General features: G+C 34.6%; 2 protein-coding genes across 4 annotated transcripts in view; one reads left to right on the top strand and one right to left on the bottom strand.

Annotated features, from left to right (window-relative positions):
• The window catches only part of LOC126831746 (peroxisome proliferator-activated receptor alpha), a 16022-nt gene extending 11394 nt beyond the window's left edge, over positions 1-4628 (top strand). Inside the window, exons 6-8 of the mRNA XM_050562397.2 lie at positions 184-396; positions 2663-2861; positions 4323-4628. Coding sequence (XP_050418354.1) covers positions 184-396; positions 2663-2861; positions 4323-4594 — 684 coding nt within the window. The 3' untranslated portion in view covers positions 4595-4628. The remainder of the gene's footprint in view (positions 1-183; positions 397-2662; positions 2862-4322) is intronic.
• A 28863-nt stretch (positions 4629-33491) lies between these two features.
• LOC126831757 (sorcin) lies at positions 33492-53886 on the bottom strand. Of its 3 annotated transcripts, none has more exons than XM_050562414.2 (9): positions 53834-53886; positions 46527-46672; positions 44538-44612; positions 41833-41908; positions 39038-39084; positions 37737-37887; positions 37149-37277; positions 36398-36468; positions 33492-35351 (listed from the first exon to the last, which is right to left on the bottom strand). In XM_050562414.2, the coding sequence occupies exons 2-9, from the start codon at positions 46653-46655 to the stop codon at positions 35325-35327; spliced, it is 705 nt and encodes a 234-aa protein (XP_050418371.1). In that variant the 5' UTR covers positions 46656-46672; positions 53834-53886; the 3' UTR covers positions 33492-35324. The 3 variants fall into 3 exon arrangements, with proteins under 3 accessions (XP_050418371.1, XP_050418370.1, XP_050418369.1); XM_050562413.2 differs by lacking the exon at positions 53834-53886 and adding an exon at positions 49451-49495; XM_050562412.2 differs by lacking the exon at positions 53834-53886 and adding an exon at positions 49406-49469.
• Between the last annotated feature and the right edge of the window lie 18203 nt (positions 53887-72089).

Genomic DNA, 72089 nt, shown 5'->3' with positions numbered 1-72089 from the left:
ATATTTCTATAATCGGTTTTGGGTTGAAGTGATGTTACTCCTTGTTCGCAAAATTCAAATGTACATAAAATTGTTTTGTCTAGAGAGTAAAAATTGAAGATAAATCTACATATACATGTATATCCCATCATGTGTACACATATTTCATTTGAATGAATTTTTTTTGTTTTTTTTTTCCTTCAGTGTGTAAATTATGATGACTTAATAGTGGTAGAATGTTTGAGTTCTGAAGAATTTTTTGAAAAAGGAATATTTACTCAGTATCAGGAATTAATTGTTCCTGTCTTGGAAGCCAGTGTTAAGTTTGCTAAAAAATTACCGGGCTTTACCAACATGTCAATGGCCGATCAAATTTGTTTAATGAAAACTAATGGATTTATGGTTGTTCAAATAGCTGTAAGTATTTTATAGCAACTAAATAAATAACAATATATAAACTAATTTTGAAAATGATTGTAAAATCTTGATTGTGGTGGTAAAATCTTGATCAAAGTGGTAAATACTTGACCAGTGTGGTAAAATCTTGACCAAGATTGTAAATTCTTGATCATGATGGTACATTGTAAATCTGGAACATGATGATGGAAATTTTTAAGATTATTGTAAATTGACTGGAAATTGTTTCATTTTACACATATTAAACATACAATATACAAAAAAAAGAAATACATTTAGGTCTAAAGTATAGTCAAGATACAAAATCCAACGGGGAAAACCTCCCAACAAATGACACTCAGTACTGACTGCATAATATTTCATGACACCCCATTCTACCCCATGTCATTCAAATATCAGTACCAGTGAGCTGTATATATACAAATGTACTCTAATTATAACATTATTTGTGGTAGGATTTTTCAAGAAAAAAATAGCCAGCCACATTAAATGGATACATGTAAACCATATGAATTTTTAAAAAAACTTTTCTGCAAGGACATCATTCTCTAGAATAAAACATAGATACAAGTAGCAATCAGTGCAAATGTACAACACAGTACTCTCATACCTAATATATCAAAATTCTGTATTTCTATTAACTAAGAGCAGTATAATAAAACTGATGAGTTATCTGTTATGCATGAAAGTGTTATTTTGACATAAATATTCTAATTTTACCATTTGTCATAATATTGTCAATCAAATCATGTTTGACTTTTTTTATTTGCTGTGATATATCTACAAGCTCTGGTCGTTAATGTCTGTCAACATTCAGATTTTGATGGCTCTGTCTGTGTTTGAGATTTTTTTTCACCCACCTCCTCTAAGTATAGTTCAAAAGCTGAATTAATTACCTTTCCATGTCATATCTTTACTAATAAGGTTTCACATGTTCTTTTATAAAAGGTGATAGTGTTGACAACAGATGCCTTTCCAACCTTTATACGACTTATCTATTCATGGTTGTTTTCAAAACAATAAACTTACATTATTTACCATATATTGGTACAGCAATATCAATCAGATACACGTCATAGGAATACAAATTTGGAGAGTTAGTTAATAAAGGTTTCGGGTTCATGTATAAATAGAGTGTTCCAGAAAGGCAATCTGATTGAAAATTGTTAAGATTTATTGTATACAACACTAGGTGCATGTACATGTATTCATTACTGCACAGAGAACCCTATATAGATCCTGCATACATGCAGCTACATGTGATACACATGTACATTTGCTTGATCCCCATGATATAGAGTCCTCCTTGCAATAATTTAAAACTGATAATTTTATTCACTATTTGCTATATTTATAACAAGGTGTGTGTTATACATTTACATGCATATGCTCTACCAATAAATTTAATTTCTTCTTTCATCTATTCATAGACATATTTAACACATTTTTTAATACATTCTGAACATTTAAAACAATAAAGAAACAATTTCTGTGATTTATGATTTATGTATGTTGATACTTTTGAAAATTGGGTCTGTAACAATATACCAGTGTATTGTGATATGTACATGTACTATATGTCTAAAAACAAAATATTATATGTTACACCAAATTAAACAATATAGTGTGATATGTTATACTTAATTAAACAATATATTGTAATATATTACACTTAATTAACAATATACTGTGTAGCATGCTACACCTAATGAAACAAAATATTGTGATATATTACACTTAATTAAACAGTATACTGTAACATGCTACACCTAATGAAACAATATACTGTAACATGCTACACCTAATGAAACAATATACTGTAACATGCTACACCTAATGAAACAATATACTGTAACATGCTACACCTAAGGAAACAATATATTGTGATAATGTTAAACCTAACTAAACAAAATATATTTTGTTTTTGTTATGATAGAATAGTATTATTCTAAATTGCACAATGAAAAATACAAGGTACTTTTTAGTGCACTGACTCAACCTTTTTTCTTTTCTCTTGTGCTCATTAATACAGTTATTTGTCAAAAACACACATTTTTCAAATAGCAGGTGCAATATGCCCCCCAGAACAATAGTTACATGTATAAAGAGACTTCATTGGTTTACACTAGGTTACAGCCATAAATCAGGATATCAAGCAAAAATATAACTGGGACTGAGTAACATTTTATATGTACACTCTACAGACCACAATTATCATCTGATCCGATTCATTTTTAAAAATGTTCTTCTTTATTATTTTTTTCAGCTTCATATGCTTATAGATAAGGACTATATTAATTTTGTGTCCAGAAGAAATGCTTTTCGACTTAGTCGTCTCTCACCGTATCTTTGTACGGAGATTCAGAAATTACTAGAAAGAACTATATGTGTTGGAGATAGACTACACAATATGCAGCTTACTGCTGGAGAAATTGCATTATTTTGTGGAATTTTATTAACTTCAGGTGAGTGTAGAAAATGGATTAATTTATTATAGAAGCTGATAAGGAGAGAGGTGCAAAATGACGCAAAATCCTTCTTTAAACACTTGAAAGACGTCATAGCAAAACCTTGTTTAAACACAGTGAAAGATGCCACAGCAACATCAAGATCAATCTAGTTTTGTTTTTTTAAAACATGCTATACAAAAAAAGCCCATTTTAAGCTAAAACCAGTGATTAAACTGAAATACAAATGGAGAAATTTCCGGTTCCTTTGTCAATTAATATTGGTTGCGATGGGTTACAAAACAGTTATCCAATAAACACAGCCAAACTGTTAAAAGGTCTATCAATAATTGCTTCTCCTCTATTTTAACTTGTTTTAAGCTTGTATGTACTAATTGTCCCCCGCCTTTCGAAGAAAGCAGGGGACTATTAAAATGGGTTCGTCCGTCTGTCTGTCTGTCCGTCTGTCCGTCCGTCTGTCTGTCCGTCACACTTTTTGGGACACAATAACTCTCTTCCTAATTGAGCTAGAATGTTCAAACTTGGTGTATGTGTTTATTAGGTCAATGCCTTGATGGAGTTCGAAGATGAGCATTTTCCGCTTAGGGTAAGCAGAGATAAGCAATTTGATTGGTTGATGCTTTGGGACACGATAACTCTCTTCCTAATTGGGCTAGAATGTTCAAACTTAGTGTATGTGTTGATTAGGTCAATGCCTTTTTGGTTGATGCTTTAGGACAAGATAACTTTGATAGAGAGTGATGAAACTTAAGTGTATAGTTGATAATCAGTTTGATTGCTTGATACTTTAAAAAAAATAAATGTGCGATAAATTAATGTGTCATCTATTTATTTTGGTATTTTGGCGGGGGACATCAGCCTCACTGTTGGCTTGTTTGTTTTAAAGTTTAAATACTTATCATACTTAAAGATACATTATAGGAGATTAGATAAAGAGTTGGCAATTCTAACTATAATAGTTAAAAACTAGATAATGTAAAGAGAATTTGCTGAAAATTTCAGTCAAATTGATCAACTCTGAACTGAGATTTTAGCAATTGAATTCTCGACCTAGCCACAATCATTATTACTAAAATCGGTACGATAAAAACCATAGTCTAGATTATCCATTTCATGATTAAATCAAGAATCGAAGTGGAGAAGCAAATGGTATCCTAATCCAGTAACATCGTAGGCTAGCGTTGACATTGATGGTTGATTATGGTCTGGACAAGTTAATTAATGTCTAAATAATAATTTAGATAACATTTCAGTCCTAAAGAAAGACTTGCAATAGGCAGATTTAGCTTTTGCATAATGTATGTTTAAAGTCTACTTTTTAAAATGCAACAATTGGGAAAACCTCATTGCTATAGTATAGAAGACAAAACAAGAAATTCTTTCTGTGAGGGGGCTTAACTATTTTCTTCTGTGGGTATGAAGATATGTTATATATATTATCTTTTCTTTGTATTCTAGAATGTCCAGGATTACAAAATGTCCACCAAGCCGAACAAGTTCAAAGTGATTTGATTGATGCTTTACGTCTTGAATTGAAACATAATCATCCAAAAGATAAACTCATGCTGCCAAAACTTCTAGTGTTAATTCCAGACCTGTGCCAAATAGTTGACGAATTTTCAAGGAATCTTCAAAACCATCTGTTCGATCACAGTCACAACTTTTCCAGTGTTCAGCCATTATTACAAGAAATATTTGATATCGAGGCGGTCAAAAATAAGAATGCTTAAATCCGACAGATGTGAGGATGTACCTGAAGCTGAAATACAAGTTGTCCATTTCACTCCAAAAATATTTGACATCCTTTAGGTTGATTTTCAAATTAGACATTTTGACAAGAAGTGCATCTATTGCTATAAAGATCTACATTGAAGATATTTTGAAATGTTTGTGATTATATGCAGAACTAGTAGGTGGTGGGTGAACCCTTGAAAAATATTTGTGCTCGTTAGTTTGAACTTCTACCAAGTGCATTTCAAATTGCATTGAAGAGGAATCTTAAGCATAAAAAACAATTTATATGTGTTCAAGAACACATAAATCGGCAATATATATTTTTTTTTTTTGTATTTTCATAAGACATATGACTTGCGAAGTGTTCATAAAGTTAATTTCAACGAGCTGAGAAAGAATTTGGTATGAAGTATATCTGCTTTTATGATATATAAGCTCTTTCCTGAAATCATGTATAGTTTCCAAGAGGTCCATGTATCCCCCAGTTATGATGTTATGTGTTCAAAATAAGATATAGATATATTTTACCTAGGTGGCATCTGTTAAATTTTATTTAATTGTTATTTTCACCTATATAGTACATTTATATTATTAATATTATGATGAATTATGGTACCTAAATATAGTTCTGTAATTTAATATCTGTATGTATGTTATCTTATATTTACATGTATATATATATATATATATATATATATATTGTTTGTTTATTATGCCCAAATTTTAATGTTCACTGACTTATATTAGTTTTAACAAATGATTGTGTTCTAAATGGGTTTCACAAATATGTACAGATTTATGAAATGTGTAGGAGTATATTTTATTATTAATATATTAATCAGACTGTTGGTCTCTAAAAATGACACGTAAAAAATGACATTCATGTCTCATGAAGGTCATTAAAACATACCTACATAAAAATGTAAATAGCATTGTGGTTAATAATCATATAATATTATATGTGACAAAAGTCATAGGGTTAAGAACATTTACATGTGCCATTGTGTATAACACATAAAGTTGGTTATATAATGCACATGTACGTACCAGTAATACATATTATAGCGCATTCAGGAGTGTTCCATTTCTTAATTTTGTTCATTAAAGTGCATTCAGTAGTAATCAGTTTGTTAATTTGAATTAAATAAATCTTGATTTCTTGTCCTTTTAGCTTTTACATTTACCAGAATGAAGTCAAGCATGTTTATTTCAGTTTATATAAGATTTTTATGCTCAAAAAAAGATGTTTATTTTTCCCCCACCTCAATTTTGGTAGTTTAAAAAACAAAATAATTTGCTCTTTTTTCATGTACATCTAGATCTGCTATTTATTTTGTATAACTATCAATTTGTATTTAATCTAGCCGACACATTACATATGTTTCATTTATATCCAGCAGATAACCTATTTCATTTTGTTTTAATCTTAGCAAGGTCAATATTACCGGTGCTCATTAGTTACTATAACAATGGATGGATATCTATTGAATGGCATGGAATGGTGTTTAATGTCTTGGTAATTTTTAGACGAAGATATGGGAGAATTGACTATGAAATATTGCTCATATCGCACAGTTTGATACGTAGAACTACATGTAGCTACAATTCAATTTGCCAGAGTACCATGGTAAACAATTACTGTTGAGATAACATATGTGATGTAACAATTTGATCAATTAGTTCAGTTTGCCAGAGTACCATGGTAAACAATTACTGTTGAGATAACATATGTGATGTAACAATTTGATCAATTAATTACAGTTCAGTTTGCCAGAGTACCATGGTAAACAATTACTGTTGAGATAACATATGTGATGTAACAATGATCATCTAATTACAGTTCAGTTTGCCAGAGTACTAGGGTAAACAATTACTGTTGAGATAACATTATTATTATGTGATGTATGAATTTAAACAATTTTTTAGGAGTGCCCTGAATACGTTTATCTTTTCACATCATCCTTATTCTGTATAGCTCTAAATATACAGACACAGTGACATAAAATGGCAAATTTTTAACATCAGCATTTTCATGTAATAGATGTTTAATCTTAAATAGTGTGTTGTTTTTAGACATATATTCTTTAGGTTCATTTCAAGTTTGTCTCAAGTTTTTGTCCCCCTTTTGAGTTCGATCTCAAGTCCTTGTTAATGTGGTGCAAGTATAATCATGATTATTCTATTAACACCCAAAAAATATTAATTATGGTGTTTCAGTGAGACATAAGTGTATATTTTAAGGTTAATTAATTAACATTTAATAATATGTTATTATATAAGTAATATATCTATATTGGCTCAATAAATGTGCAATAGATGCGGTCATTGCTTATATATACCGGTTATTAGGTTATTTAACGTGCCAGTTATAAGTTATATAGTGCTAGTTTTATTTACAATACTTGAATTTAATTGATTATTTACTGCTACATTATTTACCCCAAATACCAAACTACACGGGGCTAGGGCTCCTTAATTTAAGTCAAAATAAAGTGCTGAATTGGTTTGATCAAATGTGTTCTTTTGATTAGTGAAGTAGATGCTCTATACTATTTAATTGTTGTTTCAAAAGATTAAGTGGAAGTCAATTTTTATTATTTTGGCTTATTTTACTCTATTGCAAGATGTCTGGTCATTTTAAATATAAGATCATAAACAAATGAAAAGTGCACTCCCCTAAAACACGTAAATTGCACAAAAATATTCGAAAATACTAATTCTACGTGGCCATTTGGTGCTGACATGTTGTCATTTAAAACAATATTTATTTCTGAAATCAATTCCTTGGATGCCTGACTGGCATTTATTCAGTTAGATTGTAATGACCTTTTTTTATATTGAAAAAAATAAGTTAAATAAAATTTAACTTTTAAGATATTACTGAACCAACTGTTAGTTTGGGGATGTATTACATTGAATGAACCAGGTCTTTCCCCCTTCCCCCCTTTGGCCCTGAAAGGAATGTTAAAAATTTAATCAATTAAATTTGTGTTATGTAAATAGTATATTAGTGTGTTTATTGTAACCAATTTGTACTAAAAGTTTCTTTCAGAAATAATCATTGATGATAAATTATATGTATGTTATTCATTTTATGTTTTTTTTGTTATATTTTTAAATGACATATATTTATATTAATATTTGTTATTTTTGTCAAAAAAATGGATGAATATTCCCAGTGATTCATTAAATTTTATCATTGAAAACATTACTGCGTCATTTAATATATTATACAGTCAGTGCATTACATTTTCCTTGATTATGGTTTCATATATATGTAAAATACATATATACATACACTTACTGAATTTCTCTCAGTGTTTTACACTCCTTAGTGAAAATTGCAAGGGGCATGTAGATTATACATTGTTTATTTGTAATTTAAAAAAACTGCTATATATTATCAAAATCTAGTTAAGAACACTATGTGTTCAATGGTTTTTTGAAAAAGAAAAAAAACAAACAATTTTACAAAAAAAAGGGGAGAGTAAAACCCATATTTGCTTAAAAGTTCATGTTATTTTATACATATATAAAAGTGATATTTTGAAGTGCTATGATGTTATTTAATACTGATAGTGCTATAATGTTATTGTATAGTGCTAAATATTGTTATTGTTTATTAAATCATGTTATTCGTTCATTGTAAATATAAATTGTTGACATGCTGTTAATTATAGAGGAAGATAAGAAATATTACATATTATTAATGAGTAAAACTTGATACATACCGGTGTCGTACAGTTGCATGTACATGTAGTCATAATTTGAATTTTAATTAAAGATACAATATGTAAGATTTAGATAAAGAGCTAGTCATTCTTGCTATAATAGTTCGAATATAGATAATGGTAAAATGAATATTTTGGAAATTTTATTCAAATTACTCTATTGTGAGCAAAGATAGCTCTGGCATAATGTATGTTTAATATTTCATCTTCGCAAAACGGTACTAATAACAGAGGATAAATAAGCCAGTATAACAATCAAATACAGAATGTTAACCCAGTCATTTATTTGTTCAAATTTTATGGAATTGGATATGGTTAAATATTAATCAGAAAACATTTTCTCAAAATTTTACATTAAAAGCTTCTTTATTCATAATTTTGTTTTGAAGAACTAGTTACATTCTAATATCAAATTCATAGTCATTGACTGTATATATACATTTTATTTTAAATTGTTACATAGTTATCTTATTAGAAAAGTAACAAATTGAAGGGATTTATGACACTGTTAAATGATTGGTTTTAGTATATGTAAATATAGATGTTTTTCTACTATTGTAATACAATAACTGGTTATGTCCCTTAGTGTTAGGTGATGTAAGTGTTGAAATACCTTATTTACATTTTGACTGACTTCTCATCCCATAATGCTTGAAATTAATCAGAGTACAGTTTCATAAAGATTTAAAGAAATGAAGTATATAAAGAGCTAAATTCATGAAAATGGCAAACTTATATTTAATGGCTGGGGTGGTTTATTTTATCTTTTGAATGGCATATTTTTCATGAGAATGTAGTCATTTATTTATTCTCATTTAAGGTTAGGAATCTAGAATACTTAAATTCACTCATTTATTTGGAATGATGCCTCCAGTTATAAGACTTATGGATCAAGAGATCTTTTGTAAGAGAGAATGTGCCTCTCCAGGTCCCCAGGAAAAAAAACTTTGAATACAGTAACTTTATACTGTTGAATTTTAGTTAAATCATATGTTTACGAAAGACCATTTATAAATGATTACTTTTAAATTTACTAGGAATCCAGAATTGTGGGGGCCGTTGCTGAGAGAGACGATATACATTTACTCCATCTTTATATTTTGTATAAATGTTAAGTTAAAAAACTAAGAAATGAGTGGACAGATTTATTAAATATTTTATGATTATTTGGCATTTCCCCAAACTATCTTTTGAAAACTTTCAATTTGGAAGGTTTCATAAATTAATTTCGAGAGCCATCTTGAAATTAAACTAAAAAAGTTTTTCAATTTTAAGTTATGAATTAGTGTTGTTAAAGCATTCATTGTAATCTAATATTATAATATTATGTGTAGTAGCCACTGCTATAATGTATTAAAACAATTATTTCATCAGTAACATTGTACAAATATTGATAATACTCCCCATATTAAAACATTTAAGAACAGTATTTGAAGGCATAATCCCCATTGTTGCATGTTATATACCTTTCACTCTCCAACATATACCGTTGACTCGACAACGAATTAACACACCATGTCATGCTTACCATTGTCTTGATAAATATAGGTTTTAATAAAGAAAAGCTGTGCCTTCTTTAAATATTTCTTTCTTTTTTTCCTTCGGATTGTCTAATAAAGCAATGGAATTTATTGAACTTAAGGGACCATGATGGGCTATGAGGGAAAATGAGGTTAGGTCTAAATATTAAGGCCAACTGCAGATTTGGTCAAAGGCCACGAGATGTAAACAGGGCTAGCGCTAACCCTAACACTAGCCCTAACCATTACCCTAACCCTCAACCTCATGAATTTGATGAAATCTGCAGTTGGCCTTAATATTTTAACTTTAACAGAAAATAATTGACCTGAAGAGCGGTGTGAATTTCCGCTGACAGGGTTCTTTTAGGTGCATGCTAACGTGTACATGGGACTTCTGTTTCTTACCATGCCCTGCGCCACTGACTTGGGGAAACCATGCTGGGAAATACTGAGGAACTCTCTCGATCAACACCGCAATCGGACCCGGTTCCCAAATCCCTTTTCAGGAAAGTTAAAACACATAGTCGGGGATGTTAAAATGCATTCATTCATGTCATCAAAGCCGGTACCTGATTATTTCGTGCATTCAGTCCCCTCCCCACCTGCAATCAAATCAAGGGGACATTCAAAGTTCAGTACTGCACCCCTTTGAGATCTGAAATGGATCAAATTGAAAAAGAAATAGATATGCAATATCCATGCTCACTTAAATTTATGTATATAAAACAAGGCGGGTATCCTACAAACATTTATATTCCATATGCCTTCACATCGTGATATATCGTCAAATATAAATCCTAAGGGGTATTCAAAGACAAAGTGTCCATACAAGGAAAGACAAAATGGAGGAAAAAGAAAGTATGAAACAATCATATACCCACACATCTTGATGGATCAGGTGTAACATATGGGAATTTATGATTTAGTTTTAATATACCACCTGAACTAGTTATCCTTAATTTCATTGATATTCATTAACTAACAAACTCACATTTGTCCCACCTGTGAACAGATCTTATCTTAACCCTTTAGTATTTGGTAGGTGTAAATATTGACTACCGCGGTTCCTTGAAGAAAATGAGAGAAAAGTGATATATTAATACTAGTACAGGCTTGACCGGACTGCTGGGAGGAGGGGTGTGGATGAATGGTTGAACGCGTGTGTGTTTTATCACAAGATCTGTTATTGAGGCAAGTGATGTGGTTTCCGAGTCCCCAAGGAGTCGGTCGCCTATCAAACCTTGTGGTTTTTCTCTGGGTCCTCTGGTTGCCACTGCTAAAGACCCCGATGCACAAGCAATTATTGAAATAAAAATTGAACCGTATGTTAGTCCTGAAATGACCTAGTTTGAGTCAAGTGGACGTTAAACCCAATTTCGCTCTCAACCTTTCTCTGAAACTGCTGTTCCTTAGACTGCCTCAAACCACGGATATATGTGAATAACTTTCAGTATTATATGACCATTTACTACTTTGTGTCGGCACCACAGCTGTAAATGTGACAGAGCATCCTATATAGCTATATAATTATAATTGATTGCCAGGTTACACAGTTCCTTTTGTGATAATTAAAAAAATTGATAATTTTAGTCACTAGCTAAATTTTAAACAAGGAGTGCATTTTTACATACGGTACGTGTACTGTACCGATAAATGTAATGTCTTATTTCAAGTATTCATAGACATATTTAAAACAGTCCAGACTATTAAATGAATAAGACAAACATTTCTGTGATTTTTGCACCAGTTTATAACAGTTCATAAATTACAACAATTGCATTTTGATATATTACGGTTGTAGCCATGCAAATTTGGTCTGTAACATTATTCTCAATTAAACAATACATTGTGATATGTTGTTGTTGTTGTTGTTGTTTATTACAGATTTAACGTCTAATACAATGAATATGATATTATGGACAGGTTGATTTAATTAAATTATTTACACTTGAAAATTGTTAAAAACACAAAATAAAAAAAAATAAAAATTAAAAAAAAGGTCCTCGGATTCCAAAGTTTCTTAACGCACACTTATAAATTCGCTGTCGTGAGAAGAGAGGGTGGATCATTTTCTCCCTTTGTCATAATATAGTTAAAACAGGAGGTCCAACTGACTGATGTTTGGCGTCATCAGGGCGGATTGAAAAAAAACCCCTGTGTGGAAAAAGAATCCACTGGCTTTATGTGGAAAAGCGAAGTGCTCGCAGTAAAAACCACATAGCTGGACCTGTAGATTATTTACGTATTAAAAGTGTTCGTCCAATAAGTTCCATGTTGTTAAAAATTAACTAAAAGTTCAAGACTTCAAAGTTTAAAAGTTGTTAGCATTCCATTAGAGTTTTCCTTGCGTATGGCTCTCCACAGATAAAAAGTTACCTGAAAAGAGAAATAAGAGCCAGCAGCAACACACACACACAACATAAACAATAAGACAAATTGAACCATTTATAGGAATAAATAAATTTTTAAACACAGGTTAAATTAAATTGATTGATGTGCACTGTCATTGTTAATAATGGTTGTGTAGGTCCCTATTCCTTTATTTGTCATTATTTTTCCCTTGTATATTATTATATTAAATCATGCAGTAGACTGAACCGCCATACTGTCCTACAACAATAGTTCCTTTTTGTAACTAGATATGTAGTTCCCTATCTTATTAAAGCATCCAGGTGGCTTTGGGGCCAACCTGGTCTACACAACCAGTTATCTTTCTTTGACTAGTGCTATTTTAACGCAACTAATTTAACAGTTAATTCCCGATTCTGCTATGAATTTTGAGATAGCTTCATAAATTTTATATGACATCCGAGGGGGGGGGGGAGTACATTTTGGAGGGTATATTGAAGTTTGGCATTTTCCATTAAACTTCGTACGGGGAGTCTTTTCTTTTCCAATTTATTGCACGTAATGATTACATGATTAACGGTCAAATTGTGGCCACATTCGCACTTGACTGGGTTAAATTTATGGTCGGTAATTAAATCCTTAGTTCTTAATCTTGTGATTAACCCACAAATTTTGCGCGATGGGTGATTAATCTCCGTCTTTACAACCAGATCGTTGTTTAAATTGAATCTAAAAGTATTTGCTATGGCCAACTCAATTTTCCATTGTGATTTAGTTTTAGTTTTGACGATGCTATTAAATTCCTGAACGCTTTATTTTAGGTATTCGGTCTCGCAGAGGCTGAGTCATTTGCGAGCCAGATTGTCTCATTGCCTGCTATGCCAACATGGGATGGTATCCATGTAAATTCTACGGTTGTATTTTTGTTTCGGAGGGAATAAACAATTGCTCGAATATTCTGAACAATTTTGTCATGTATTATTGACTTTATGCTGCTAAGGGAGTCTGACACATTGACTGCTCTTTGAACGGTGGATGACACGAGCCATTCAAGGGCTGTGGATATTGCCTTTAGTTCTGCTGTATAAATAGAGCATCCATCTGGTAGCCTTTTCGATATATTAATATTATATTCGGGAATGACCACACCTAATGCAGTTTTGGTAGTGTTTGGATAGTGAGACCCGTCCGTGTATATTTTCCCATGCGATGACCATTTTTTGTTCAAGAATTCCCTTGATAGCAATAGAGCTTGTTGTGGATTTTCTTTTTTCTTGACAACGTTACCTAGGCTTATGTCATAGTTTGGATTTAAAAAAAAGTCCATAGGACTTGATACGAAAATACCCTGTCAGCAATCTGATAGTGATCTAATCTTAGGTCTTTTAACCTAATTTGACATTTCTTTTGAATTTTCTCCTTGATGTTTTTGTACACTTAAATGTTGGACAGCTTTCCCCAAGATACTGTAACTTGGTCCAGTATCTCAATGTTAGTTCATTTCGCCTCAATTCGAATGATATTTCACCTACTTCCTGCAAAAGACTTTTCCTTTTTGTGCCAAATGAAGCTTTCGTTGCTATCTTTATTGCCTGTCTAGTTTTGCGAGAGCTGTTTTATTTGCACTTGCAAAAGCGACACAACCATAGTCACATATTGATATTATCATGGACCTATATATCATTAGCAGGGTCGTTTTATTTGCTCCCCATGATATGCCCATCAGACATCTCATCACGTTCAGAACTTTCTGTCCTCGTTTAACAATATTTTCAATATGTGGTATAAAAGTCATTTTGCGATCAAAGGTCACCCGAGAAGCCTTGCCTGATCTTTAAATTTAATTTGGCTATTGTTCAATTCCATTTTCATAGATGACACTTCCCTATGATCCCTACAGAAGAGCATGCCTTCTGTTTTACTTTCAGATATACGAAATCCCCAGTCATTAGACCATTTCGACAATTTGTCTAAGGCTTCTTGCATTCTCGTTCTAACCGTACCGTAGTTATTCGCTGTATGCCAGATTAAACTGTCGTCTGCATAAACCGCTACGTCAATAAGTTTCTTAATGTAGTTATTAGACTGAAGGTCATTAATCATGATATTAAAGAGTGTGGGGCTTATAACAGAACCCTGGGGTGTGCCATTTTCGAGTTCGTATTTGTTGCTTATTGACCTACATTAACTTGTATTTGCCTATCGCTTAGAAAATCCTCGACCCAATGGAACATTCGTCCTGTTACCCCTAGTCCATGTACTTTTTTGAGAAGGCCATCCACCCAAACTAAGTCAAATGCCTTGGTCAGGTCGACAAATACTGCACATAGATAATTGTTCTTTTTAGATAGTGAAGTCATGATGTCATGCTGTAACCTTACAATATGATCAATAGTGGAGCGCTGTTGTCTATATCCACTTTGATTTGGACTGATTAATCCATTACTTTCACAGTAATTTTTTAGCCTATTATTTACCATGTCTCAAGTGTTTTACACAACGTAGAGATCAAACTTATCGGCCTGTAAGAACCGGTTTCATTTTTATCTTTTAATGGTTTAATCAACGGGGTTATCGTAGCTGTTTTCCAGCTTATAGGAATTATTCCTTCTGACCATGATTTATTGAATAATTCAAGCAGTAAATTACGTAATGACCCTGAGAGTTTTCTTAACATACTATATTTTATTTGATCTTCGCCAACCGCCGGGTCAATTTTGCCACTTAAACCTTTATGCATTTCCTCTAGGGTAAAGGGTAAGTTAATTTCTTTGAGTTCATATGCAGAGTTACGCGTTGTTTTATTCCAATGAAATCCGACTTTCGTTTTAAGAATTTGTCATTGTGATTTTTATCGCTACAGCCATCAGCGAATGTTTTTGCTAAAAGCTCCGCCTTTTCGCTATTTGTCATGGCTGATTGGGATTCATAATTAAGCGTAGTAATATTTCCAGACATTTGAAATTTTAGTTTTATCATTAGTACTATCACAGAATGCCATCCAATGCTTTTCTTTTGCCTCTGAAATGACCTGTTTGGCGTTTGCATCGCACTTAGTATACAAAGATTTATTCTCTGAGGACCAGACGCGGAATAGTTTTTTTAAGTGATTTTTCCCTTGCATTTACGGCTGTTTGACATTCTGGGGACCACCAAGATTTTGGTGCGCCTTTAGTTTTCCCACCTGTTGTTCTGGGGAATGAACCTTCTGCTACACTAAAGATCGCACGCGAAATATTCTCGGTAAATATATTTATATCATCGTGTCTAACTGCGCTTGGGTCGATTTCTTCACAGTAGTGTTGAAAAAGAACCCAGTTTGCGTGTTGAAGTTTCCATCTTTGTTTGCACGTGACTGGTTATTTGTTTACGTTTGAGTTTATTTCAGTTAAGACTATTAGATGATCAGTACCTAGCGTATTATTTATGACTTGACACTTACAGTTTAAAGCTAAACTAGGAGATGTTAGGGTAAGATCAAGGTGGGTTGCACCCACTTTGTTGCCAGAACCGATATATGTTGGATCACCGTTATTTAGTAGAACTAAATTAGAATTTTCAATGAAATTATTCAGTTTATCTCCAGCATTATTATTAAGAGGGGGGGGGGGGAGCCCCAGGCGGAGTGCTTACTGTTAAAATCTCCACATATAATAATGTCTTTAGTTTTTTTTTGATCATATATTTTTGATACGCTTCTTCCTCAATGATTTTACACGGATTATAAATGTTAACTACGGTTATATTGTGTTTGTCGGTTGTAGCTAATTCTAACCCGATTACCTCTACTTCACCAGAGTGTATTCTAATAAACTTATATGAGAGTTGTTCACTCACGAATATTGCAACGCCCCCAGAACCCCCTTTTGTGAGATTAATACGATCTTTCCGCGAAAGTGTGTACCCATTAAGTTTTGGGTCCTTCTGCTTTGGACCTAATTTTGTTTCCTGTATGCATATTATATCAATTTTGGATTTGCTAACCAGGTGGTTCAATTCTGTCTTACCGTGGTCTGAGACCATTAGTATTTAGTTGTATTATAGTTAACGTATTGAATATACCCATATAAGTTATTGGATTATTTGACCGGAGAGGTTTAATTCTTATTAATGAGCCAGTGTGAATAGTCGCTAGTATATTTCTTCTGTATTTTGTCATTAGCCTTAGGATTCTTCTTATTTTTATGTACATGCCCTTTATTCGCTGTCGCATCGGCATGAACAGGCACGACCGTTGTTCGTTTGGGTACTTTCCTTTTCAAGGGAGATTTGCTTTCCCTTCGTTCGACTGGGTCTATGGTTGAGCGATTGTTAGATACTTTCTTCTTTTTTCCGCATGTGAGATATAATCATCATCTGAGTTGTCAAATAATATGTCCTCACAAACCTGAATATCCGATTCAGCTTTCTGAGTATTGTTTACCGCTTGATTAGGGATTGTGCTATCTATTTCTAGATGGTTGTCAATAATAAACCTTTTTGCACTCTGTTTAATAACGTTAATAACAGAGTCCTTGTCCGTTGAGTTATTTATACAATAAAATAAAACCAAGTACGAACAATCCAAACCATAAGACAGAATTCGAAGTCCTAAAAAACGTTATAGGCAAAATAGTGTATTAAAGCAAAATAGTGTAATCAGCAAATGGACTGCTCCTCGTGTACAAAATACACGACAAACAGTGGTAACAGGTGTCCGGTAGAGTAAGCTTACCCTGCCTGGCGCCACAAAACTCATAAAAAGAGTTTCTGACTTTAAAAGTTGGGGTGTAGTAATTATGCGCTTCTTTTGGTTTATCCTTATCTAGATTTAATTTATCAGTAAATATATTTTGTCTCTCAATGCTCCCTCCTCGTGTATTCCTGGATGACGTGAAAAATAATTTCGCTTCCTTAAATGAAATGTTTTTAGAATATTGAATTTTAAGAATTTCTGCTATTTCAATAAATTTGGTGCAAGTTTTGTCAGTTGACTTTGTCAGTTAGCACATTATAATATTTCAGATGAGCAGGTGTTGTTGGCGTGCGAGTCTGAACATTTCTCGCACGCAGTTTTCCCCTACAATGAGACTCATTATGTCCAAACTTTTGACAGTTTCTACATATTTTGACACGGGGAATATACGGGTATACTGTTATAATCTGATAACCTAATTTTACTTTTTCCGGGACCTGACCCCTTTTAAAGGGACAATAACACTCTGGCTGGCTTGACAGCTCCAGAAAATAAAAAATAGCCTTATTTTAAGTACTAGATGTGTTAGTGTCTTACCTGTTGTGTAAATTATCCATTAAATCCTATTTTACTTGTCCAGAGGGTTCAAAAATATTTTTAAATCCAAGTCACATTTGAAAAGCTTTACGTCAGGCTTTTCAAATCATTAGTTGAATTTGTCCAATTCTTTAAATTAGGTGTGTTAAGATGAAATTTGTATCCTCAATTAATTGGAATATTGTAAAATAGTACAATTTGTTGACCAGAAAAAAGTTTGGGACATATTCAGTTACAACAAGAGTGGTATTGAGCCTTTAAACGTGACTTGTACGGTTCCTGATTTTTTGCCTTCTGGGATTCTATACCTATATACACTTATTACTTCATACCAATTGGATTGAAGGTCGTCTGGGAGCCACGGTGGCTAGGTGGGTAAGGCGCTGGCTCGCTAGCCTGGAGGTCGGGTGTTCGATCCCTGCATTGGCCGAGAAAGTTCATCCCGATTTTCCGACGTGGTTTCCCCTTGTCAGTGATGCAGGACGGAGGGCCTGACAAGGACAGCTGCCTAGTCCTTCGGATGAGACGAAAAACCGAGGTCCCGTGTAAACATTGGAATGCACGTAAAAGATCCCTTGGCAGTTGGAATTCGATATAAGAGTAGGCGATAGTGCCGCTGCCCGGACAAAATTTCCCTCATAGAACACTGTATGGCGTATGCCCGTCTTCATTAGCCCAGTATAGGAGCAGAACAGTAGGACGTTAAACCCCATTTCATTTTGAAGGTGGTCTAAGATTCTTCGTTTGTGTATTCACATGGGATAGCATGTACAATACCCTGCTCCTGGGATAGAGATAGGGGTGGGGCTATTTCCACATCTACTCCGTTTAGTTGTTCAATTTTGCATGACATTTCTGCATCAATGGCATTTTCAAACGCCAGTCGCACGTTCCCATTTTTCAAAATTTTAATTTCGGGAGTGTCTTTTATCCCCATTTGCTTTTGATTTCGTCGCCGATCGTTTTAGTTTTTATAGCTATATATTTTGTATAGTCTTTTGGCTTAACGATGACCACTTCGGTGTATTTATTGGTGATTAGTTTATCAGTATGTTTACAACTGCCTACCGTTTTAAAACAGTTAAGAAGTGGTGATTTTAAAAGACATTCAACATAGCTTGAACATTTTGTATTCATGGCCGCCATATTGATTCTAAATATACAAATAAAGTCTTGTGAATTACTCGAGTTTTTTATTGAGATTTCGAAGTCAAATTACTGAGACAATAAGCCGCCCGCTTATAATATTAGTAAATGTTATAGGTTGTAGTAAATTTGTACTTAGCTTGTCGTAATGTTGGATTGTCTTTGCTTGCTACGCCTAGGTGGGCAGAGCGCTGTGTGAATACGCCCGTTCAGTTGAATTGATTCTGTTGTGATATGTCCAACCTAATTAAACCAAATATTGTGATATGTTACACTTCATTAAACAATATATTGTAACACCCCATAAAGCAATATATTGTGATATGTTACACCTAATTAAACACTATGTTGTGATATGTTGAAACCTAATGATTGTATATTGTTGTGTTACACCTAATTAAACAATATATTATGATATGTTACACCTAATTAAACAACATATTGTGATACCTTACATCACATTAAGCAATATATTGTGATGGGTTACACCTAATTAAACAATATATTGTGATCTGTTACAATAGAATAGTATTATTCTAAATTGCATGCAAAATAGAACGCATTGTTTTTTAGTAGACTGACTCAACCTTTTTGTCATTTCTCTTGTGTTCATTGTACAGTTATTCCCAGGTGAAAAAATACACATTTTCTAAGAAGCTTAACAAATTCCTTCTGTGAGGACGATTCCCAAATCACATAATTTGAAAATCCATTTTGTTTCCAGTTTATAATTTTATATTTGATCCTTTTTTGTACCTGGAATGTCCAGGATTACAAAATGTCCACCAAGCTGAACAAACTCAAAATGGTTTGATTGATGCTTTAGGCCTCAAATTGAAACATAATCATCCGAAAGATAAATTCGTGCTTCCAAAACATATCTGTTAAATCCAGACCTGTACCAAATTGTTGACACTTTTCCAGTGTTCAGCCATTATTATCCGACAGACATGTGGATGTACCTGTACATCCTTAGACTAGACACCTGACAAGAAGGTGCTAAAAAGATCAGCATGGGAGAGAGAGAGAGAGAGAGAGAGAGAGAGAGTTTAACGTCCATTCGATACAAACTAGGTCATTTCGTCACTAACATATGGTTATATTTTATTTCAATAATTCGCATGCGCGTGGTGGGTGGGGGGGGGGGTCTGTAGCTGTGAAAGGAAACCAGAGGACCCGGAAAAAACCCATGAGGTTGGACTGGCGACCCCACTCCTTGTCACGTACAACCGGAGAATCGAAACCACGCCAGTTGACTCAATGACAGACCTTATTATACAGCGCGCACGTGCTAATCATCCACCCTACGCGCAAGCGAATTATTGAAATAAAATTAAACCATAAATTAGGATATCTGTTACAACAGAGTAACATTTTCATATGCCGAACACTCTACAGACCACAATTATCATCTGCTCATTTAAAAAATGTGAACCGGACCTAATTTCTTTAGAAAAATGTTCTTTTTTTTTGTCAGCTTCATATGTTCATAGATAATGACTATATTAATTTTGTGTCATGGTTTTCGACTTAGTCGTCTCTTACCCATCTTTGTACGCAGATTCAGCTTAAACACTGTAAAAGACGTCATTGTAAAAACTTTCTTTAAACACCCTGAAGGACATCATAGTGCCAAAACCCTTTCATAAAAACTGTGAAAGACGTCATTGCAAAAACCTTCTTTAAACACCGTGAAGGATATCATAGTGCCAAAAACCTTTCATAAAAACTGTGAAAGACGTCATAGCGACCTTAAGAGGCCAGTCTAATTTGTTTTGTTATTAAAATATATGATTTTGGCTAATTAATTCAAACTAATTTAAACCAGTGATATAAATTTGAACTACATTATACAAAAAATACCTTCCTTTCTCAATTAGTGTTGGTTACGATAGGTTACAAAACAATTACCAATAAACACAGCCAAAATGTTAAAAAGTCATAAATTAATTTGGTTACAATTATAGGTGCGTATCAATAACCGCCTCTGCTAAATTGTCAGTTTTTACTCGTTTTACGCTTTTAATTTATTTTAGATTCTACAGCGAATGCGATATGTGTTAGCTTCAGGTCTACTTTTTAAAAAAAATGATGCATTTTGGAAAACCTCATGTCGAAGACAATACAACAAATTCTTTTTGTGTGGCCTTAACAAATTCCTTCTGTTGGGACGTAACAAATTCCTTCTGTGGGGACGATTTCTTAATCACATGATGTGGAGGTCCGTTTTGTTTCCAGTTTATAATTTTATATTTGATCGTTTTTTTGTACCTGGAATGTCCAGGATTACAATATGTCCACCAAGCCGAACAAATTCAAAATGGTTTGATTGATGCTTTAGGTCTTAAATTGAAACATAACCATCGCAAAGATAAACTCATGCTGCCTAAACTTCTCTGTTAAATCCAGACCTGTACCAAATTGTTGACGAATTTTCAAAGAATCTTCAAAACCATCTGTTCGATCATAGTTACAACTTTTCCAGTGTTCAGCCATTATTACAAGAAATATTTGATATCGAGGTCGTCAAAAATAAGAATGCTTAAATCCGACAGACATGTGGATGTACCTGAAGCTGAAATACTTGTTGTCCATTTCACTCCAAAATTATTTGAATCCTTATACTAGACATCTGACAAGAAGGTGCTAAAAAGATCAGCATTGAAGAGGGGGGAGAGAGAGAGAGAGGGGGGGGGGGGTAGAGAGAGAGAGTTTAACGTCCACTCGACACAAACTAGGTTATTTCGGGACTAACATATGGTTATATTTTATTTCAGACCAAAATTATCATCTGCTCTTTTTAAAATTTTCAACCTGACCTGATTTCTTTTGAAAAATGTTTTTTTTTTTTTGTCAGCTTCATATGTTCATAAATAATGACTATATTAATTTTGTATCATGGTTTTCGACTCAGTCGTCTCTCGCCTATCTTTGTACACAGATTCAGCTTAAAAACTGTGAAAGACGTCATTGCAAAAACCTTCTTTAAACACCGTGACGGACATCATAGTGCCAAAAACTTGTTATAAACAAGGTAAAAGACGTCATAGCGACTTTGAGGTCAGTCTAATTGTTCTGTTATAAAAATATATGATTTTGACTAATTCAAACCGATATAAACCAGTGATGAAAATGGTTACGATGGGTTACAAAATAATTATCCAATAAACACAGCCAATAAAAGGTCATCAATTGTTTTGTTTACAATTATAGGTGCGTATCTACGGAAGACCATTAGGGTCAATCAAATGAAAAAAAAATTCTGATTATCTTGTATTTACAAGATAGCTATCTATAACCATTCTATATAACTATCCTGTAATTACAAGATGGTCTAATATAGCCTATCTTGTAATTACAAGATAGCTATCTTGTAATAACAAGATAGTTTTCTTGTAACAAGATACGGAGAAGCCCATTAGGGCCAATCAAATAAAAAAAAGTGTTCTAACTAGTTTATTTCAAGTTCGCCCTACACTGATTTATTGGATAGCCAGGTAACGAAGTACTTTTTTATGTTACGGGATCGGCACATTCAGGTCATGCTCCCATTAATATTATTAGTTATTTCGTCCATACTCTCATTAATAGTCCCACCAACTTCATACCCTCATTGATATCATTTATTAATGATTCATTGATGTCATGTTCTCCTCAAAGTTATTTCCCCGCGTACAAACTGTTTGATTTGATGATGATAATAATAATAATAATAATAATAATAATAATAGTTTTATTCTCAACTACATGTACAAGCGTGACTATGGACGTTACAGCAAACATTTCATATTGTGATGCATAACAATATCTAACTAATATCTAAAATTATCTTACAAAATAACATTAATTTTCAAGAGATGTAGTACATATTAATGTTGATGTAATCGTCAATATTTAATGTTACATTGGACTAAAAACATATTCAAACTAATTAATATATCAAAAAATTGCTTCAAAATCCCTCTCAAAACTTTGTATTCGTCGGGAAATATCGCAAGCTACAAATAAACTGTTGTCAGACGCCATGTCAGTTATCTCATTTAATTGAGGGAGGGTCCATTTTTCAGAATGTATTTTTCGTTACTTACTGTCCATTTATCGTATATATTGAGACATAAGTAACTTCTTAATTATTTTCTGTCAACTACTTTTTCCGCCGTTTAATTCCAGAATCCTTTGTGCGTTGACACCCCTCAATGTTTCCAAAACCGCCTGACCATTTGATCAAGAAATAACAACAGCCCCCCCCCCCCCCATCAAGCTAGGCAGACATCAGTCGGGTTGACAGTGATAGCCTGACATTTTGCCCCATTGGTGTTTTTCGGGTAATCCAGTATTTTGCCAATAAGTTTGGGTGTGTATAATTTCCATATATACTCTTCAAAAAAAGTAGGGGATATTGAAATGCAAATACCTATACAGGTTGTGATATGATAAATAGTCATGGACACTTGACATGCTTTGAGAGTATGTTCACAGATGAAAAACTTATCGCCGCAACAGAACCACTGAGCTGCACATGCGACAAGCAATAGCGCCATACACGTGCGAGGGGTTCATTGTCAAATTTGACACTTCAAGGAAAGGTTGATGAAAACTGCTGCGTGCTGGTTCATCTATCCATCCATGTTTGCTTTCCTAAAATTTACTGTTTAGCGTATCTTTGCTTTAGTGTGTTACGTTTAATTTGACCAGGAGACGTCGCACTGCAAGAGGAGTGTGTCAGATTGCCCAAAATCGTGATTGGACGGTTGATTAGGACTCATTATTAAGACAAAAATCAAAAACGTCCATTTTCACTTTTGACGGTGTATCTCTTTGCGAGTGAAATGGGGCCGTCAGATAAGCCGCCAATTTGAACTGTTTATGTTCATGTGTAGGCAATTGACCTGTTATTAACATACACTGGTTACCTCTAATAAAAACAGCAATGCTAAAGTTTGTGTCGAGTGGACGTTAAACCTCTTTTTTATTTTTTTTTTTACAACATTTGATAGCTACATGTTTAACATTGAAATATTTAATACCTATATTACTGTAGAAAATGTATGCACTGTGTGTTCAACATTGAAATATTCAATATCCATGTTATAGATAACGTATCTACTGTTTGAAGAACATTGCAATATTCTGATATCCATATTACTATAGATAATGTATTTATTATATAAATAAAATTGAACTATTTTGATATCCATAACACTCTATGTAATGTATCTACTGTTGGTGAACAATGAAATATTACTAAGGGTTTATTTAGCTACAATATGTTGTGCCTTGATTTACTCTGAACAGGACTGAAATATTATATAATATGTATATTAACTACAACCCAAGTCAGAGTCTGTATTATTTGACAAACTTTGAAATATGTGATATTATAGGTAAATTTTAATTATATTATCCATAGATATTGTCTACATTCGATTACATCGCTATTCATACCTAACTTTTGGTAAAAAGGGAAATTTCTTCAGAGAACATCGTAACTGTTTGATATTGAACTATCCAATATCCATATTATTATTGATAGCAAATCTACTGTTACTGTTACTATTGAAAATCCATATATTCATGATATCCATATTACTATTTACTGACTAAACAGCCTTGAAATATTTGATGTCCATATGTTATAGATAATGTATGCAATGTGTGTTCAACGTTATTTAATATCCAATATTTAATATCTATATTACTATAGAAAATGTATGTAAAGTTTGTTCTATGTATTTAATGTATTTTCAACATTGATTTACTTGATATCCATATTACTGTAGATAATGAATGCACTGTGTGTTAAACATTGAGATATTCAATATCCATGTTATAGATAATGTATCTACTGTGAACAACATTGAATATCAATGTTACTGTATATATGTATCTACTCTTTGAGCAACCTTGGAACATTTGATTCCATATTATAATAGCTAATGTTTTTACAGTATGGACTATATTGAAACATTTGACATGAATTTTTATAGCTAATATATCTACTGTATGAGCTATATTGAAATACCGGATACCTATATTACTGTAGATAACGTATTTACTGTATGGACATCACTAATTTATACCTAAAGGTATACGTACATATATGTACTATGAGGGTACCTTCCGTTATTTACTATATTCAGACAATAACTTTATGTTTTGATTAATATTGAATTACGTGATAGCAAAATTTACACAAAACTGTGGCCTGAACATTTTCAAGTATAACTTTAATATTGTCCAAAGTCTCTTAGCTCTGATATATTTCGATCGCATACTCGAAGCGTGACAACTGATGATTTTCCCCTACTTTAATTATAACTTTAATATTGTCAAAAGTCTCTGAGCCCCGATATATTTCGATCGCATACTCGAAGCGTGACAACTTATAATTTTCCCCTACTTTGTTGTATATACCTCTACATAATAGTATTAAGAACTCTCGATCATTTAAACTCTTATCCTACCCGAACTGTGTACCTACTTTTACAAAATAATACATCAACACTCATATTCTTCAACCTCTTATTAACCTGTCATATATTTTTTAAAATCAGGGTAATTCTATTATCAGGTAATGTAGAACCCAATCCAGGTCCATTAGCTACGTCGTCCGTCTCTTACGGCTGTCGTTCCTTTAATCAGTCCTCCACTTCCAGTCTCTTGTCCGTTGTCCACATCAATGTCCGTAGCCTAAGAAAAAAAGTTGACCTAATTGCCGCAGAATTATCTTCCTTTGATATTATATCTATAACTGAATCATGGCTTGACGAAAACATACCAAATGACACCCTTTTAATTCCAAGTTACTATCCACCATTACGCAAAGATAGGGTTAACCGCAGCGGGGGAGGGGTCGTTGTTTATGTACGTAATACCATATCGCTCAAACGTACTGATCTTGAGAACAACTCTATCGAATCACTTTGGCTTGAATTGAATACTTTTAATAAAAAATTCTTAGTTGGCTCTTACTACAGACCTCCAAATTCCGATAGGAAAACTGACAATCAAATCTTTGACTCATTTCTCTTGGCTAACAATGACGATGTTTCTAAATGTTTAATAGTAGGAGATTTTAATATTGACATGTTACGGAATACACACTCGATAATACATGACGCAATAAATTTACTCGACTTCGAACAATTAGTGACAACACCTACAAGATACCAAGAAAACGGCAACAATTCTTTAATTGACTTGATCTTGACCAATTTTCCAGAATTTACTAAAAATTGCGACGTATCTGATAATTTCTGCAGTGATCATTGTCCTGTATCATGCGACTTATCTTTCAAAATTTCAAAGGCACAATGTTTTAAAAGAACGGTATGGGACTACAATAACATTGACATCGACAAACTAAAACGGGATACCATAGGAAAAGATTGGTACGATCTGATAGAGAGAAAAGACATTGACCGTGCTTCTATAGACTTCACAAGTGAGTTAATATCAATTGCTAAGGTCAACATACCTAATCGAATTGTAACTATTCGGCCCAACGATAAACCATGGATGACAGTAGAAATTAGGAAATTACGCAAAAAGAAAAATCGAATACACAAAAAAGCAACGAAATCAAACCACGACATCCATTGGCGACATTTCAGATCTATCCGCAACCAATATATTAATCTTATTCGAACTGCAAAAATCAAATACTATGAAAAACTTGATAACAAAATTAATGATTCGGAAACGTTTGGAAATAACACCTTTTAGAAAATTATTATTTCATTTGTGAAAGGCCAAGGGACAACCAAGACAGATATGCCACCTTTAGTTGTGAACAATGACACCCTCTTTGCACCAGAAGAAAAAGCCAATGCACTCAATAATTTCTTCATTGAACAATCCGAATTAAACGTCACTAACACCGCTTTTCCCCCTATTAGACAAAATCCGAACTCACTAACGCAGATCGGGACCAGATGCTTTTGATATATTCAAACGCATCTGGTCCCGATGACATCAGTGCCAAATTACTTAAATCCATTTCCACTGAAATTTCCTCTCCACTTTGTACTTTATTCAAACTCTCTCTAGAAACAAAAAAGGTTCCCCAAATTTGGAAATTTGCCAACGTCACGGCCATATTTAAGAAAGGATCTCCTAATGAATGTGGAAACTACAGACCCGTCTCATTGTTAAGCATTATAATTAAAGTATTCGAAAAAGTAATCTGTAAGCATGTCTTTAACTTCTTGCGGGATTGTCAAATACTAACAACGTTTCAGAGCGGATTTCTTCAAGGTGACAGTACTATATACCAACTAATAGAATTAACACATATGTTTTGTCAAGCCATTGATAACCATTCACACACCAGAATTGCCTTCTGTGACATCAGCAAGGCCTTTGACCGTGTCTGGCACGCTGGACTATGTTGGAAGCTAGGTGGCGTTGGAATCAGGGGAGACTTGCTAGATTGGTTTGGCAATTATCTTTCAAATAGACAACAGAAAGAAGTACTAAATGGAGTTGCCTCTGAAGCCAAAGTAATCCCTGCTGGTGTCCCCCAAGGCTCGGTCCTCGGTCCTTTGCTTTTCCTTATTTACATCAACGATATTGTTGAGAATATTAAATCAAATGTCAGATTATTTGCCGATGATACCTCGCTCTTCCTTAAAATCGATGACCCGATTGCAAGCGCCAATACTCTTAATACTGATCTCGAAACTATTAATAACTGGGCTAAAACCTGGCTGGTTACCTTTAATCCCCTTAAAACTGAAACTTTGACGATCAGCACTAAAACGAAAATTACTAAGCCACCACTAATTTTTAATTCTGTAAAAATAAATGAAGTTTCTTTCCATAAACATTTAGGCCTTACATTTCAAAATAACGGCAAATGGGATGTCCACATAGGAAATTTATGCAAAAAAGTATCAAAACTAGTAAACCGTTTGAGGTCTCTAAAATATCGCTTGAAACGCAGATCCTTACTGACTATCTATAACGCTTACATTCTGCCTCACTTCGATTACGCGGATATCGTTTGGGATGGGTGTTCGGAACTACTAACAAATCAACTTGAGCACTTGCAACTGGACGCACTACGCACAATCTGCGGAGCGGTTAAAGGTACGAGCCACGATTCTCTTTACAAAGAGACCGGTTTCGTTCCTCTAAAAGAACGTCGACGAAGACACAAACTTATTCTTGTTTATAAAATCTTCAATAATACTACACCAAATTATCTTTCTACACTATTTCCACTCCCTAGAAAATCTTCGTACAATTGTAGAAATATAAATGATTTCACTGAATATCGGTGTAGAACGAAAATATTTTCCAACTCATTTGTACCATCCGCAATAAAGGAATGGAACCGGTTAGACCAGTCAACAAAATGTGCAACAAGTCTCTCTTCTTTTAAACAGAAGCTCTCCGAACATGACTCTAACCCCCCAAAACATTTCTACATTGGCTCTAGGAAAACTGAAATTATCCACAGCAAACTACGACTTTCATGCAGTGACTTAAATGGTCATCTGTTTTTTAGACACATCTCTGAAAATCCAGCTTGCAATTGTGGTCACCTTTTCGAGGATAGCGAACACTATCTTTTACACTGTCTAAACTTCAATACTTTTCGACGAAAAACCATTTCTACATTACCTGATGAGTATAAGAACAGCAAAACTCTACTCTATGGCTTGCATGACTCCACAAACGAAATCAATAACCTTATCTTTACAACAGTTCAATCATACTTCAATTTAACTAAACGATTTTAAACTATTATTGTTGTTGTTATTATTATTAATATTATTATTATTATTACATACTATAATACTTTAGGTGTATTCAACTAAGTAAGGGTTGTATATATTGTATATACTGCTTTTCATTATTAGTATATAATTTGTATTGTAAATAGGGATAGGGGTCTGACATGGGCATTTTGCCTGTTCCCCAATTTCCCATTCATTTATAGTGAATAAAATATGTTTATAAAAAAAATGCATTTCCGCAGTTTTGTATTGTTTCTGAATATCCCCTCGAGTATATACCAAATTTGCCATACTTTTTTTATATTCGAAATAACCACCCGACAAATACTCTCGGGACAATTTATCTTTAAAGCCTCGGAATGCCATTTACATGTTTCCGAAAATTTATTTTGTTAATCCAAGCCTGAATGTACACCAATAGATTATTAAAGAAATCAAAATCAAGATCGCAACGATAGATAATTTGCAGGCTTGGATTAAATCGAATTAAATAAAGGAGCATGGAAGAGGTTCAGCGAAACGTAAAGATGGCAACGGCCTGTTTAAAGGCATATAGACGAAACGGCACTAATCCAAAACGACCAAAACTTATATGACTCTGTGAAGTTAAAACGAACGAAAACAAAACGGCTAAAAATGTGATAACATTTTACCTAAATATACGTCAGTGGGTTCTTATTAAAGGGTGCATGGCTCTATTTTTTGGATATTGTAATTTATAATCAATTTCGCGAACAGTTCTAAATAAACGGCAGTGTTTACCTCTGCTTAGTGCATTCTACACGTTTTTTAAAATGTTATTTTGTCGTTTGTGAATCAGCCTTTACTAATTACTTCCACATTGTGTTGTAGGATATGTTTTTATTTGTTCATTACAAAATGGCACCCCGAACCGTAGGGTAGCACTCATCGTGTACTGATTATAAAATGTTAATTGTGTCTTAAATATTCTATAGTTTCGACACCAATATTGATAGAAATTGATCAGTATTGAATTCTAATTCGTGTTCTTAATTTCAAATATTATGGAAAATATTGAGTTAGAGACATACATGTAGCTCCTTATGCAAGAGCTAAATCTGCTTTATTGCCTGTCTTTTATGGAGGCATGAAAATAACGTATGACATTTATGGAACCATGACATGAATGTAACATAAAATACAATATGGCGTCGGCCTGGCTATTCGATAAATCAGTGTATGGCGACCTTAAAATAAGTTATTCATTGGCTTCTCCGGATCTTGTAACAACAAGATAGCTATCCTGTAGTTACAAGATAGGCTATTTTGTAATTACAAGATAAGCTATCTTAGGCTACAAGATAATCAGAATTTCTTTTTTATTGGATTGACCCTTATAGGCTTCCGTAATTATCAATAACTGCTTCTGCTAAATTGTCAGTTTTTACTCGTTTAATGCTTTTAATTTGTTTTAAATTCTACAGCAAATCCGATATATGTTAGCTTCAAGTCTACTTTTAAAAAAATGCTGCATTTGGGAAAACCTCATATAGAAGACAATACAACAAATTCCTTTTGTATGGCCTTAACAAATTCCTTCTGTGGGGACCTAACAAATTCCTTCTGTGGGGACGATTTCTTAATCACATGATGTGAAGATCCGTTTGTTTCCAGTTTATAATTTTATATTTAATCCTTACTTTGTACCTGGAATGTCCAGGATTATACAATGTCGACCAAGCCGAACAAATTCAAAATGGTTTGATTGATGCTTTAGGTCTCAAATAGAAACATAATCATCCGAAAGATAAATTCGTGCTGCCAAAACTTCTCTGTTAAATCCAGACCTGTACCAAATTGTTGAAACCTTTCCAGTGTTCAGCCATTATTACAAGAAATATTTGATATCGAGGTCGTCAAAAATAAGAATGCTTAAATCCGACAGACACGTGGATGTACCTGAAGCTGAAATACTTGTTGTCTATTTCACTATTTCACTCCAAAATTATTTGACACCCTTGGACTAGACATCTGACAAGAAGGTGCTGAAACGATCAGCATGAGAGAGAGAGAGAGAGAGAGAGAGAGAGAGAGTTTAACGTCCATTCGACACAAACTAGGTCATTTCGGGACTAACATATCGTTAAATTTTATTTCAATAATTCGCATGCGCGTAGGGGTCTTTAGCAGTGGAAGGAAACCAGAGGACCCGGAGAAAACCCACGAAGTTGGACAGGCGACCCTACCTCCTTGTCACGGACAACCGGGGAGTCGAAACCACGCCAGCTGACTCAATGACAGACCTTATGATACAAAGCGCACGCTAACCAATTAGCCCCTCCCCCCCCCCCCCCAATAGTCTACAACACACTAGCTAGGGAGAGCCAATAAGAATAAACTGAATGAAAATGGCCAATTTTCACACCTAGCTAGAGATGTAACTGATCTCTTTACTTCTATAAAATGGCGTTTTTTTACATGAGACAAACTATAAAATAATCACAAAAAGAACAAATATTACAGAAAATATCAATTAAAAACAAATATCACAATATTTATGTATGTATATACTAGAAACGAAAAATCACAAATATACAATTGCAATTTTATGTAGAAATGTGTTACAATACAGACCCGGTTGGACAAACAATTGATGTAAGGAGTCACAACGGTTAGGATTTAAAGGAGCTAAATCGCTAATATTTGGGACCTAGAAATTGACACAAATGGGACGCAACGCATATACTAATGTAATATGAATGTATATAAACTGACTTATATTCAATTGTGTCTGTTTTTACTCTAATTTCTAATCAGTTATGTTCAGCGAAGTACGCCAGAAGTCTGAATCGAATGACAATCTCTAGCGTCTGGTTATTAGTCTACATCGATAGTATTTATTGCCCTTGCTCTCCAGATAAGAATATGGCGTCACCGTTTGATACGACTTGTGGAATATGTCTAGCCTCGTTCTTCGAGGCCCTTGCTACAAATGACGCCGAAACCCATTATGGTACACGATTCGTGTACCAATGGTAAAATGTTTATTTTGTCTTAAATATTGGATATCAGAAGCTCAACTTTTCCCTGTAATTTTACAATATCAATATGGATTTAAATTGACAAATAATCCGTATTTTCAATGTCGAAGACTTTGGATGATATTGAGTTAGAGACCTAGCTACTTTAATCTAATGTTGCTAGCACTCAATCGCATAAAAGAGACTTGACAATCTTCACATTCCGGTTGAGGCTTTCGCTTAAACTGAAAGTGTGTGTTAAAAATGTATGACCTATGCGACACCGACACAAACCAGTGCATGGACAATATTAACTAGTAAAGTCAATAATTCCATATAGGTTAACCGTGCACTACCTAGGGGTTCCTTCAAAAATCACTTCGAGGAGCGAACCATTCGCTTTAAAAATCTGCCCACCATGCTGAACGCACAACATTATAAAATTACTTAATGTTATTATTATTATTACCGATAAACCGTGGAAATTTTCTGATAAACGTTGTGAAATGTCATCAAGAATTAGATCTAAATAGATAGCACGCGTATACCTTCTCTTACATTAAGAATGCTTGAATTTATCATCGTTAGGAATTTGATTTTGAATATCTCTTAACCAAATTGCTTCTGAACACCCCAACTCATCATTAGACAATTCACCACTCTTAACTTGTATTGGTTTACACTATATTAATTTTGGAATTTTGAATATTATTCACCATGTCTTGATGTCCGATTGGGCATATTCCTGGTGGACAATTTATGACGTTCTGAAAATAGCATCGGACATGTCCGGAATATACGGGCGAAATCCCATCTGTGGTTTACATGTATTTTGCATTAAATATAAATCGCAATACATAAGCTGTTACACGCAATAATTTTTAGAATTTAAGCTACTATATGTAGAAAAACCTACCAATTGTTCAATGTTACAATATGCACTTGTACTACTTACACAAACATAAATCTTAATTTCAGATTCTATTTCTACAAACACAATCTTCGAACGGGTTATTAGGACCATTCCACCATTGGTTTTATAGTTGTGCCACTAGTTTGTTGACGATAATCTTTGAATTTATAACCTGGTTTTTAACGAACTGTTTATATTCTTTATTCAGGTTTTAAATCCAATTAAGCACAACTGTGGAATCAATCCAATAAAACAGTTTCATTTAGAATGTCCTTTAATGATTCTACTACACTTGAGTCTAAAAATGCACCAAAATTAAACAGGCCAATAACTCTAGTCTTGGAATCATAGGTTTGTTTAATGGCACAACTCTTGTTTTAGATGCTACCAAAATGCAGTAAATTTCTCCAGAAGTATGTATGCACCGTATGTATCCATAGGCTCTTTCTGAGGCATCCCTGAATAAATTAAGTTGAATAACTGCATCTCAGTAAAGTTTGTTACATATGAATAACCTATTCAAACTATAAACAAGTCTTTTCCAAAAGTCACAGTAAATGGCATCTAAGGGATCGTCCCATTCTATCTCTTTTTATATACACAAAACTTTGAAAAGCTATTTATTTTAAATGACAACACCACTGAAGAGATCAGACCAACAAGATCATAGAAATTTGTGGTTATACACAAAATTACTCGTTTAGTCAAAGGGAATTTTAAATCAACATATGAGAATATTTATGCAAATTCAAATTCAAAGTTATCAGACAAACAGACATTTAAACATTCTCCATATGGATTGAAATAAGGACCAAAACAATTTAAATGTGCTTTTGTACAGATGGATGATGTGTGGCTTTGATAATTAAGATTGACAGGTTAGTAACTGAAGCAACAAACTAGATCATTTCAGGACCAACATGGAATTGTAATTCAATATTTCACTTGCTTGTACTAGGGGTCTTTAGCAGTGGGAGGAAACCATGCCACTTGACTCATGACTACCCCCACCCCTGGACACGCGCCTGCTACTATAGATAGCATTGTACCATCCTGTCACTTATAATAATACAATGCTTTTCAGTCAACAAAGGATCATGATTAACAGAATCCCACAATATGTACTCTGATCTGTATGCAGTGTTATAAATTTCCAATATCTCAAATCTGGAAAGCAAAAATGACAAAAGCTACTTTAACTGGTATATATATGGGACTAATAACCAATACATCAAGGGTAGTTTTTATAGATATTTAATTACATTATAAATAAATACATATAGAAATAAAAATAATTTAAATTTTATAAAACTAAAACAACGTATCACAGATTCTTATAATAAAACTTCTAATAAATATGCAAACAAGAGTCAACTATATCATTCTTGATAATCATTGTTATAATATAACTATTTCTGAGCAAAAACAAATAATGTGCATAACTTTAGCTGGAATTAGAAATTGTATACCTTTAGGTGGAATTGGAAACAAATATGTGTATAGTATAACTTTAGCTGGAATTGGAAATTGTATAACTTTAGGAGGAATTGGAAACGAATATGTGTATAGTATAACTTTAGGTGGAACTGGAAACAAATTTGTATAACTTTAGATGAAATTAGCACTTGCCAATGTTAGATTAGAAAACATACATATATAGTCAACAGTGTTTATTCTTAAAGTCCAATAGCTCCAAGATAGTCAACATACTTCTGTTCTAGAAACCTTGCTTAATTCAAGATTAAAGAGACATTAAAATAAAATATCATGTTTAAAATAGCATTCTCCCAAATAATGGCATACTTGTTAAACTTCTGGAAAACTACTAAATGGCTTTGCAAATTTATCTCAGATTTGGCAAATAATTTAATCTGATAATCCTGATGCATAGACAAATGGCACTGAATCGAACGATAGCTTGCCAGACAACTAAGTTGTATGTGCAGTTAGTTCATAAAGGTTATTGAATTGTGATTCTTTATGTAAATCTTTATATTGTAAAAATATCATTCGAGGAATGACAACACAATCATGGGTAATAAGTCTAGAATCATTATCAGAACATTATGACATTTGATAAAATTATTCAACACAACAATCGAAACATAGAATATAAATTAAGGATAACTTTGTTGCTAGAGTGTTTGCAAGGATCTAGAACGAGAACTAGGCCTATGATGTATGACTAATCTGGAAAATGCACATAAATTTCAAGCTAATCAGATCATAAACTATTGTTGCTAGAGTGGTCACAAGATTATATAAAATAAAGGGTATAATTTTAAAAGTAATTAATTAAAACAGATTTACATTAAAAATGCATTATGTCAGATTTAGATAAAAAGCTAACTTTTCTTGCTATAGTAGTTTAAAAATAGTTACTAAAGAATGAATATATTAAAAATTTGAGTCAAATTAATTTATCCTGAGCGAAGTCATGAATGTTTGAAGTTTGTCAAGTACCATTACAAAATGTTGATTTTCAGTCCTTCAATCAGCAGGCTGTGCGAGTGATATCCATATTAACAGTGATGGGATTTCAAAAATTTTCTTGTCGGACATTTTTACCGAAAATCGTTATTTAAAGATGGCAGTTTTAGCAGCCCTAGAGAGTGTATTATGGGCTGTCATAAGAATAAATATCTAAGTAGTAATTTATATAACATTTGAAGCCAGAAAAAGAACCACAACAGGCAGATATAGCTCTTACATAATGCATCTTAATAAAATTAAACATCAAATAGGAACATTGGAGGTTTGTGATTTTTAGGGGGTTTTCTGATTGGTATGTACAGTGTCAACATGTTTGAAATGTCAACTTCAATTAGCTAGAAAATATTTGATTTTGAGAAATAATAAAAAAAAAATATATAAATTGTGTGGGTGTAGTGAGATTTCGGTTCAGTGGTTGCTGGTCAAATTTATTAAATTTTTGTGTATTCATTTAATTGGTACATTTTTAATAACCTCTCCCTGACTTTCACCATTAAACTTTGATGATGAAGTCCATTACAGACACATGACGCACCACAGAAGTTGACTACAGACACATGACACACCTCAGAAGTTGACTACAGACACATGACACACCTCAGAAACTAAAAATAAAAAGTGAAAGTAAGTTAACAGCTTTAAGCTACTTATTATTATTATTGACTTTCTCAATTTCTTCGGCCACTCTTGTGACAACAAAATCATCTAGGTGAGATGACTACGTTATAGACAGACAATGACATCAATACACCTCTATAATAAAGATGGGTGCATAAAATCTTGTCATTGTACGTCATCTGAACAACGTAACACTCTCTCAATTAGAATCAAAGTTATCATGTTTCAAAGCCTAGACAAAGCAAATTTCTTATATTTGTTTCATCATTAAACTCCATCAAGACATTCACCTGAACATCTACATCAAGTTTGAACATTATACCTGAATTAGCTTAGATGCAGAGTTATTGTGTCTCCAAGTACTGATCAATCAAATTGCTTATCTCTGCCCAGCCTAAGCAGAAAATGCTCATCATCGAACCAGAAAAATTGTAAACAAATTGGATCTATGTTTTTTTAATCAATTTTTTTACCACTATATAAAGAGTGAAATGGAATTTAATGTCCATTCGATGCAAACTAGGTCATGTTGGGACTGACATAAGGCTCAATTATATTTCAATAATTTGCCTTGCTCATCGGGATCTTTAGCAGTGGGAGGACAGCTGTCTAGTTTGGATGGGACGAAAAACCGAGGTCCCGTGTACACATTGGCGTGCACATAAAAGATCCCTCGACAATTGGAATTCGATATAAGAGTAGGGTGTAGTGCTGCTGTCCGGGCAAAATTTCCCTGATGGCACACTGTATGGCGCATGCCCATCTTTATTAGCGTAGTTTATCTTCATTAGCCCAGTTCAGAGCAGAACAGTAGGATGTTAAACCCCATTTCATTTCATTTCTTTAGCAGAGAACTACGAGGATGGACAGGTGACCCAATTATTGTCAAGTACAAGTGCGGAGTCGAAACCACGCTACTTGGCTCAATGACAGACCTTGTGATCTAACAGGCACACGTTAAACCTTTGGGATACCCACCCCTACTAAATAAAACCTTACCCAAGAGTAATTACATGTATATAAATATACTTACATCATCATATTCAAATGTTGCTCTACCAGTTTCCTGACCATTTTGTAAGGCATCTCTTTTTCTGAAGGCATCTGTTAGTATAGAACGATAACAGTTAATGCATATCATAATTAAACAAACAATCCAGGTGAGTGTTAGTATTGGTGTTCTAAAAGAATTGCGAGTATTCTTATGCCGGGACCAGGGAGGGAGTAGACATATTGTGTTCCAGGTGGAATTGGCATCTTATCCCGAGACCCAGGAGGGAATTGGCATCTTATCCCGGGACCTGGGAAGGAACTGACATTTTATCCCACGTACCGGTAGGGGATTGGCACTCGATCTTAGAATTTTGCTGATGTATTCCACTTTCATGTGTGCAGCTTCCAAGCAATTAGAACCCAACATAGCTACCTAACTACGCAAGGATCCATGTTGGTTGCATTCCACTGTCAAGTGTGTAGTTTCTAGGGCAACGACTTCCAAGAAATTAGAACCCAACCCAACTACCTTGCTACAAAAGACTCGATGATGGTTGCCATATAGCATTTTCGGTTGGCAAAATTTGAGGAAATGAGGAACTGGGCTGAGTGAAGCACCTGGGTATGAGAAAAATGCGATGAATCTGAAATCCTGGGGCTCAGTCCGTCATTCTGGGATCCTGAAATGATGAAAAGTGGTCCGGGAGAAAGTCCAGCAAAACTGATTGGCCAAATCTTGTCATGTGAACAGGGCTTATGACCGATAGCTATATAAAAGAATAGTATCAAACCTGTATATGCTCGTAGTCTAACTGATAAAGAGACAAAATCATCAAAGGCTATAAGACAACCTCGATCAGGAATAACTCGAGAATATCTTTTTAATATTGTCTCCAAACAATGAGGACTTATCTGGTACCCTGTTGAAAATAGAATGGACATGAGACAGTAATTTTAATTTAATACATTGTTTCCATAACCAATTATTATGTGTCTTAATAATAACAGACACTTGTTTCCTTCGTGACAAGCCACTGTCAACACAAAGAACTGTTCTTGGCTGTGAATCAGAAAGAAAATGACAAAATTTATAGATTTTATCTATTATCCTCTAGCCATAACGGTTTTGATTGCATTTATTACTACGCTTAAATAGTCATAAATCATAACAGTTGACATAAAAGTTACATTGGGGAAAGCAAGTGTTAAATTTTGTTAAATTTATTTATGTTATCTGATGGGTGAAAAATTGACAAAATGAAATTGATTAATAATTGCCAAATAAACTATAATAAAGATGGTAACTATGCCAAATTAAACCTGAACTATTAGAATCATGTCTAAAAATCTAGATAGATTAATTATATAAATAAACTTACCAAATAAACTTTTAATAACTTTAATCAACTCTGATGCTTCAATAAATCCTGAACCATTTGCATCATGTTGTCTAAAGACATTAAACCATGATACAAGACACTGTAACAGTTCTGTAAATTCTTCCCACTGCATGAAACCATCCATCGATCTCTACATTTTATTAACAGGAAAATATTTGGAAAACTTTTCCATGGGTCATTTTTACGTCAAATCAACCAAGAGTTATTGAAGGTCACATACACACTGATGAAATGTGGTATGGTCATATATTACCCACATCATTCTCCATCATATAATGGGGGGTTGGATGGCCGAATGGTTAGCATGTGCACACTGTATCATACGGTCTGTCATTGAGTCAACTGGCGTGGTTTCGATTCCCCGGTTAATACACACTTCTCAATTATTTTGGCCCCAAATGTTTTATAAATTATTATTTAGACATTTATTCACATGACAAGCCTATATAATCAACTCTATAGATCATCAGATGGACGAGATTTAAATGGATTGAAACACAATCTAAATATCTGGATAATCTGGACTTAGTCTTGATTGTCAAGTACCATAGCCATGATAATGAACAATCTATGCTACATCTTTAAACACTGATCACTGCACCCAGAATAAAGTAATTTGAATGAAATTTTCAATATCTTCATTTGGCATTGTCTATTTTTGAACTATTATAGCAAGAACAGCCAGCTCTTTACGTATATCTTACATAATGCATCTTTAAGCTGAGAAAACCATTATTTACTTATAAAGTATTCCACACAAATTGCTCATTATACAACCCTGTCTGACATGTATATTAGATTAGAGCAGTGATTCTCAACCAGTGTACCGTAAAATATTCCTAAGTGTGCCGCAAATTTTTGAACGGCACACCAAGAAAATTTCTCACTAAAGAAGCTAGCTATTTGACTGATGAAAATTGAAACACTGCAATAAAGTAAGTTCATAGCCGTGTTTTTATTTATTTAGTTCGAGTCATTCGAGTCTATGACTAGTCTGTGCCTACGGTTGTATGCCGTCTATGACTTGCCAGGTTTTTATTTTGCAAAATTCAAATATTTTTCATATATATTTAGCCAGTTGTGCCGCTATTTCTTCATGTGTTCCAAGGTGTGTTGTTGGCAAAAAAAAGGTTGAGAACCACTGGATTAGAGCTTTCTTGAACCAGTTCATTTCTGTGATATATGAATAGGCCCATTTCATTTTGTTGTTTTCATTTTTCCTGTCCAGATCTCGGCAAGATTACGCTATTTGTTCATTTTATTATCATTTAAAAGGATACATCTAACATCGCTATCATGATACTACACAACTCTCGGCTCCAGTTAACTAGAAAACAAAATGAAATACATTAAAGTTACAATTTCATATTTTCTAAGAAAGTCAAAACATAATTATTTCTATGTCTTTTGCTCAATAGGCTGTCAACTCACTATTATACGATCATAGGTTTCATTCTCACATTTAAAAATCATAACACCGGAAATAATAAAACAATTACCTCCCTTGTTTTCCTATTCCCCACCATGGAATAGCTATCTTTAAACGTTTGAATTTGAAATTGAAAATGATATTTTTGCCAATTTCTCAACTGGCAATAGTGAATTATAGGATTAATAGGTTTATTCTTTAACAAGGTAGGAATGTTTATAGATACCATCTATTTTAGGGCATTATTTTAATACATTTTAAAAATATAACTTAAAAATATGAAATTGTAACTTTAAAGGAACTTGAGGTTTGTACAATGTGAACACCTGTGCATTAGATAAAACAATAAAAAAATTTAGGTGGTAAAAATAGATACTGGTAAAGAAATAGTAATACAAGGGAGGTAACTCTATTTATTTACATATTTATTGACCAATCACTATTAGGGATTCAAAATGGTTATATATAAAGAGATAAGGCCCTTTTGGGGATTTATTCATGGGTAGTTTTATTTAAAGAATTATATTGTGATTTCAAAACAATATTTCATTTATTCCTTTTAAAAAAAACGAGGCATAGGTAAGGCTAATGTTTCTGACCTTAATCATAAAATAAACAGATGACATTCATTAATCACATGCTCATTTGACTTTTTGTAAAGCACCGAGCAATCAAATTGCTTACCACTCTGCTTAACCTAAGCAGAAAACGGTAATTATCGAACTTAGTCAAGGTATTGATGTAATGACACTATACACCAAGTTTCACCTCTCTCACTCAATTGGTATTGTGTACAAATCAAATTGCTTAGCTTCAGCAGAAAATGCTCATCAGCATATTCAGTTGAGACATTTGCTTAATGAATACCTACACTTAAATTTCAAACAGGGTTATTGTGTCTCAATGTCTCACTCAATGTGTATCTCTGCTTAGTAGAGAATATTCATCATTGAACCAGAAGTGTAATGGACAAATTAATCCATATGTATAGTCCCTTGCTTTTTTTTGAAAGGTGGGGGTCAATAATATGCAATATGTCAAATAATGAGATACATGTAGGCGTAAGGAATATAAAAAGCTTTGAATGGTGTTAGCTGTTTTGGAAAAGAGTTCTTTATAAATGTATTACTTCAATGTTACAACATAGTACTTTCATTATTCAATCAAGTCCTGATAAAGCCATAAGAAAGACATACTCCTCACAGTGTTTCATTTGATTATACATAATCCCACTTAACACTGCTGTAAAGGAAGCAAATTTCTGTTCCAAATTATGACTGGTCAATAGCTCGATTAACAACAAATAGCTAACTGCGTAACAATATCATTACGCTTTAAACAGAGCTCCAAATTGGACCAAATATGTTTACATAACGTTACATGATGACTCACAATTTTATTATGCCCAGTGCATAGCAGATTGCAGAAAAACTAATTGCATGACAAACGCGACTATCAAAACAAATACAATGTAAACAATACACTATGGAGATGAACAATACTTTCACCGTTTTTAATACCTTAAATCAATGTCCAAAGTTTTAGGGAAGACACCAGATTAAACGAAGGGCTATCATGTTGCTGTACTTGGGATAGATTTGATTGAACGGGAAGAAGACACACTCCCTCAAAAGCTCAAGTATCAGAAGCCCATCTAGCAATGGCAAGAGAGGGATTTCTTGGGCCATTGTTTCAGGAATATGTAAGAAAGGCTGAAAACAGTCTGTCTTTTCTATGGATACAATGTTGAAATTAAACAATAAACCCAAAAATGGAACACAATGACTATTTCAAATAAAGCGACATTTCGTTGAGGGTTCTTTCATTGGTGTATTCCCACGAAGGCGCAGTTACAGAGCGTGACCAAAATTAATCCTTCCCACGAAGGGGCAGATATCAACTTGTCGGCTTTCGTTTGAAGAGAGGCATGTTGTTATTAGGACCCAATTAAAGTTGTTAAAGATTTTATGAATTTATGTTCACTCTGAATTTTATTCACCAATTGGCAACTAATGATTAAAATCATCAAATTATCCAAGTATTCAATATGAATCTTAATCACCAATTGAATGATGAATATCATCAAATCACCCAAGTAGTGTTCACCTATTCGCTCACTCTCAATCAGTGTCATTTTTAAAGATGTATAAAATCCTGTTACACGATCCAAAATTCAGATAATATTCGCACAACTTGAATTCAGCTTTGTGCCTACAAATAACAGAGGACGATATCAGTGGAACCACAACGACACAGGGGATCACAGAACCAACAACACTCTGGAAGGATAGCATGCAAGAATCGAGCAGCTATAGTTGGAAAAGCTCATTCAAATTTTTTTTAAATGATCACATTTTTACAACTAGAACAAAATGAGATTAGAATCGTTGTGGACGATGGACTGCCAGGCGCATGGGGTGACGACAATATACAACCACATTTCAACAACAATTTACCACACCCAATAATCAATAGGGAAACTACTTAAACATGTTGAGTAAAGTACTATATGAAACCTCATTTAATAAGAATAGTAATTTTGTTCTATGTTATGTTTTTGAGTTTATTACTTGTGTCAACCGCTAAATGCTGCTCAAGAATTAACCAGTTTGTTACTTAATAATACAAAGAAGGCCATATACCTACTTTTAAAATAATTTCTAATACTAGGAGTATTATTTAATACATTGGTTAAGTCTTCTGCCTGGATAGCATTTCTACTCTGAAATAAAAAAATGTTAACTAGTGCTATAATAATTCTACTATTGAATCAAAGCACAGAAACCAACTTGAGATTCTTTGCACTGGCATATAGACAGAGAAATACAAAAAAAAGGCAGTTTATCGTCAACGCAGCATAGTTTTGTCAATCTGGGACAAACACTATTCTTTTCATAAAGCTGATTGCAAACGCAGGGTTTGCTGCTGTCAGACAAAATTACTACTTTTGGATTTTTGTAATCAAGGTTGGGTATCAAGTTTTTATGTCCTTGTTTTTTTAGTTTATCCAGCTAAAAAAGGTACTTAAAAGAATGTGTCCACTTCATATCAATGTGTGTTAAACATAGAAGGCTGCCAGGCAATGAAACATATGTGACCTGTTCTGGCAAAATGAGTCACAATGAGGACATTTTGAAAATTGAGTTATTGTTATTTTCTCCATCTCAATATGTTCAAAATGGTGTATGGTTGGTTTGAATCGGTCAAAAATTGACTGAGCTGTGTCCGTTTGAAGCTGACCAATTTCGGAAAGTACGTTTTGAGAAAAAACAAGTTAACCCCTTAACTGCGTAGTTTTTAAAACGTTAACCATCCCCTATTGTGTAATTAATTTGACGAAAAACGTAATTTTTGGACCTTTTTATTCCTGAATACAAATTTTAGTAGTCTCAAACCATATTAAAACTAACGGTAAATAGAGTTGTCTCTCTTCAATTAGATTTCCTAATATAACGTTCTACACATGCTGCGATCGTGTTCGAAGAATAGGTTGGGGAAAATACCCCCAGGGCGTTATATTACGTCCTACACGCGGTGAGTGGCACTTGTCCAGGACGTTATATAATGCCCTACGCAGTTAACGGGTTAAAGAGAGAGAGAGAGAAATGGTGTTTAACGTCCACTCGACACAAACTAGGTCATTTCGGGACTAACATATGGTTTAATTTTATTTCAATAATTCGCTTGTGCGTAGGGATCTTTAGCAGTGGGAGGAAACCGGAGGACCCGGAGAAAACCCACAAGGTTGGACAGGCGACCCTACTCCTTGTCACGTACAACCGGGGATTCGAAACCATGCCAGTCGACTCAATGACAGACTTTATGATACAGCGCGCGCACGCTAACCATTCAGCCATCCAACCCCCCACGGGTTAAAGATGTCGGTATGTTCCAAAACAAAATCACATAGCAACCATGCCATTATTTGCTATTTTGTCGTTTAATATTTCTTTCTATGGGTTTGAGAGGATGCTGAAGGCCAAAATCTTAGTAGAAATTTGATCCAACAATTTCCGCCAAAATGGATAATAATTTTTATTCAAAAAAATGTATATATATTTTTTCCCACCAACTGGAATATTTATCTCACGCTATGCACTCTTTTCGAAACAAAACATGGGGCATATTCACATTTCCAATGAAAGTCTTATAATTTAGAACAAATGAGAATAGTCCATACATTAGTAATCTATGTTATGCATATTATACCTTTGGTAAGAATAACTTCTGTTAAGCCATCTATTAATCAGTACTTCAGTTATCAGGAGATTAAGATTATTGATTGGATAATCAAGTTTAGTTTCCTGATCATCAAAGAAGCCGCCACAGTTGTACATGTGTTCTGTTTTAACTTCATCACACGACTAAATTAAAACAGGGTTTTGCGTGTACAATAGTTCTATTGTTATTTTCAAGGATTGGTCACTGAGAATTTTTAGAAAAAAGAAAGATGTATGAAAATCTCAATTTCGATCAAATTCAATATTTTCACTTGTTCTGTCTGTAGCTCATTATTAGACTTTGCGCATTCCGCCTCATTTTGCCAGCACGGGTCACATATGTCCACCGCATCTAAGTCATCTGAGCAGTCCATAAAGGTTGTCACATTATGAATCTCCAGGTAAATAACCCTTGCATTCACAAGATTCTACAAAAGGCCACTTCAGCATCACTCCGCTTGGCACACACAAAATGTGCCTGTTTTTTATTTAGTCTTTTGCATCTAAAGACTCCTAGCAAATACATGATGCACGTAACATACATCTCAGGTTGGAACAACAAAAAGCTCAAAACTAAAGGGGAGTAATTAGAATTGCCTTGTATAAAAACAACATGCACATAGATACAACTGAGCTTTGGTGCATTACATACAGAACCCATTATTATCTTCAAGACAACCCTACCCTTTGTCTCACAGAATTTAGGTATCAACCTTAATACCACGTTTCAGCATACCTAAATTCTGTTTGCATTGCTTCAACCCACTACATTACAAACCCCCAAAAGTTTATTAGAACATGCAATGCATATGGAAATGAAATCAAGTAAAACACACTTCTCTTCTGCACCACCTGGACTGCTTTGAGGCACATTTTTCAAAGACAGCAGCGGTACAGTTCAATGTCATTTCATACCATTCTCCTTTTCAAGCCCTTGGTCCTTTGTACCATTCTCCTTTTCAGGCCCTTCGTCCTGGAAAATTCTGGGACAGGGAAATTTTATCTGCTAATACTGGGATTGAAACTGGGACTTCCTGGTTAGTACCAGCCAGTGCCTTACTCAGTGAGCCACTGTGACTCCAAATGAATAGAGAAGAACATATATATTATGACATTACATTATAAACTTACAGCATTTACAGGATTTCTGTTCATCACATCTGTAAATACAACATGAAGATCACTCGGAGATTGAAACTGAAAAGCCTGAAAAATATAAACAAAACAAATCAACCAACAGTATGGCGCCTCACGACAAAAAGTATCTTGAAATATATCGAAAATGACACCACCATATTCAAATATATATATATGACAAGCCTTACCTTAGTCATCTTAAACCATTCTACTGATTACGGACAATTGAAGGCCTGCATTATTGAGACTATCCTATATGAAACATTAAAGATATCTAGAGAAAAATCTAAATACAAAGAATTTTGAGGCTTTAGGACCCTTGTAAAACCAAAAGAGACTGATCGGTCTCAAATTTTGAACTCAATGTAATTTGAACATACCAGATACAGTATTAATTGAGTCATGGAAAATTTAAAATGAATTTTTTACTGACCAGCAAAAATCTGCAATGTTACAATTCCTCTTTAAAAAAAAAATCTGATCAAAATTATATGTAACCAGCGGCTGCCAGGCAGGATACGCTCACATTTTCAAAAGATGGATAGAGAACAAGCTAAGAAGAAAGTGATTTTTCCTACAATCAAGGGTCATAATTCAGGAAATTACAATTCGATATGCGCAAATATCGAAGGAACCAAGATCTTTCTGTTATAAACTTACATTTCAAGTTTCAACAAAATCGGATAAAATTTGTGACTTCTATAGGGTCCACACCTTGATATACCCTATTTTTACATTATTTGAGAACGAAGGGCGGCCATTTTATCTGTCAGTTTTGGGCCGATTTTCACAAAATTCAAACTCAGTCGTCCTTAGGGTGTAACGGTGATATAATAATACGTTTTTTTAAATCGGATAAAAATTATGACCTCTATAGGGTTCACAAGCCAAAAACACGATTTTTTCGTACAATCAGGGGCCATAATTCAGGAAGTTATGGTCCGATATGCGTTAATATCTAAAGGAACCAAGATCTTTGGGTTATAAACTTACATTTCAAGTTTCACCAAAATCGGATAAAAATTGTGACTTCTACAGGGTCCACAACCATGATATACCCTATTTTTACGCTATTTGAGAACGAACGGCGGCCATTTTGTCTGTCAATTTTGGGCCGATTTTCACGAAATTTGAACTCAGTCATCCTTAGGGTGTAACGGTGATATAATAATACGGTTTTTTAAATCAGATAAAAATTATGACCTCTATAGGGTCCACAAGCAAAAAACGTGATTTTTCGTACAATAAGGGGCCATAATTCAGGAAGTTACAGTCCAATATGTGCTAATATCGAAAGGAACCAAGATCTTTGGGTTATAAATATACATTTAAAGTTTCAAGAAGATCGGATAAAAATTGTGACCTCTATAGGGTCCACAAGCTAAAAACGTGATTTTTCGTACAATCAGGGGCTATAATCCATGAAGTTTCGATCCGATACATGCCAATATCGAAAGCAGCCAAGATCTTTTGGGGATAAACCTATATTTGAAGTTTTGTCAAAATCAGATAAGAATTGTGACCTATAGAGAGTCCACAAACAATTGTGGACGGACCGACGGACGGAGAGAGAGAGAGAGAGAAATGGGGTTTAACGTCCACTCGACACAAACTAGGTCATTTCGGGACTAACACATGGTTCAACTTTATTTCCACAATTCGTCCGAGCGCAGGGGTCCTTAGCAGTGGGAGGAAACCGGAGGACCCGGAGAAAACCCACGAGGTTGGACAGGCGACCCTACTCCTTGTCACGTACAACCGGGGATTCGAAACCACGCCAGTTGACTCAATGACAGACTTAATGATACAGCGCGCACGTGCTAACCACTAAGCCATCCAACCCCCCTCCGACGGACGGACGTGGATGGCTGGACGGACAGGGGCGACGGCATAATACGTCCACATGAAAATGTGGGCGTATAAAAATATGTACGTCATATAAAGTCTGTATTTTATTTTTATTCTTCCATTATTATAACCTACCTGCCAAGCTTGTACCGAGAAAACACTATTCTGATAGTAGTTACCATAGGAACCATAACATTGACTTGGTTGTTGCCATTGTTGATATTGTTGTTGATTGTAAGATCCCTGCTGGTTATAATATGCCATGTCGATTATTTCTACAACTAAAAAAAAAAATTATACATTAAATTACACTTGAAATTGAATGTTACCTAGACAATATTCAGACCAAATCATTTTTGTATGTTGTTTGACATTATTATTTTGTTTGTATCAAATAGTGCTTGACACACTTCATAGTGTTTATAAGTTTATGTTTGCTTAATCTATAAATATATTTGTGACTGTCGTCTGTCTGTCTGTCTGTCTGTTCGGGGTTGGCGGCTACACTAGGTCTGCTACACTAGGTCTGACCCGAGTCTGAAATTTGTGGTATAGGGGTAGCTCGGATCGGGGAGTAACATAGGCCAGGTGGCGTTAATCTACCACTTCCGGTTTCGGAGTTATGACCCCCGAGCGAAGTCTGTTTGTTCGGGGTTGGCGGCTACACTAGGTCTGCCCCGAGTCTGAAATTTGGGGTTATAGGGGTAGCTCGGACCGGGGAGTAACATAGGCCAGGTGGCGTTAGTCTACCACTTCCGGTTTTGGAGTTATGACCCCCGAGCGAAGCCGGTCTGTTTGGGGTTGGCGGCTACACTAGGTCTGCCCCGAGTCTGAAATTTAGGGTATGGGGTAGCTCGGACCGGGGAGTAACATATGCCAGATGGCGTTAGTCTACCACTTCCGGTTTCGGAGTTATGACCCCCGAGCGAAGCCGGGTATCCTGCTAGTGATTCATAATTAAAATACTAACAATAATTATTTGATATTTATTAAAAATCAAAACAATGTTTTGCTGATTGGTTTTCTTTGATGTGCTTAATTACTTTGATGAATTTATAACACAGAGAGGAAAAACACACTATTATTTTAAAGAAAATATATTTATTAAAACGATCAATAATTAAAGCAGCATTATGGAAGATTTGATAAAGAACTGACAGTTCCCGCTATAATAGTTAAAAAATAGATAATTATGTAAAAGAGATATGCTGAAATTACTTCACTCTAAGCCAAGAAATCCTCATTTAATAACACTGTAGCCTCGATTGTCATTGTTACATACAGTTACAATAATAAACAAAGTCTTCATGTGCAATTTTACGGTTAATTATCAACAGCCATTGAACTTCAGATCAGTTTCAAAGCTATGGAAAATCAGATCCATCAGATGGCATTGAGAGTTGATTATATGGTCTTGTCATTAATATGTCTAATTAATAGTTTATATGTCTAATTAATAGTTTATACCAGTATAACATTTCAGACCTAAAGAAAAACCTGCAATAGGCAGATTTAGCTCTTGCATAATGCCTGTTTAATCTATTGAATTAACACTTTATATTATTTCAAATTCTTAATGTTATATCACTCTGTTAATTTATTTGAAATAGGTCCTTATAATTATGGTCTGTGGCCCTGCCACATGAAATTTGTGGTGTACAGTAAAACTGATAAAAGGAGGTGGTTGAAATTTTGATAATTTTAAAGTTATCTCGTTACTTTAGTAACAGTAACAGTGTCTGATCGGACTATGTCCTCTCACCGTTACTGTCCGTCCCTATTAACATGTAGCCTTATAATGAAAATAACGCTTTATACCACCTCGGTTCTAAGGCTATTTTGATGGAATCTGTACCGTCTATTTTTCACCGTGATTCTTGTTTGTTCACCAAAAGGTATCATTTCTCGACACATCTGACACAAATTTATAATAATTCAACACTATTTTCAAGTAGAATTTTGCGATTCAAAAACACAATCAAATTCATTTGAATTGGATTGCCAAGATGAAACCTACGTTTGCGCAGACCGGAGGTCACGAGTTCCCGGCTATCCCCGAAACTGCAAGTGACCGAAATCTTATCTAGTCGGTACCGTAGTGCAGGTTCATATTGAATTAGTTTTATCTAATCATAAATGGAGTCATAATTACGGTTTTGAGATTTATCATGTGTCAAATAGCTCTCTGGAATGGCCAAATGGCATTACCAAATGTTGCATTAATAGCCCTGTTTTTTATCCTTAGTCTGACCATGAACCTTATCAAAATGCACAAGATCCATTGTCTGACTTGACCTTTATCATTTGTTTGATTTGTGACTTGTCAGGAACTTGTCCTTCCTTTATCATTAGTCTGACCAAGGAATCGGCAAGGATCTTATTTATATTAGGCCTAAAAATTATAGGCCTAATATTATAAGGTCCGCGACTTGTCATGGATTGCAACTTAACATAAGCATATGCATATGCAGGTTTCATACTGTCTATTTATGAGTGCTCTGAATTTATGTCCGTCCATATTTTTGTATCCGTCCAATTTTTTGCACTTGCATTTAATATTTTCTATATTGTATTATGTCCTCAAGGAGATTCCGATGCAATACTGTGTGTCTTTTGTAATAATTGTCATATTGTTATAATTTTATGTACACGTTATATTTTATGAATGTATGCTGTCCTAAATGGATGTTTCGATGCAATAAAATCTTACTTACTTACCATATTCAAATTCAATACTTTACTTTGACCTAATTTAGAAATGCTTTATTTCTTTATAAGATTAAAGCATAGAATTAGATACTGTATTTCTATGGAACAAAGTGACCAGTATTGAATCGATTGTGCATTGACCATTGTGTAGATAAGGCAACAAGACTGATTAACAAACAAAAGGGTGGAAATACCATTTACCCTTCCTGCTTTCCCTAGCTGGCAACCTAATATATGGCCATAAAGAGTCAAAAATTTAGAGAAAATATTGCAAAATTACTTAGGGTGTATAATAATAACATTACCACTGAAATTTTTTTGCCAGCATAAAACTTTCTGTTGTTGTTTACCTTTGAGATCCGTTGTGGGCTTCCGGTAGACTCGAATTAACAAGACGCCTCTTATATACCGAAAACAACCGAATCATTGTTGATACTTACCGAAACCAGATCGTTTAAAACATTAGAAAACACTCGCAGTCTTATCGTATCTTCAATAGACAAGTCTAATTGTCTATATCTAATCCTATTTTATACTTAGAGTCCATACTTATAAACTGCTTTAGTAAATATATACGATCCATGGGAAGTGGTACGGATGGGTGGCACCGGTAATTAAAGTAGCTTAAATATTCGATAACGAGTTGGCAGTTCTCACTATAATAGTTAAAATCTAGATAACGTAAAGGCAATTTGCTGAAAATTTCATTCAAATTGATCCACTATGAACCGAAAACTAAGCGAATGAAATTTCTGCCTAGCCTCGGTCATCATTACTAAAGTCAGTACGATAAACAGCATAGTTTCGATTATCTATTTAATCGTTTAATCGAGAAGGAAAGTTATGCAGTAAATCGGCTCACAATCCAGTTAAGATCGCAGGCTAGCGAGGCCATCTAGAGTTGATTATGGTCTGGATAAGTTAATTAATGTCTAATTAATAATTTAGATAACATTTCAGGCCTAAAGAAAGACCTGCAATAGACAGATTTAGCTCTTGCATAATGTATGTTTAATTAGTCTCTAACTCGATAACATCCAAGGTCTTCGAAATTGAAAACACGAATTATTTGTCAATTTAAATCAACATTGATGTTGTGATCTTACCGAGAAAAGATGGGCTTCTGATATCCAATATTTAAAGGAGCTAAATCGCTAATTTTTGGACCTAGAAATGGACACAAATGGGTCGCAACGCGTATAATAATGTAATATAAATGTATATAAATTGATTTACATGCAATCTTTCTGTTTCTACTGTAATTTCTAATCAGTTATGTTCGGCGAAATACGCAAGAATTAGTCTCAATTGAATGACACTCTTTAATGTCTGGTTATTCCAGTCTACACCGGTGGTATTTATTGCGCATGCTCCCCAGATAAGAATATAGCGTCACCATTTGACATGACTTGTTGAATATGTCTAGCCTCTTTCTTTGAGTCCCTTGTCCCAAATGGCGCTGAAACACATTATGGTACACGATTCGTGTACTAATGGTAAAATGTTTATTGTGTCTTGAATATTGGATATCAGAAGCCCATCGTCTCCCGGTAAGATTACAAGACCAATGTTAATTTGAATTGACAAATAATTCGTGTTTTTAAAGTCGAAGATTTTTGATGATATTGAATTAGAGACTTAGCTACTTTAAGACAAAATAAACATTTTACCATTGGTAAACGAATCGTGTACCATAACGCTTTTCAGCGTCATTTGTAACAAGGTACTCGACGAAGGAGGCTAGACGTCTTAGGGTGACGTCTTATACTTATCTGGAGGGCATGCACAATAAATACTTTCGGTGTAGACTGGAATAACCAGACGCTACAGATTGCCATTCGATTGAAATTTCTGGCGTATTTCGCCGAACATAACTGATTAGAAATTAAAGTAAAACAGAAACGATTGAATGAAAATCAGTTTATATACATTCATATTACATTATTATATGCGTTGCGACCCATTTATGTCAATTTATAGGTATCAATTATAAGGGATTTACCTCCTTTAAAATGTATTTGGTGACCGTCATCGGTGGTCGCCAGAGGCAATAAATTTTTCCCGCTAATTCTGACGCTGAGTAGTCAGCGTGCTAAATAAATCTTATTGCATGTAATTGTCTCCCCAGTGACAATACTATGTGCACAAAATATTTGTATAGTAAGTGCAGGGGGGCTGCACCACACAAAATTTTACACAAAAACAAATACACGGACAGGACATCATACTCAGGAAAACACAAGCATACAGACAATTAAAAAAAAGTGAATGTATCCGGGGGCTAGCCGTAAGCGTCTTCAAGAGAATTTTAATACGGCCTATATCTCTGCCTAAAAAACCCTCCCAAAAAACGGGTGATGTAGCCTTTTATACGTCACGCGATGGTATCAAACAACCAGATATTTTCTTTTAAAATATGTAACCTAATCTACCCAAATCCCCCCCCCCCCCCATGAAATTTTGTTCATTTGAATATTCTTATCGTATATATATATATCTTATAATAATATGTAGGTATCCCATGATCTTATAGTAACAATATATTCTAAACACATTCCGTAAATTGTTTGCCTAGGTGTTCAATATATCAGTAATTATTCATTAGCTTTCAGCCCAAACAAAGAACAAGATTATCAAATTAAAATATCACGTAAGCCACTTATGTACATTTGACAGAACCTATTAGCTTAATGATCTTACAGGTCATTTATCACAAATTTTGAGGGGCCTTTTAACACGAAAACGTTACGGATTTAAATTAAAAATGACAATTTGGTATGTAGAATTGTATCTTATCAAATATTGATAAATATTATTGGGGTATGAGTAGAAATAATTGTGGATTTGAGGTGATTTGGGTAGATTTGGGTGGATGTGGGTAAATCGTGCTACAGGATCGTGTGTGACAGAAATGAAATGAGGTTTAACGTCCAACTGTTATGCTCCTAACCTGGGCTAATGAAGACGGGCATAGGCCATACAGTGTGCTATGAGAGAAATTTTGCCCGGGCAGCGGCGCTACGGCCTACTCTTATATCGAATTCCAACTGCCAAGGGATCTTTTACCTGCACGCCAATGTGTACACGGGACCTCGGTTTTTCGTCCCATCCGAACGACTAGACAGCTGTCCTTGTCAGGCCCTTCGTCCTGCATCACTGACAAGGGGAAACCACGCCGGAAAATCGGGATGAACTTTCTCGGCCAATGCAGGGATAGAACACCCGACCTCCATGCTAGCGAGCCTGCGTCTTACTAACTTAGCCACGTGATCCCCGATCGTGTGTGACAAGGTGTAAATAAGTGTAGCATTATGTCAGATTAACTTTCTCCGAACAAGTAAGTTATTCCAAACTGTCTTATGTGACGTTTTTATAATGTATCAAAAAATGAATGACTGGAACCGTTTCCTTCAGAAGAAAAAATAGCAATTTCTGCTACGAACAGCATCTAGTCTTTAGGATTGTACAAAAACCGAGGTCCAGTTATTTTAAACGGGCCCATAGCCAACTCATAAAATTTGGAGGGGCTACGGAATTTTTTGGAGGGGCTGAGGATGGGGCCGGCTAAGAACGCTCCTAAGAAATCATTATTGTTGGCGAAATATTTTTTTTTGGGGGGGGGGGCTAATTCAATTTTTGCTACGGGCCCGACTCCAGTATACATCATCTAACCCAGGACTGTTGACAGCTGGAATTCAGTGCTGACCAGTATACGAAATTGAGTAACAGGCATAAGAGTAACAACCGCAATTGACGTAATTTCATTCGTACTCATTATATGTTGACTAATTCCGGGATAAGACATTGCGTAATAGGAGAAGCAACGGCAATTCAGAAATGGACACAGCTCACCAACTATTCCTACAAAACAAGGGCTAAAGCTATTTTCAGTCTTTCTCACACTTTTGAATGGCGATCTTTTTTGACATTTTGGTAATGAAGAAAAGAGTTTGAATATATATAATTTCTGCCAGGTTTCGGTGAATATTCATGATTTTGAGTCGGAAAGATTCAAGAGTTAAGAGGTTGGTTAGGTTGAAATGTAGGACGGAATATTGCAGATTTAGTTATCTCTACTTCCAGCTTGTGTATCTCAAGTTTTTCATGATGAAATATACGTGGTATGGGCAAGAGGTTGCCACGCGTTGCTCCATCTGTGGTAGAAAGCGCTCTACCCACAGACAATTTGGGAAAAAGTTAGAGTCGATCTAAGAGACAAAAATTAACATTAAAGTCAGTGAGGAAATCATTGGTGATCTGTGGCCAAATGTTTTAGTTAAAAGAGTTGCCCCTCTTTGAATGTACAGTCTCACCGCAATTGGAGCAGAAAAGTAAGAACCCATTTCATTCACACTCGTTATATTTGCTGCACCCAAACCCTGGAATAGTTTGCCAATCAATATCCGTGACTGTAAAACTCTATCAAGTTTTAAATCACATTTAAAAACTTACATGTTTAAACTATCTTATCCAGACTAAATTAATTGATATTTTCTTACTCCTTTTTAAAAGCGCCTTGAGCATGCTTATGGATAGTCCAGCTCTGAACGAAGGTCTCTTTACAGTCGACACTACGTCCAGCGAAGCTAGCATTGAATCAATGTCGAAGTAATCGACCGCCCCAGTCAATTTTACTGGGCAACTTTTTACCGCTAAACGGTCGCGTGGCAGTCCCTGTGAATACCTGAACAATGTAATGGAACGTCTTAGTGAGAAAATAAGACCTCGCTTACCTCGCTAAATCCAGTATGAGCGACACAACAGGCTGTTAAAAAATACGTCTCCACCTATCAAGTTGCCTTTTCGCTGCCAACGTCCATATTTAGGAATGTCGGCCAAAAACACGACGAAACGAAATTTGGATAAAAATTAGAATCTTTGAAAAAAATTAGAATCTTCAGTCATTTACTGCTTTTCCCACCTTTTAATATTACAGCAGCAATAAATGACTGAAGCGAGGTCTTATTTTCTCACTAAGATGTCCCTTGACATTGTGGGGGGGTTGGATGACTGAATGGTTAGCGTGCGCGTGCTGTATCATAAAGTCTGTCATTGAGTCGACTGGCGTGGTTTCGAATCCCCGGTTGTACGTGGCAAGGAGTAGGGTCGCCTGTCCAACCTCGTGGGTTTTCTCCGGGTCCTCCGGTTTCCTCCCACTGCTAAAGACCCCTACGCGCAAGCGAATTATTGAAATAAAATTAAACCATATGTTGGTCCCGAAATGACCTGGTTTGTGTCGAGTGGACGTTAAACCCCATTTCTCTCTCTCTCCTTTACATTGTTCAGGTATTCACAGGGACTGCCACGCGACCGTTTAGCGGTAAACAGTTGCCCAGTAAAATTGACTGGGGCGGTCGATTACTTCGACATTGATTCAATGCTAGCTTCCCTGGACGTAGTGTCGACTGTAAAGAGACCTACGTTCAGAGCTGGACTAGCTTATGGATGGATTTGGCGCTATAGAAATCGACATTATTATTTTAGGACATTGCAGAACAAGCAACTAAAATTCAAAAATGTTTTAGTTGAAAGAGTTGCCTCCCTTCGAATGTACGGTCTCGGATCAAAGAAGACGGGCATACGCTATGCCGTGTGCGAAGCACATTTTGCCCGGACAGCCGTCTTTCCGTCTGCCTTTCACCAAATTCCAACTGTCAAGAGTTTTTTTTTATATAATACAATATTTTGTACCAGATTAATTGACACTGAAAATCATTGTAAAGATTGTTTTTCTCACATCACCGAATGAATAAATAATTTGCGAATCAACCGTATGTCCATATGATAAAAAAAGCAAGAAATGCTGGTGCTATGTGATTTTCTGATATTTGGTACCGTGGAGTGAAGGGTGGCAAGTGAAGGTTGGAAAAAAATATCCTTTTATTTAACATAAAGAGACGTACAACAGAAAAGAAAACTGGTAACGGAATTAACATTAGTTACGTGTTTCGTAATGCAAACATTCTTCCAACGTAGATGTAGTTGGCCTCTATTTTTAAGTATAAATTGGGTTATTTTTGACAAAAAGGAAAAGTTTTACGTATGGGACAAATAATAATCTCAGATTGCCGATATCTCAGTTATTTGTCAACGGCTCTTCTTCGGATTTTCATTTTTGGATTCTTTGGTTTTTCGAAATTTCGAAGTTCGCTCAATTAGATTTAGCATCAAAGATTTGCGAAAGTTGTTTTCATCATGTTTTCCACATTCAAGATGGTCTCTCTCACTATTGGAGGTACCAAGTTGAAACTTGGTAGGAATAAGGAACACATCGATGCCTTCAAAATGGCATATTCAAAACATTCCAATTTTTCCCGAACATGAATAGTTCTCTCCATTTTAAAAATAGACCAAAAATTTTTAACCGTTTGGCCGCCATATTGCATTTTACAAAAAATCTTCAAATCTAATCTAAGACATAGAAGTAGATTTCAGAATTTAAAAACACTTATAATATATGGATATTACTACTTCTGAATTTATTAACATGCTACGTTTCTATACACATACAGATATCGTTGATATTTAACAAAAATGTGGTGCAATATAGATAACAATTGGAAACCATATAACAGATTAATCATTAATTAAGAATTAACAAGATGGGAGAAGTAATAATGGATAAACAATTACAAAGGATTAACAAGATGAAAGACTGTAATATAGTGATAACAATTAAAAACGAGTTGAATTTAGCAGATCAAACTAATAATTATAAGAGATTAACTATAAGAGACTAATTAGCAGATAAAACCATAAATCTTAAATCTTTATTAACCATGAACCACTGGTTCATCGGTGAACATAGTAACATAAGAATACAATTATACACAATATATTCAATGAATAGAAGCAAACAAACAAATTAAACATTACAGTATTACTATAATATGATATTGACTACAATCTATTAAGGGTATTGTCCCTTAACTTATTAGCCAAGTATAGAAATTTACCTAGTTTTAAAAGTTCTGAACAATTTTGGCTTTGTAGTAGTTCTATTAAATTTTCCATATTTGGTCTAGTATAGTAATATTTCTTCATAAAATTTGACCTAAGTTCAGCAAAGAATGGACATACAAGTGAAAAGTGATATTCATCTTCAATTTCATCAGTTTCACAGAGTGTACAAATTCTTTTTTCTCTCGGTATTGACTCATATCTTCCAGTTTCGATCCTCAATTTATGACTAGATAATCTTAAAATTGAACTCTGGTTACAAAAATACCGAAATAATTAAATAAAAAAAAAGTTAACGCCCCCAAGTCGCCATACTTGTTTCCAATTTGTGAAATAAATATGGCGGACATGGAGGCTTATGACCTGGAAAGGTTAGCCGATCTCACTTCCAGTTTGTTTCTTGTCAGCCACCTGTACACATCCGGCCTTATTCTCTACACACGCTTCACTGATTGCTCTATTGTTTCCCAACAGTATACCAAATTATTGAAGATTGCAAAATGTCTGATCAGGTAAGCCTGTAAATAATTATATGAACTGCGTCTACTACTATATAGCCTAAGCTTTACTTTAAAAGAAAAGATGCAAAAAGATGGCTTACCCCAACCTGAAATTTTCAACCATGAAGAAGACAATAGTTTGCGCAGGTGAGTAAATTATATGAACTGCGTCTACTATACTTTTTAGCCTAAGCTTTACTCACCTGCACAAATCACCTGCACAAACTATTGTCTTCTTCATGGTTGAAAATTTCAGTTTGGGGAAGGAAACTATACACTGATAAAAAAAAACACACATTAATTAGGGATTAAATAAATTTTGGCTTATGTTTTTATACGCCCACATTTCCATGTGGACGTATTATGCCGTCGCCCCTGTCCGTGCGTCTACAATTGTTTGTGGACTCTCTACAGGTCACAATTCTTATCCGATTTCGACGAAACTTGAAATATAGGTTTATCCCCAAAAGATCTCGACTGCTTTCGATATTGGCATGTATCGGATTGAAACTTCATGGATTATGGCCCCTGTTTGTACGAACAATCACGTTTTTAGCTTGTGGACCCTATAGAGGTCACAATTTTTATCCGATTTTGTTGAAACTTGAAATGTAAGTTTATAACCCAAAGATCTCAGTTCCTTTCGATATTTGCGCATATCGGACAGTAACTTCCTGAATTATGGCCCCTGATTGTACGAAAAATCACGTTTTTAGCTTGTGGACCCTATAGAAGTCATAATTTTTATCCGATTTAAAAAACCGTTCTATTATATCACCGTTACACCCTAAGGATGATTGAGTTCGAATTTCGTGAAAATCGTCCCAAAATTGACAGACAAAATGGCCGCCATTCGTTCCCAAATAGCGTAAGAATATGGTATATCAAGGTTGTGGACCCTATAGGGGTCACAATTTTTATCCGATTTTGTTAAAACTTGAAATGTAAGTTTATAACCAAAAGATCCCGGTTCCTTTCGATATTCGTGCATATCGGACCTTAACTTCCTGAATTATGGCCCCTGATTGCACGAAAAATCACGTTTTTAGCTTGTGGACCCTATAGAAGTCATAATTTTTATCCGATTTAAAAAACCGTTCTATTATATCACCGTTACATCCTAAGGATGATGGAGTTCGAATTTCGTGAAAATCGTCCCAGAATTGACAGACAAAATGGCCGCCATTCGTTCCCAAATAGCGTAAGAATATGGTATATCAAGGTTGTGGACCCTATAGGGGTCACAATTTTTATCCGATTTTGTTGAAACTTGAAATGTAAGTTTATAACCCAAAGATCTCAGTTCCTTTCGATATTCGTGCATATCGGACCGTAACTTCCTGAATTATGACCCCTGATTGTACGAAAAATCACGTTTTTAGCTTGTGGACCCTATAGAAGTCATAATTTTTACCCGATTTAAAAAAACGTATTATTATATCACCGTTACACCCTAGGGACGACTGAATTCGAATTTCGTGAAAATCGGCCCAAAATTGACAGACAAAATGGCCGTCGTTCGTTCTCATATAGCGTAAGAAAATGGTATATCAAGGTTCTGGACCCTATAGAGGTCACAATTTTTATCCGATTTTGTTGAAACTTGAAATGTAAGTCTATAACCCAAAGATCTCGGTTCCTTTCGATATTCGTGGATATCGGACCGTAATTTCCTGAATTATGGCCCCTGATTGTACGAAAAATCGCGTTTTTAGCTTGTGGACCCTATAGAGGTCATAATTTTTATCCGATTTAAAAAACCGTATTATTATACCACCGTTACACCCTAAGGACGACGGAGTTCAAATTTCGTGAAAATGGGCCCAAAATTGACAGACAAAATGGCCGCCGTTCGTTCTGGAATAGCATAAGAATATGTTATATCAAGGTTGTGGACCCTATAGAGGTCACAATTTTTATCCGATTTTGTTGAAACTTGAAATGTAAGTTTATAACCCAACGATCTTGGTTCCTTTCGATATTCGCACATATCGGACCGTAACTTCCTGAATTATGGCCCCTGATTGTACGAAATATTGCGTTTTTAGCTTGTGGATCCTATAGAGGTCATAATTTTTATCCGATTTAAAAAAAACCGTATTATTATATCACCGGTACACCCTGAGGACGATTGAGTTCGAATTTCGTGAAAATCGGCCCAAAATTGACAGACAAAATGGCTGCCGTTCGTTCAGTTCCTTTCGATATATGCGCATATCGAATTGTAATTTTCTGAATTATGGCCCTTGATAGTAGGAAAAATCACTTTCTTGTTAGCTTGTTCTCTATCCATCTCTCGAAAATGTGGGCGTATCCTGCCTGGTAGCCGCTGGTTTGAATTTCTAGCGCTTCTCGTAGAATTCTATTTTTCCATGTTGATAAATTTCTGGCTAGTATTTCTGTATTTTCCAATTTGATTTTATGCTTTGGGTTTTGGTATATATTGCACCTCATCTTTGTTAAATATCATTATTTGCTTGATAACGATATCTGTATGTGTATCGAAACGTAGCATGTTAATAAATTCAAGAGTAGTATATCCATATAAGTGTTTTTAATCTTCAAATCGATATTCAGCCGCCATTTTGACTCCGATTTTCGAAAACTTGTTTTTGTTTTGAACTTACTTCAAATGGCAACAATTCTAAGGGAGCCGAATTTTGAATTTGGATTTCGTTTACTTCCGGCTTCACTTAGAATATTCTTCGACTTTTCAACTTCTATCTGGTGACCTAACCGTTTAATGACCCTTGACTTTTTCATGTGATGACCATCCTGTCTACTAATAATTAATATCAAAATGTTCAGTCTTGAAGTATAGCTTCCGGTCTTATTAAGAGTTTAAATTGACAGGTTTTTCCACTTTAATAGGTATTGGATCTTACTATATTCAATAATGCATGGTGTAACTTTATTGTTGACGTGACAAGGCGTGACAAGGATTGACCTGACGTACCAAAACACGTCAGTACCCCTTCGGAGTTCTAGTTTTATCTTAATCTGATTGGTGGATAAATGATTGTGGTAGTAGTTGTTTATTAACGTCTCACCAGTTATAAATACATCACTTTCAAAAATTATAATATACTAAGAATAAAAAGAAACTGCCATTCATTACGAATTATGAGAGACGAGATGTACATTATATAGACACAAATAAATAAGCATAGTAAAATACAAATAACAGAAAAACACACATACAATGTGAATTTTAAAATTTACATCTACACTAGGCTAAAAATAGGAACCCAATCATGAACATGGGTATAAAGTTTGCCTCCGTCTTTTTAAAATATCGCAGCAGGTTTTGGCACTCAACTTAACTACTTCGTCACTGGACAGAATAAAAGACATTTTATCAGAGCTATTAAAAGACGCAAAGTTTGGACACACATCCTGTATAAAAGTTAATAAAACATTCCTAAAATCGCTATATAATTCGCATTCTAAAAGACAATGTTCTTCATTTTCGACTTTATCTGTACAATAAAAACAAAGACGGCTCTCAAGGGGGATTCCTTCATATCGCCCAGTTTCTAGACGGAGCGGAGCTACTCCACATCTAAATTTCGCCAGAGCACTGCGATGGGAGGGAATAATATTGTCCGTTACATATTTCTCAGGTCCATACACAAACTTAAACAAACGATAAGACCGGAGCTTATTATGACCTTGGCCGGCTTTAGCACTAACATGGGTTACATCATTGAACCATTTTTCTAAAGACAAATGGGAGTTTCTTTCGAAAACATCACAAACAAGTTTTCGGGTATTTACATGACTATTCATATCTATATTGATATCTAGTTTCTTGAAATGATTCTTAACTCTAAAATTCCAGTTTTTGGTTCTTTTTGCCTTTAAATTACTCCAGTTAAAAACAATCTTAGTTACTCGACTATCCGTCAAATTGCATAATCTACCATAGTGTCTGATCACACTATCCCATTGGCGAACATGTGTTATAAAATAAATTGAAAATATTAAAAGCACAACAGAGATACGCCTGAAAAGTGCGCACCAGTCAGGAAGACTGCGATATTCGCGCCTCTTTTAATTAAAGAAGTTATTTTTTATTCTAGTGTATTCGGCCAATAATTAACTTAATTTGAAAGTTAAAAAGCCAATTGTCGATGTAATGCCCATTATGTTTCCAATTTTTGTATTATCGACGACACCTCCGAACGCAAATTTCAATGAAACTTGACAGTATCTGCACATCTTTTGACTGGTTGGGGAACCCCTTGCAAACTAATGTGAAAGTTCAATCTCTAAAAGGAATACCAGTCCAATGTGGTTCGATTCAGTTTAGTATTATAAAGAAATGATGAATCAAGCCGCGAAAAGAAAAATGGCTTGGATGGATAGACATTAGTATTGGATTTCTCAACTTCGTTTGGAAGGTTATTTCAAAGTTCTGTTTAAGAACATGCCTCATATTGCTCTATCAGAATCGTGTTATCATTTCTAGGCTATAGTAGGTTTTTTACGTCATAGAGCATAGAGGTCAACATTTGATTACTAATGACTAAATTGATTTCAATTGTTAGTTTAATATCTTATCAGTGAAATCATATCCTATCAACTACCGATTATAATACACTGGATCGAACCAACCGGATATAAAATATATACTTTTCTATTGCCAGAATAAACCAGCATTCGACTGGCGCGATAAACCGCAAATTGTCTATACTGTGACAAATTGATATAGGACCTTATCAGTTATTATGTTTTTGGGTTGTATAGGGAATTGTTTTGATACAGATGTGTCTAGACCTCATTGATTTGGATTAAAAATAAAACTGTTCATTTCTTGCGTTCATTTGTTTTCGTTAAAAGTTTTACGTCTATAGATAAAAAGGGCTTAGGGATATAATCGATTTGGTGTCCCACTGTAGACATGGTATGCTAAAATTTGAAATAAATTAGTAAATAAGATGACTTCCGTTTGATCTTTGAAACAACAAGTTAATCCCATAGGCTAGAGCTTACCCCGACACTAATCGAAAGCGCATATCGGATCAAACCTAAATACCATACTTTTGTATATAGGTTACACAATTCTTCTTCTTAAAAGAGCTAAATCGCTATTCTTTGGTACCTAGAAATGGATACAAATGGGTCACAACGCATGTAATAATGTAATATGAATGTATATAACCTGATTTACATTCAATCGTTTCTGTTTGTACTATAATTTCTAATCAGCCCGAATTGAATGGCAGTCTTTGGTGACTGGTTATTCCAGTCTACACCGATATTATTCTCCTACATGGGATATGTTTAGCCTCATTCATACAAATGGCACTCGAAAGCATTCTGGCACGCGATTCGTGTGACAATTTTAAAATTTTTGTTTTATCTTAAATATTGGATATCAGAAGCCCGTCTTTTCACGGTAAGATAACATCATCAATGTTGATTTAAATTGACCAATAAGTCGTGTTTGCAATGTTGAAGACTGTGGATGATATTGATTTAAAGACTTGGCTCCTTTAATCCGTGTAACTAAAGCAAAAGCGAGTTAACACCAGGGCCCTTATTCACGAAAACTTAAACTAAGATAAAATCGAAATTTTAAGAAATACTGCAATTCGATTGGCTGACCAGTAAAATCAATTTGCATATATCCAATTTGCATATTGGTCAGCCAATCGAATTGCAGTATTTCTTAAAATTTCGATTTTATCTTAGTTTAAGTTTTCGTGAATGAGGGCCCAGTATTCCAAGAGTCGTCATTAAAGCAGGTACCATTAATTTTCATATCATTTGTTAACTCGAGATTTTCATTTATTTTCGTCTTGAACAAATGCGAATATTTGTTGAAATTATAAGATAATTCATCTTTGTATTTTTTAGGTTTTTTTTTTTGTTCTTTTGTTGTTGTAAGTGAAACTAAATGGACTTGGGCCTTTAAAGAATTTTTCTAAAAAATGTGTTTCCAAAGATAAATCGATAAATTTGAACCAAGATAGTAAAAGTTTTAAAAAGGTACACAGTTGTTTATTACTTCGCCAGGCCGTTAAGATTAATGATATTTATTTTTTTTAAAAAGAGAATTAGTACAAGAGAATAGATTGCAGCAAATGATACTGGATTGGTCAAAAAAGTATAACGATATTTATTACTTCACCAGGTTGTTAAAATCAATAAAATTCTCACCAGAAGTCAGATGTTTATTTTTTAAAAGACAATTAGTTCAGGAGAATAGATGGCAATCGTATATCCGGAAAGGATATCGGATCGGCCAACATAGCGTCTTTTGGTTTGAAACGGGTTGAAGTCAAGTTGGCCATTGTTGAATATATTCGTTCAGACGACGCATCTTCTTTCATTTTACACCCTCGCAAAATAATAACCAAAAGGTTCTTATAGACATACTTATGTAAACTTTTAGAATAATTATTTATATTTAAAGCATAATGGTAAGATATTGTTTATTCAAGCCAGGGGTGTTGAAAGATATATATCTGTAGAATCTGGTGTTAAGATATACAATAAGATGTGTTTTGTTTGAAAGATATCTTTATAATTTACAAACATTTGCAATGGTGTCGTAGAATAATTGGTTCTGCCAACATCAATTCCTGACTCATGGTTTGACTCGATACCATAACATCTACATCCAATGATTTGTTGGGAAATGCGACAAAATTCGACACAATCGTCTGATTTAGCATTTATTAAATTTTGTTTTTTAAAGGGTTTCGGAAATGTATTTTCAGATGCCAGAAACATTGAAATTAACGCTTCAGCCAAATTAAAAGGGGTAATATCGAAGATAATTGCTTGACATTCAGTCATAACCGTCGATCAGTAAAACAATGTGTATGTAGTGGGGGTATGGGGCCATATTATCGACGAAACTAATACTATTTTGAGGTATTTTTTGGTGATTAGCCCATCTCAAAGACAACATAGGAACCAACCCCAGGGGAAAAGACTGATCACATACCATTGTACGTATATAGCAATGGTTAATGAATTGATAATGATAGTAACCATTGCTTCAGTAAATTGTTAGATATAAGTTTTTGTAATCACTGGACAAAATCACTGGACAGATGGCTGTTTGTTCTGTTGCTTTTTGAATTTGTATATTTTCTGAAGATTCTGGGGTTTGTAGCAGTCTATTAAATAACTCGTTTAAAAAAAATCCTAAATAAAGAAACACGATATTTGCTTTCAAAGATTCTGCTGTGATAGCGATTGGTCGCTGAAAATAAAACTTAATGGAAGAAGTCTTAAAATCATCTGTGGGTTTTACGAAATCTTGTCTACAATTATATTTAAAGTCTGTCTAAAAGCTAATGGAGTATAGTGTTTAAGAAGCATTTCTTCAGTAGACGTATATTATAAATGTTTGAAATAGGTTTTACCGCGCGCATTTTACACAGATAAAAGGGGTGCATTGTTTCGGTAAGTGGTATATTTAACTAGAAGACGCTTATAATGCGAAAAATACTAAAGCAATTTACGACTGCATCCCGAGGCTTTAAATTTGTGAATATGTCATACAAAAGAATTTGCTTTTTTGTAAAGGATGTAACCAAAATATATATAGAAAAAAATACCTACCGCAAAACAAAAATAAAAACAAGTTATGATGGTGGTGCGCGATTTTGGACCAATTTTATCTTTTGTAAATTTCATGCGAACTGGCAAATAATTCTAAAGCGAGCCGTTTTTCGAGAGAACTGAATTAGTGCTACTGAATATGTATAGCAAATATCTACAGTTTGGGCATCCATTTCCAGCGCACCGCCCCCTGAAATAGATGTTAGTGTGTTAATGCCAATAAATTTCCGGGTACTAATGACGCTACTATTGATATGGCGCAATAAACAATGTAGACAGCCCAGAGACTAATTTCACGGACATGGTTGCTAATATCCGGCAAATATTAACCTACTAGGAACTAATTATTTTCCTGATTGAGATTGTCGAAGAGATAATTTATTTGGTATTAGCGATTGTAATAATGGCAGAATTTTAATAACCATTATAAAATACGAACAACCAAATCATTTTGTTTTTCTTGTTTTCTTAACTAAATGCATGATCTTAAGAAAATTGCTCAGAACATTAAACACGCCCCAAACCAGTGTACTGTTTAGAGATGCGAAATGGCTATGACAATAAAACGAATTAAAGCTTACTATTGTTACATGGATGTATGTTGTCGTGACCATGTCTGTACGCCAGTAATTATTTTAAACGCTCTATGGGTCAGTTTTCAAAAAGAAAACTCAATCAAATACCTTTTGCACAGTTATTACTTTATTTTACCATTTGTGGGCAATTAACTTGGGGCGACGCTTTTCGGAAAATGGCTAAGGATCTGCCACTTCATGTACGATCGACATGAGACTTAACATGTGTGTTTTAGACAATTGCCCACCGACTGGCATTTACAAATTCAAAATGGTTGTGATGACGCCGAATTCAGTTCCCGCATCATTGTACGCTGCTGCTGGTTAAGCCATTGTTCAGCTAGTCCGAAGGAGGACCCGTGTCGAAATTCGGATCATTCGATCAGTTGTATGCGTAGTTATTGAACTCCGAATCGTTACACTATTTGTTTGCCTGAGATGGCTGTGGTTTCATGCATCAATAACTCAAATGGAAACACTTGGATTATATTAATTTCTATAGAAATTTATCCATGGACACGTCATTATATATTTGGATAAAACTTAGGCAAGATTTTGTTTAAACAATATGTCCGTCAGCTATCTTGTTCGACCGTTCGATACAAATTTTAAATGTTTGCAAATCTTAAATGAGCCTATACTAGTTTGTATCAGTTATGTATTGTTCGACATAGTCACATGGCGCAATGTCGAAAATATATATAGGTTTCGTGGTTTATATCAGGTGCAACACCGTTGGAAATTTTATCCAAGTCATGGCCAATATCTGAAGCTCTGTGACACCTCACGAAGAAGTACGAGATTTCAATTTGGCCATAAGCTCCCACTCAAAAAGCTGTGTAAGTAAATAAAGTTGTTTTAGGAAAGAAAACTATGTTATTTGCGAGTTCTTTCCGCTTTATTAAGCTTCTTCAGGCAAACTTAATTCAAATTGGAAATGGTAAAGTTTGCCTGAAGAAGCTTAATGACTGAACAGTTAAGTGGCATTTAGTTTATTTGTTAAGGGTTACTTTCCGCCGCATCAATGTGTACACGGGACTTCGGTATTTTGTCTCATTCGAATGACTAGACGGTTGGCATGGCCTCCTTCCTGCACCAATGAAATGGGGAAATCATCCTGAAAATTGCGAGTAAATATCTCGGCCAATAGATGGATCGAACCCGCGTCACTACGTTATATTATACACCTGCCAATTAATAAAAAATATATTTCATCTTATCCTGGTCTTCGTTAAATTAAGGAAGTAGACACTCTGATTAGAATTTGAATATTTCCAAATAGTGTATTATTACATTAATGACATCATTAAAACGATAACAGAATAAAATGCAGGTTTTGGGTTTCTGTTACAGTGGACCACAGCTTGATACATGAAAGAATTAACAGAGATACTGCTAGTAAATTCATATTTCTAAAACTGTAACCAATACATTAGAACATAACCGTTCTAAATATGTCATTTTATAATAAGAAAAACAGTTTCTTGAATTGATTTAATCATATACCATTTCGAAGGTGACGATATGTGAAATAATTGAGAGATACTGCTAGACATCTGTACATGTTATAACCGGTCTAAATGTGTTCGGATTCAAGGTGGCTAAATGGCTCGCTAGCCTGGAGGTCGGGTGTTCGATCCCTGCATTGGCTGAGACAGTTCACCCAGATTTTCCGGCGTGGTTCCCCTTGTCATTGATGCAGGACGGAGGGCCTGACAAGGGCAGCTGTCTAGTCATTAGGATGGTACCAAAAACCGAGGTCCCGTGTACACATTGGCGTGCACGTAAAAGATCCCTTGAAAATATAGAAATTCGATATAAGAGTAGGTCGTAGTGCCACTGTCCTGGCAAAAATTCCCGCATAGCACACTGTATGACGTATGCCCGTCTTCATTAGCCCAGTTCGGAGCAAAACAGTAGGACGTTAAACCCCATTTCATTTCATTTCTAAATGTGTCCTTTTATAATAAGAAAACAGGTTTCTTAAATTGTTTAATCAATTAACGTTTCGAAAATGAAGATGAAAAGCGCCCGTGGAGGAACTTTATACTTTACTCTCTCACTGATTAACATTACCAGCCTATGAGTATCGATACCCACTATATATTATTTTAAGTTGCAATGTCGATACGGATACAGATCTTTTTGATGAATATTTAAGCCAAAATAAAACAACCAAAAACAAGCAAACACACAGAAAAACAAGAAATACTGAACTGGACAGAGTTAAGTATGGATCAAAATAAACAAAGTGTTTCCAAACAACTGAGTCATTCTATGAGTTGAATTTCGTTAGATGAATAGAACGAAAGTTTACTCATCTCTAAGAACTGGGTCTGATATATCATTAAACTGTTCCCGGTTGTCTTCGATCTTGTGCTCTACTGACGACTATTTCAGAACGGTTCAAAGCTGTGATTTGAAACTTTCAAAAAGGTTAATGTGCTGCAGTGTGAAATCTAAAAATTCAGATTTATCATACGATAATATCTAAGCACAAAGGTGTTCTTTGAAGAGTTACTGGTCAAGTTCACCAACGTTAACTAAATCGGGTAGTGGTCAACCATAGAGATGTGTCTTAGAATATATCTTTACGTTAAGTTATCATACTTTAAACCACTTGTACCAAGGTATGCCTTTGGAAATTTGGGACTGCCTCTTTAATGGTTAAATTTGAAAAACAATAACACATAAATTCGTCATTGTTTGGTTCTGAAAATTTCGCGTTAGAAAATGATTTTAAAATATAATGCAAATGTTTAACAAAAAAAACCCCAAAAAAACAAAAACAATCTGTTTTCAAGATAATAGTTCTGTTTTATACTGATGTTTGTAAATATTAAAAGTGAATAAAAATGTGAATAAAGTAAATAAAGTATATTGATTGTTAGCTTTTATGTGATATTTCAAATTGTTTTAAATGCAAATTCCATCGAATTGACAGTTTGTATTCAACAATAAGCCTTTGCTTTTTGTGGAAAAATCCCGATATATGGAAATTGAAATTGAAAACGGAAATTTTCATTTTCACGTTTGTAAAGATGACAAATTAGATTTTACTTTTTAAGGTAAAACGATCTCTAGATTCTAGTTTGCAGGCGTTAGATATGGGTTTTGTTTCCTCATAAATATTTAATGAAATACCTAAAAATATATTGGGATGCAATGCAAAATTTACCAAAACAATTTTAAACACAAGTTTATGACAGTTCGGTGTCGCGATTAAACCCAATGCTCAGATTGGCTCAATTCCTCTGCAAACAATTGCTATTAGATATTTGTTTTTCGTCCAATTCCTATTTAACATCAGGTGTCTTTACTCTATAATAAAGTATGGAGCCAATCAGAAAGATTAGGTAACACAGCTTTCGGACAGATATAAACAATTATGGCGACCACAAATCATCAGAGATACTCAATTAGGTCATCGATATTATACAACGTGCAATGGGCATTACGTAGCCCTGGTTATCTCTGAAACGGATCTCACTTTTTTTTTAGTATTATGATGTAAAAAAGTGCTGTGGGGATTCCTGGTGTGATTTCATATATAACCGATCCAGTAAATGATCACATCATTTCGCAACATTTGAATGGTACTTTTCAGCTGACACAAGAATTGTACACAGTTGATTCAGACAATTTATGGATAATAGCGGGAGTAACCAGAGTGATTATGCATAAAAAATTATTTAGACGCCCCAATATTATACATGTATACGCATTCTGCTGAGAAATAAACATTCTTTTACAATCCTTTTTCACGCCCATCGGAACGCAATTCATGTTGGGGTGGGGGGCTAATAATCACATAATTGCAAATTATTGAAGCCAGCCAGTCTCCCATCCCACTGCGGTGTCGACGATCATGTCTTTAATTTACGTAATTTATCAGCACGGGGCAAAAGATGTATACAGTTCCCTTGCTCGAGAGCAGAACTCCACTAGCATGGCGTCGGCTTAAATAATTTGTTAGCTACAAGAAGTCCCCCAAATCATATCAATCTAGGCCCTGTTTCACGAAATCTTAACTAAAGATAAAATCAAAATTTTAGTAGATACATCAATTTTGATTGTCTAAGATAAAATCAACCAAATATTATCCAATCAAACTACCAAAATTTGGATTTTATCTTAGTTAAAAATTTCGTGAAACAGGCCCCTGGCATTTAATTATATTGAGCATCGAAAACATTCTGGTTCTAAACACAGTCTACAATATTTTATCAGCAATGACATGAGAGAATAGAAACTGATTTAATTGCTGTAAATCAATTAAATATTTCTTCTGGTGGTTTAGTATAAAATAATTCATCAAACAGAAGTACGTTTATTTCAACTCGGTGCATTCTGGTCAATACAGTCTAATCGTATACCCTATAAACAAAACAATGATGATGCAACGCAAAAAACAAAAGTAAAATTAATGAGGGTGCAAATGCAATCGTGGCTTGATTCTCATCATGGTGTTTAAAATGTTTTATAACCAACAAATTATTTAACAAAAGATTGTACTTAATTAAAACATGCAGCTATTTTCAATCAGTCATATCCAGTCTTCGGTGAACATTGAACGCTGGACCGACTTGTGGATAACCTGCCCCGCCCCACTATTAATCAAGCGGCATATTATTTTACAATTAAAAACACACTATTTTTTATTGACGTCAGTTTCTCAGGTCCCCCATCCACAACAATGGCACCCTTTGTAGGAACAAAATCATCGTTCATTGGGATACAGAACTAAATTCGTTTAGGTATAGGGTATTTGTCAGCTTTTATAACCCACTTACCAATCATGCAGTACTAACATTACCTTGTCTTTAATATAAGGTGACAAACATGGATTTCATTCAATTTAATTTCTCCTTTCGCTGTGGGAAATGTTTATTAGTCTACATTTGAAAGACAGAGCAACATAGATATAACCCATTCTGTGTTCAACAGTCAACAATTTAAGACAAAAAAAGAAATTTAAATAAATGAATAAAATATGAAAAGTTAATCTCATTGGATTAATCGAAATATTGCACCGGGTCAACCGGAACCGAAACGTCATGACGCCTTTCACTGTTTGCTGTAGTGTTTGTCTCGTGTAGTGTTTTATTGACAGAGTCTTGTGCAATGTTCAGTTGTCTATATTATAACTCGAAGATATAACTACGTATTACAACATAGTGGATTAGCATCTAATTACTTCATGATCACTGGCTAGGTTCACTCAAAAAAAAAAACGTATCCAAATTCCAATAGAATGCCATCGTTAATGCACAGCTGTTAGAAAATGGCGTCAGACATAATATGACTCATGTGGGGGGGGGGGGATGGTTAACACAGGTTTGATCATAAGGTCTGTCATTGACTCAAGTGTCGTGGTTTTGATTCCCCGCTTATACGCGACAAGGCGTAGGGTCACCTGCCCAACCTCGTGGGTTTTCACCGGGACCTCCGGTTTCCTCCCACTGCTAGCGAATTATGGAAATAAAATTGAACCATATGTTAGTCCCGAAATGAATAAGTTTGTGTCCAGTGGACGTTAAACCCAATTTGTCTATCTCTCTCTGTATGCTTTATTCTAAAGCCAGAGTACCATGTGGTGAGATGTGCCGCCCTTAAGCTGAGGCCACCTACAGATTACTTCGTCACGGATATAATCAAAATTGGTATTATGTGATTAACTGTTTGATTTAGCGTCTAAAGCACAATTCCCATTGGCATCAGCTGTACAAAAATAACAGTAAATCGAGTACACATGACAGATCTAACTAAATTTTGATCGTTCCAACCATAGTGTGTCACTCAACGAAATGTTCTTTCATATACATAAGACTAGTATAAAATGCAAATAATCTCGTAATAGATCCTAAGGAACACCCAAATACAAAAATTCGATAATCAATATGAACTTGCACGTTTTTTAAATACGGAATATGGCTTCAATACCGGTTACTTTACTGTGGTCACCGCAGCCATTAGATTAAAGCGTAGTTTTTAAGAATCCATATTCCTGTTTTAGTTGCGAATTTTCAAAACGTTACACATTTGAAAATTAATAAAAAAAAATTAGGCGAAGCAATTGTATTTCTATTTACTTTGTCTTTTATGATCTCATCTCAATCGGTTTTTATACGAATCTTTGGTTTCCTCTCACAATCTAATGCAGCAACCCTTCGTCTTCACGGATAATAAGAGTTGAGAAATCATATGGTATCGTTGGCTGTTACCACTCTCTCCTTTAGACAGTAAGAATATTTCACATTTTTGCTTCATTTAAAGAGTCTTCAAATCATGATTACGGATCAGACATAGCAAAGACCTCTTGAGATATGTTTAACCAATTCTACCGCATATGTAAAATGTTATTGTCTTTTCATAGTCAAAGGAGGATACTATTCGTCATTAGTCTATTGATATTGGGAACAGCGAATTAACTAATACATGGCTTAGTCAGGCTAGAACGAGATGCATCCATCGTCACATTATAATGTACATCGGTCGAACAAGCCAGATACTATTCCACTGAATCTGAATTACATGTGACTGTTTCAAGCGAGAGTCGCGCTAAAGCATTTTTGGCTAATTATTACAGCCAAGTGTTTAGAAGCCCATCGGATAATATGGCACACTCAGCCACAAGACGATATTTTAAACAAAGGTCATGTTTTTATTTCTTTTATACATTGGCCATTCCATGTGTTTTTGCACCATTTCACGTCAGTTTTTTTTAAACTTGAGCAATTTGTTCAACTTTCGCAGATATCACCTAATCGTCTGAGACAGGGATTTCAGGTTTCACAAATATTTCATCATCTGAGATTTCACAGTGCATTTGTAGACCTGGAATTTCTTGGTTTGGAGAATTCTCTGATCCAATACCACGCTCCCATTTCATTTGAGCTTCCCTCACTTCTTCTCGTGGTCGTTCATGCACGCGTGCCCTTTTCTTTACATGCGGAGAACGGGAGCTCTCGTCTGATCTGCTACTTGATTTGTCCGATGGAATGGATCTCCCTGGGGACGATGGCGTAGCCAATGACTGTGATCCCCTCTTTTTGGTAGAAAACAGCGAAGTAAGCGATTCCATCCGCTTAGCGATCGTACCTTTTGAATGAAGACGATCCAGTTCGATAGTCTTATGTTTGGTGTCGGTATTTGACTGGGACCAGGTTTGGTTCTGTTTAGCAGTTGCTGAGCACACTGAGTTAAAACAAGGACACAGATGACGTAGCAAATTTCCACTAAAAGCTAAATAAATCCAAGGATTGCAACAGCTATTTAAACTTGCCAGCAAGATCATTATAACCAGAGCATTATCTGCAAATATAAACAAAATATGTTTTGATTAATTTGTCACAAATGTTACACATGTCTAT

This window comes from Patella vulgata, chromosome 9 (assembly GCF_932274485.2).
Source record: "Patella vulgata chromosome 9, xgPatVulg1.2, whole genome shotgun sequence".
Classification (NCBI taxonomy): domain Eukaryota; kingdom Metazoa; phylum Mollusca; class Gastropoda; family Patellidae; genus Patella; species Patella vulgata.
Note: the sequence above shows the minus strand (reverse complement) of the source record. Positions and strands in the feature narration are given on the sequence as shown.

Bases quoted from the DNA above. Each gene is read 5' to 3' on its own strand.
- LOC126831757 (XM_050562414.2), bottom strand. From the start codon at position 46,655: ATGGCATATTATAACCAGCAGGGATCTTACAATCAACAACAATATCAA. The intron at 44,613-46,526 runs GTAGGTTATAAT...TATATTTTTCAG, and splicing joins TCTCGGTACAAGCTTGGCAG to GCTTTTCAGTTTCAATCTCC. The intron at 41,909-44,537 runs GTAAGTTTATAA...TTTTTATTTCAG, and splicing joins ACAGAAATCCTGTAAATGCT to AGTAGAAATGCTATCCAGGC.